The sequence below is a fragment of the Phaseolus vulgaris genome, chromosome 3 (assembly GCF_051622355.1).
Source record: "Phaseolus vulgaris cultivar YP4 chromosome 3, ASM5162235v1, whole genome shotgun sequence".
Lineage (NCBI taxonomy): Eukaryota > Viridiplantae > Streptophyta > Magnoliopsida > Fabales > Fabaceae > Phaseolus > Phaseolus vulgaris.
In genome coordinates, this window is record NC_143500.1 from 50,521,066 (window position 1) to 50,582,013 (window position 60,948).

Consider the following 60,948-nt stretch of genomic DNA (forward strand, 5'->3'; position numbering starts at 1 on the left):
TCCTCTGCCGTTTCCAAAACAAATTCTTCCTAAAATTGAATTAAAAAAAAAACTATAAGCGTATAGCTAGTAAGCCAGAAACCTATCTGGGATCTTAATTTCATAATCTCCACCGTCACCCTCTCTGTATCAGCCGACACATCAAAACACAACCCAACAGAGCAACACAAACAAACAAAAAAAAAATGAAATCATAGATTAAAATAAAAAGACGGAAAAGAAATTAACCTTTTCGGGACGGAGGTGAACGACATCTCCAAAGATCATAACAGAGGAAGAATCCTCCAGCATCTGCGCGATGCTTCTCGCTTCCTCCGGATCGGAGGAAATCTCATCGCAAATTCGAAAGAACTCCGAGTACGTTATGCAACTCTGTGGAATGTCCCGTAACTTCGATTTCACTGCTTCTAATCGCACGTGTCTCAGGAGCTTCCTCATATCATTGGGCGCCAGTTTTAATTTTTCCGGAGGAGTGAGTCCGTCCAACCGGATCCGGCTCCGTGCAATGTCCATCTCCCGGAGGCGGGGGAGGATGGTGTTGGCAGAAGGCTGCCGAAGCTCCGACAAGAAGACGGGCCTCTTGTGGAGGAAGCGGCGGAAGATTCCGTTATCTCCGGGATCTGGAGCAATGCCAGGTTTTGACGGATTGGGAGAACGAACGGAGGAGGAAATGCGGTAATTGGAGATTTTGGTGATGTTAAGGAGGCGCTTGGCTAGGGTTTTCTTAAACGCCATTATTGAAAATAGAGAATAGAGGAATGGTGTCGTCTTAATGGGTTGGAGTGAAAGAGGTGTGGGGGAAGTTAATTTATAGGTGCCCTATAAGAGCGGAAGTGCTTGATTTATCTGTCTGTTGTAAATGACTAATTGAGATAACGTTGGTGATAAATAACGCGAGAATTTGTACGCGATATCGCCGACGATATTTTGAATTTGTAGAACGTGGATATATATTTTTGCGGGGCGGTGATGTCAATGTGTTGAATGAGAAAAGTGGGAAAATATTGGGTTGGCATAGAGACGATAAATTGAAAATGAAAATGAAGGATTAGTGGTGTACACGTGTTTGGATGAGGTGTGACGACCAGGTCGATTGCGATTATGAACCGTGTGATTTTGTAAATTATAGATTTATTTATGTTGGAAGAAGTATAGAGAGAGAGGGGGGTTCGCTTGTGGAGTTAGTTCGTGGTGGCTGTGAGGGGATGCTGACTCAGTGTGAGCTTGGATAGGGTGCGCATGCAAATTAAGCTGCAGGGGATTATTTTATTTTTGGAAATAAATTAGGCATCGTTATCTGCTTCTCATTCAATACTAAGGAAGATAGTTGAGATAATTAAGATTACTAGAATACTAAAATAGGCATGCTTTGCATGAGAGGGCTCAAAAGGAGAAACCCTGGAGTAGTGACTGTTACGCCAACATTCAGTCTAGGGTTGCGTTCACGCAAATCTCTTCATCTCCCTCACTCCACCTATCTCTCTCTCTTTCTTTAACCCATGCTAATTACCGATAATCATTATTATTATTATTATTAATTAATCTACTGCAGAATTATGATTTTCATATTCTTTCGGTTCTACACTGTCTATGCTAAATATTAATATTCAAGGATTCTGTATCTTTTGAATTTCAAATCTTATCCTGTTGTTTGGGCCTTTCAACTTTGCTTTCTAATTATGTTATTTCATATTCGACCAACCATTCGTATTATATTTTATGTCTTTTCTTTATTAACTCAATAAACGAAATAAACGTTTTTTCTTCTAATAACTATTCTTATATTTTCTTTAATCACCCAAAATAATATATTAATAATGAGATATTCGGGTTAAACAGATCTATTTACAGAAACACCGTACATAACGAGTAAAGCTTCTACGATTTGCAAAAGCTAATCTTCTTCAAAATGTGTAATCCACAAAATTACTTTGCTAAGAATATAAATTAACTCTCTGCATAAGAGTGATGTAAAGTAATGTAAGCAACCTAGTGATGATAGGAGTGTTTTCTTCTTCACAGTTGCAACTTTGGATAACTCTTTTGATTTTTAGTATTATTTTTCATTAGGCTATTTTATTTATTACACAATAAAAATGTCATTATTTTTATTTATATGATCATTGAATAAAGGAATTACTTGTTTATAAATATTTTTTTGTCATTTTCAATTAGATTATTTTTTTTATTAAATAAAATAATTTCATTATATAGTTAAAACATCTTTCCTTGCTGTAGTAAATATATTAGTAACTAACAAAGAAAACATCTTTATTAAGCTATAAAATCTGTTAGTTTTGAAAGCAATGCATGCCAAAACTATTGTCATGTGTTTGAATAGAGAAAATTATTGGAAGGAGATTCAGCTTGATATTGTTGGTTATGGTTATAGCCATAAAATAAATAGACAATATCCGTAGAATAGGGAATTTATGTGAAGCACCTTGTTAATTGGATATATCTCCTTCCTTCATGATTTTTTGTTTTCAATTATCAAAATCACGTATCAAGCATGAAAGTGATTTGACTAGTTAATTATGCATAAAAATGAAAAATCCACCAAATTGCACCAATGATGGTTGTTACATAAAAAAATAAAATCATCATCTATATATGATTCAAACTCGCTAGGTTAATTTAGCACAAGGTCTACTTTTTTTTTAATTTTCAAATAATTATTAATTTCATATAAAATTTTCCCTAATTCTTTTCTCTTTATGCTTAGGTTTAATTATTAGTCCCAATAATTATAGACAAAAATAATTTTCTTTTGGTGTAGTGGTGGAATTGTGTTTGATGCAAGTGCTGTTGTGTTATTTTTGTGTATAATTCTACCATGGCACATTGAATTCTTAAGAACATGCTAAAAAAACCAATATAAATTATACTTCTTAAACCCTAAAATATGCATGCATAATACAATTCATTAATTCTATATTATCATTACAATGTTAATTATATTTGATGTGAGATTGTATTACATATTTAAATATAATATATACAACATATAATATTAAATATATAATCACAAATCAAGTTTAGCAAAAAATTATTTATCTCATCAACAAAACAAAAAAATATAAAGTGATTAACAAAAAATCAATATTAAATTAGAACATAAAGTTTGTTATAGTACATAATCGTTCTTGCCATTTTTCCATTTTTATAGATTTTATCTAGTAATGTAATTTTTTTACACATCTTATTTAGTACTAACGACTATTTACTGTCAACTTCATATCAAATCTCACCAAATGATATCTCCATATCTATATAAGTTAATTTATTGATAGAATTTAAAATTTCATCGAGTTACTAATTTAGTACTTACAAATACATAACAACTCAATAGTATCTCTTAAGTTATGAAAAATCATATATTTTTAACAATTTCATATATTTTTCATCAATTATATTCCATGATTACACCTCCACATTTCAAATGATTTTTAACATAAATATAAGTTATGAAGTAGTCATTCTCAACTTAAATAAAAAATCTTGGATAATCTACATATCAAACCATGAATGTTAAAGGAAAGAAAAAAGAATGACATTTGAGTTGTGAGTATATTGTTTGAGTGAAAAATCACATAACTTGAGAAACATGCTCTGACAATAAAACATATTTGCTCAAGTGTTATTTGATCTCTTAAGTGGTGTAACAATGAAGGAGAGATAATGGATGCACCATCTTTCTTGTCCAAGTGGCCAACAATTGTTTAAGTACCCAAATTTCTAACAACAAAAAAAAAAAATCAACATTTACTCTCCATCATTTAAATATTTAACATTTGTGTTTAGACCCCATTTCTGTTAACGAAAAGAATTTTTTGCTGACAAGTGGAAATTCTTACACATCGTGGCATGTGTAGATGTGCGGACTTTAGTTGTAATATTAGTTTGGATTAGATGTTAATATCTAGTGGAACAAATTCAATACAAGTTTTTCGAAAGACTTCATTTAATATTATTGTTATTGAATATCCTTAATGTGTAGATCCATGTGTGGTCTTTATTATTTTTGTATATGGTTGTTTAATGGAATTCAATTCTTTTTGGTTTAATAATAATAATCTATTTTATAGATACACTTTTTTTTGTTAAAAAATTATTTCAATAATTTACCCTTACATATATTTTTTGAATTATGATTTGTGATTAATATACTGAGTAGACAAACGAATATAAACAAATAGAGGCAGTAGCATCTGAGAGATATTAGAGTTTTATTTACGACTTTATGTTGTAAAAATTTGTATTTATATGTATATTTTGTATGTATTTTAAAATATTTAAAATTGATAATTAATTTATATTTATATTTATATTTTTATGTATTTAAAATATTTATTAATATGTTTAGTGATAGTAGCGATTGAAATAAAATTGAAATTGATCACAAACTCTAAGTAAAATAATGATTGTTTTGGTTTCGGTTACTAAATACAAATAAATAATTATAAATTAACAATCAATTTGGTTGATTTTGATCTTTAAATAACTACAAATTAATGATCAATTTGGTTTCAGTTATACAATTAAATAACAACAAAATATAAACTAATTTGGTTTCAATTACTAAATCACTATAAAAATAGTGTTGTATTTGACTTTGATCATTAAATCACTATAAATTGACGACCAATTTAATTTTTAAGCTAAATACAATTATATAACTATAACTTTCAATTGTTAAATCACTACAAATTAATGGATGAATTATAATTATTTTTTTTATCATTATGATTATTATTATTAACATTAATAATTATTATAATATATTAATAATAATAATAACTATAATATGATGACAGATATTCTCTCGTATGGTAGTTATATGTTATATGTCTAATCATAAGATTTGTGTTTGATTCCCTGTCATATATTGTTAATATTAATAATAATAATAATAATAAAATTATTATTAAATATTAATAATAATAGTAGAATAATAAGGGTAAATTTCCTATTTAGCACCATTTATATTTTTATTTCTTCATCTAACACTTTTTTGTTTTTATTTTCCTATTTAACACCTTTTTATTTTTTATTTCCCTATCTAGCACCATTTCAAAAATAAATAAAAATAATAATAAATTAAAAAAAATGATAATTTTAATTTTGAATGCATTAAAAATAAATTATTTTAATGTTTAAAATAGTTAGAAATATAATTAATAAATAAAGAAATGAGTTTTTACAAAATAAAAATAAAAAAGTAATAAATTTAAAATGTTTGGTTTAAATTTTTTTTTTAAGAATGAAGAAAATAAAAAATTAAACCCTACAACAACATAAAAGTTGAATCTATAAACATAAATTAATATTTATTTTTATTATTATTGATGATGTAATCATGTTAATTTCAAGTAAAAAATACATAACATAATTATAAAAAAACCAAGTTGAATAAGGACTGATATGAACATAAGAGAACAAAAAAAAATGTTCATATTGTCAAACACCAAGACACACCTAAAGAACTTGAACCAACATTACTGGATTATGCTCTTTTCGTTATTGATTATGTTTCATTTGACACAAACTATTTAATATACCATTGAAGAAAATATTAAATGAATGATCATTTTCATTTATTTTCATTTTTATGATCAACATATACTTATTTAGTACGTCTTATATCTCTTATATTTATCTTATTTGGATTTTTTTTATATCTTTTATCTTTATCTTATTTTGTTTTGCCCTTATTTTATATATTTTATATATGTAGTTATTATTTTTTTCTGCCATTCTTTAGTTATTTGTTTTTTATTTTTATTTTATTGTTGCTGTTTTTATTTTCTAGACTTATTTATTTTTGCATTTTTTTTCTTCTCATTTTTAAGCATTAAGTGTTAGTTTTTTATTTAGGATTTTGCATTTAAGGTAGACGCTTCAATATTATTTGTGTGTCCACTATTAATTAATACTAATTGACTTTGGTTTTTTTATAATTATGTCTTTTATTTTTTACTTGAAATTAACATGATTACATCATCAATAATAATAATAAAAAATACTAATTTATGTTTATAGATTCAACTTTTATGTTGTTGTAGGGTTTAATTTTTTATTTTCTTCATTCTTAAAAAAATAATTATAAACTAAATATTTTAAATTTATTACTTTTTATTTTTATTTTGTAAAAACTCATTTCTTTATTCATTAATTATATTTCTAACTGTTTTAAACATTAAAAATATTTATTTTTTAATGCATTTCAAAATTGAAATTATAAAAAAAATTAATTTATTATTTATTTATTTATTTTTGAAATGGTGCTAGATAGGAAAATTAAAAATAAAAAAGTGCTAGATAGGGAAATAAAAACAAAAGGGTGTTAGATAGGGAGATAAAAACAAAAGGGTGATATATGGGGAAATAAAAGTGTAAATGGTGCTAGATAGGAAATTTACCAGAATAATAATAACAAGAATAATATTAATAATAATAATAATATAAGTTAGCCACTAAAAGTTATCTTATTTTAATTATTAATTTAATTGTTTGATTTAGTGATCAATTTTTTTATTGATTTTTTATTTTTAATTTGTCTTTTAAAATTGGGATGAACAAATCCTTTACGACCAAAATAGTGATTATTTTTGTTTTGTCACAATTTTTTGACCGGTTTAAAGAAAAGGTCGTTAAATGATTTGTGACTATGTTTTTTTGCTTTCACCTGTGTTTGATTGTGGTTTCGGACGCAAATCAATTTATGAGTAGTTTGTTAAATTTAGTGACTTATTTTGGTGGTGTTTAAAGACATTTTTTTTGTAGTGATTAAACTTACATCACTATGGAACATGACATACTAACATCCCAAATTTCAACAATATTCATGTGTCATCATATGAAAACATACCATAAATCCAATAAAGAAAAAACAAACATAAGAAATGCATAGACCTCCCAAGAAACGTATAAGCATAACTATACATTATTAGGTAAATAATCGTGATAAAAAGACTAGAAGGTAAATAATCATACAAAACAAACTCAAAATAAACAATCCTAAAAAGACAAACTTAACATCATAATGATTATCCTTTCTAAAAATATGTAAAATTTTAAATCCCATTTTTTTTTAAAGACAAACATTTATTCCATCTACTATGTACACATAGACTAAAAAACAAGATGTGGAAAAGAGAAAACGAAACATATATCATTGATAAAATCACTTAATTACATATAAACTTATTTATAACTCAAAATTTACAGTATTTTATAATTTTGCTTTACATCGTTAATTTTCATTGATAAATCTAATGGAGATAATTTTTATGTCTCAAAAATAAAATAAAAAAGTTCAAAATGTTGTCTCAAAATAAAAATTGCTATTTCATAATGACAACATAATTTTTTTTTAAAATTATAGATAAAAATAGTAATAACAAGAAAACTGGCAATATATTTTATCTTAATTAATAAAGGAGGAACATGTTTGCTTTTTATAACTTCAACCTGTATATCTAAAAATGTCTTTATAATCATTAAGTATATCTTAAAATATTGTTTGGTTTACAAATATACATACACATATGGAATATAAATAAATGCTTGAAACTTCTAGTTTCCACAAATTAATTTACTATTATTGACTAAAATAATTGCAATAATTAAAAAAATTGATAGCAAGTTGAATAAATTTTATGAGTGTATTTTATCTAGTAAATTTAATATAAAATTAAACATTTTTTTTATGTTATCTTGCATCTTTCAACTATTTTAAAAGATAATTTTAGTAAACACTTCTACATTAACAAAATAACTTAATAAATTTTATTATTTTTAATTATTAATTAATTTTTCAGCTTGTAAGTTATATAAATTTTTCAACCATACACTATATGTATTGCTCAAAAGCGTCCACGTTGTTGTATAGATTAAGTTAGTTATATAAGGCAATATATCGGAAACATTAATATGGGGTGGAGAATATATAGTAATATATAAAAAAAATCAAACTCACAAATTAGGCATGGGGTATAAGTTTCTATCAAAAGAAAAAGGCATATCATAGGACAAAATACAATAAACTTTTCTTAAATATTTTAAAAATTTATCAAATAAATTTAAAAGTTATATATAAAATAACTTTTATACATAGATTACTTTTCAACTTATAAAAAATTGTTTACTTCTTATTTATTTGTCTTATAAAATTTATTTAAGGAGACATTTCTCCAAATAAACTTATTAATAAATAGGTGATAAGGTGAAAAGATTATGTCATTAGAATGACACAAGAATTACCATTGGAAGTTCTTAATTCTTATGATTTAATGACTCTTTAGTTCTTATTCATTAGATTTATTGACTCTTATATGCTAACCATTTGGAAATTATAATTAAAATAATTTCAAAAAAATGCAAGAATTCTCACATCCTATCGTTATATCGTTAATTAATATTAGATTAAGGAAAACTTTTCTTAAACATGTGTCAATAATAACTAACACTTAACCCTTGAAAACATAAACTCAATTTTTTAAAGATAGTTCATGTATCGACTATTTGAATTTGATATACACATTTCATTCACCTTCTTACCACCTAACCTAATATTTTAATATAGTTAATTAGATAATTAATTAATTAAGCATATCAATTATGGCATTGTCTTCGCCATTTTAATTGATGAAATGTCAAATATTAACTAGCATTGAAGATCAATAAAAAGATTAAACTATCATAAACAAAATTAAATAAAAACAAATTTTTTTATGGATTTTTCCAAGAAGTTACACTCCATTCATTTCGGTTTTTCTTTTTTCCGTTTCGTAAACTTTAGCTTTTAAAACTTTAAATACTTCTATACTATTTCCTCTTTCTTTTGACTATTTAGATTTCTTTAAATGCTTTTATTTTATTTAATTATAATTTTAATAGTTTAATATAATATTAATTATTTTTACTCTTTATTTAATACTAATTTAATACAATCTTTATTTAATATTATTTTTTACTAAGGATATGGTTCAAACTTATCCAAATGTTATTTGAGAATACTCAAACTAATTTTGGTATAAATATAGGTATGGATAATATAAATATTTTCAAAATTAATATAAGAAAATTTATATGTATATATTTGTCCTGTATTTATTTCTATATATTTTATGTTTTAAATTATTAAAACATATAAACTCTATTTTTATATTTATGGAATATATATTTTTTACTATTATTTTGGCATTGAAAAAAAAAATGGATTTCCATTTCAACATAAAATTTATGATAATATAAATTTTTTTCTTTATTTTTTATTTATTTTTATAAAATGTATTATTTAATTGTTGGAGATCCCATCGACTAGAGATGAAGATATTTCATTGTATATAAGTGGATACAAACCTCACCTTATAAGTCGATTTTATGAAGTTGAATTAGGCTTAAAGTCCACTTCTTAATATTAATAATTTCTTGAATATATATATATAATTCAATACAAATGTTGCTTGATGGGGGAAGAAACACTAATTTCATAATAGTCACGAATAAAGGAAAGAGTGCAATCATACTACATTTGTATTGTCCCCATTCACGTATATAATAGAGAAATATAAATAAAAAGTAAAAAAATAATTGAGAATTATTTTATTGAGATTAGAATAATATCTATTTGTTTAAATTTTTTGAAAAAATATATATTTTTAATAAAATAATCACTTATTATAATTTTTAACATTTTGAGTAAATTTACTTAAAAAGGTAGAATTTATGTTTTAGCAACATCTTGAAGTGGTGGAAGTGGAAGAAAGATAATTTTCTTAAAAACATGGAGGTAAACAAATATTAATTTCTGCTTATATAAAAATTATTTAAAAGGAAACATTTTTTAACAATAATTTTTTTTAATACCAAAGAATATATTTTTTTAAATAAAAGCTTTCATGTTAGGTATCAGTATGCCACTTAAGAATTCAGCTAGGCTAACACATCAAATAACAACACCAAAGAATATATTCATAATTATTATATTTATTGATTTTAAAAGAACTTATACAACACAAAAACGGAGAAAGTATTATTTAATCATAATTACTGTCTTTTATAACAATTAATTGACTAAATTATACTTTTTCGTCTCTGTATATGATAAATATAAAATGTAAATATATTTCATGGTGATATCACATTATATATAAACGTGATAAAAAATCAGATTTAATTTTGATATTTAATATGAGTTTTATCAAAACAATAACAGATAAATTAAAACATTATTATAATTTTTTTCTCATATTAAAACCGTATTATTTTCTTAAAACTGTCTAAATTTTTTTTTCCTCTATATACACCTCAATCGTGTAACATGCGAGGTCAAAGTCAAAACAAGGACGGTACTAGAAGTAAATCAAAATTTCAATCAAATTATTGTTGAGGTTGATAGCTTTTGCTTTCTTTGTAAAGAACCCTGACTTTTCTTTATTCACATTTTATTAATCATATGTGTTATATGCATTCTTAATTTAATTTCTATACGTTTGTTGATAGCAAGTTGAATAAAATGATAGAGTCAATGATCATCTTTTAATGATTGGAATTCATTTGGTAACATTTGTATATAAAATCAATTTAACACATTTATATAAATATTAAATTACAAGTTTAACTTAAAATTTTCTATAACTAGAGAAGGCAAAAAAAAGCAATAAATGGAATTAATCTATGAATTAGAGGGCCACAAAACTTGAAATATATTTGTCAGCTTATAGTCACTTAATTTATGATCTTTATCAATATGTAATTAAATGTAATTTGTAAAAATAATGAAATATTACGTTATGAGTGTGTGTTTGTCCAAAGTATGAACAAGTAATTAATAACTTATTTGACTACCTTATATTTAGTAGGAGATATTAAAGTAATTTATTTTAAAATATTTAACTTATAAACCGGGTTAGTGGTTTACAGTTTTAAACTTATTTAATTTTCTTCTATTAGTATCTCTTGAAATTTAACATATTTTTTTAAAATTGTTACTACCTGTTTCAATCTTATAAAGATAAATCATTATTACATTAATTTTAATATTTGTTGGATTACTTTTTAACTTTTTATATTGTTCAAAATTAAAAATATATACATATTACAAATTGAAGCAACTAATAATTTTTCACGATGCTATGGAAGAAAATTACAAGGAATACAAGTAACACCCAAAAATACTTGTAACTATTATAGTACAAGTTCTACCTGTTTATATACAAACTTGAGATTTTTTTTAAATATTCCTATTAGAAGATTATGACTTATAGAAGTAGAAATATTTACAATATAAGGTTTAAAACAACATTTTAAAGTCCTCCAGACCTTCCGACACATGTATAATCATTTGTTCGTGTACGTATTACAATCATCGCAAGTCACAACACAACCAGAAAAACAAAGATAATGAAAAAAAGTTCCATAACATACTTAATTCATGCAAAAAGAACCATTCATACTAGTGTCATATAAAATTTCAATACCAATTTCATAATTCATATATACCACACATCTAATCCATATTTCAAGGATCTAGGTGACTTCAAATATCCAATACCGAGTATATACCGTGGGACCCAGTGTGTATGAACTTCCTTATCAATTTCTCACCCACTGATCCCTTCAGTGACCCAAAAAACTTTAATCACTACACCAAACAAGTTTTTTTTGTTATATTATGATTTTTATTATACTTATTATTATTATTAATATCATTTATATTATTAATATCATTTATATTATTAATATCATTTATATCATTAATATTATTTATATTATTAATATAATTTATTTTATTAATATTATTAATATCATTTATATCATTTATATCATTAATATCATTTATATTATTAATATCATTTATTTTATTAATATTATTAATATTATTAATATTATTAATATTATTAATATCATTTATATTAATATTGTTAATATTATAAATAATATAAATATGATCAATAATATAAATATTATAAATAATATAAATATTATAAATAATATAAATATTAATATTATTATTATCATTTATATTATTAATATTATTAATATCATTTGTATTATTAATATTATTAATATCATTTATATTATTAATATTATTAAATGTTGTAAATATTATTAAATATTATTAATATTATTAAATACTGTAAATATTATTAATATTATTAATACTATTAAATATTTTTAATACTATAAACATTATTAATATTATAAATATTATTAATATTATTAAGTATTTTTAATATTATTAAATATTATAAATACTATTATTATTAATATTAATAAAAATATTAATATCAATATTATCACTAATGTCAATATTATTATTATTACAATTATTAAAATATTTTGTATGTAATACTTTATATACAAATACAATTTGTATGTAACGCTTACTTTACATGCAGATCCATATTCGTATGTAAAAATTCGTATGTAATGTCACTCTACACACGGATTCAAATCCGTATGTAAAATTCGTATGTAATGCTCAATTTACATACCAATTAATTCGTATGTAATAATCGGTATGTAAATATCAAATTTCTTGCAGTGAAAATTCACAACATTCAAGTACCTTTCCAATATCAAAAATAATATTTAACTTCAAAAATATCAAAATCTAATAGATATACATGTTCACACAACATAAAATCAAACAATTTTTATCAAATAACATCCCTACAAGAGAAATTGAAACTTGGGACCACGTCCCCTCCACATTCAGATCTTCTAGCGTATGGTACTATTGAAAGTTAAAGTTAGATTCTCTCATCTTAATTGTTTGCTTTCCAAGCAACCTCTGGAATTTTACCCCTCAGTATGGATAAACTTCAAGATATAAGGGTCTAATGCAAGTTATCCAAACATAACAGAAATTCAGTATATAGTAGAATAAGTTGAGAGGATTATTCTTTTGAACTTACCCTGCCAAGATTGATGATTAAATATTGAGGAAAAAACAGAGAATAAAGTATATCTTTACAGCAAAAATAAACTTACTTTGTTTGAACATATGATCATATAGAAATGTTCTTTAACTCTTTAGCCACATCATGGTGCGATCAGATTATAAAATATATGAAAATTTAGAAAGAAAATTAAGAAATAAGAGAGAGAAGAGAAGTTGGAAGAGATGAAGAGGGAGAGAAAAAGAAAAAGAAAATATGATATTATGTGTGGAGAGGGAAGTATGTGACTTTTTTTACGTTGTTACAATACAAATTGTAAAACTAAATTTAATATAATAGTAGTTTAAATTGAGAAATAAAAATGATTTTTTTTAAAATAGATATAAAATTTGATTAATACCAACTCATTTAAATAAAACCACCTACACAAATAAAATATATATACAATTTTTTAAAATAAATAGAAGCACTAAAATTTTAATTATTTAAAAAATTTAAAATTATATTTCTATAATATTTTTTTCTAAAAAAAAAAATTTCATTTATATAAAATAATTTATATAGTTATATTCTTTTATATTATATTTATAATGAATTTATCAACTAATATAATGAAATACTTTTATGAAATTGAATCTTATGAGTGGCTTATAAGTTAGTTCTGTGATACAGTACACAATTGAAGATGTGGTTTACATGCATTGTAGAAACAATAATGACTTCCACGTTAGCATACACGGAAATGAAAATTTGTACGAATGTCGCTTTGGTAGGCGGAAAGAAGAAAAAATAGTAAGGATGCTGATATCTACCCATTACTTCTAAGAGAGAATCTTCGAGAATCGTTGAGTTTGTGGAAGATCATGAACGAAATTTACTTGGAAAAGATTTTTTGATGCTACAGAGGCGGAATGAAATTGTTTGGTTAAATTTGATTTGATTCGCAAAGAAATTGTCTGGTTAAGTAAGTAATCTGTGAAAACAATGAAGCAGATGAAAAGTTGAAAGGTATTGTTTTATGTCTATCACATGGAATCGAAACCTTTCTTGCATGACATGAGGGGTTGTTAGTTTTAATGGGACCATGCAACTTAACACCAAAATCTCTAAAAAGAGTGAAGCCCATATTGGAATGTAGGAGCCACTTCCAGAGGATAGAAAAGGAAGTTGCCACATCCAAAATGCATCAATATTCGTGAACTTTCGCTGTTGTGCTTCTAAAATCTTCTATAGCATATATTCTGTAGCATTATCGTCCCCTCATTTCAGCATGGTGGAATACTAGTTTTATCATTTCTACGGTTTTTGTGGGATTTAAATTTCAGCTGTCACTCAAGTTTATCTTGTAATATTCTTATGAAGATTCATAAAAATATTATAAATTTCATTTTATAAACCAGTTTTATAGTTTTTTAGGCTGTCTAAGACTTTTAGTTGTCCTGTTTTATTTCTGCTAAAGATTTGTGGCTGAAAACACTGAACAATGTATTCATTTAGTAACATTCAAGTAACCTGCAATGGCACCTCAATTAAACAGTGAAACAAGAGAATGACTTATGTTGGCAATAATAAATGTTTTTTGGTACGTGTCATATTAGATGCTATGCCGTTTGAGGAAAGAGACCAACCAGATGGCATTAATTAGTAGGGCGTTGACATTGATGGAGCCTTATCATACTACCAATTCATCTTCATCTTCATCATCCATGTTTTTTTTTTGCATCATCCATGTGTCTTGTTCTTAAAATAAGAGGCATTGAGAGACTGTATGTTGGAAAAAAAAAATCTTTTGTCTTTTAATATCTTAATCTCCCTTCAAAGATATACTTAAATTACATTATCATTAAGCTCCCGAGGATTAGATTGTTAATCAATATATGTGAGTCGGATAATAATAAGCACGAAGAAATAATCTCTTAGATATATACTAGTAGTATATATGTTATCTATTTATGTTTGAAGTTAATTAAATAGTATCAAAATATAATAATATATACATGATTTCCGACAAGATTACTATTTTATTATAATCTCAAATCATTTTCTTAAAACAACTTTTAATATGGTTTTCTAACTTTTATAACTATTTCTAAATTATAAAATTTATCTTTAATACCTGTTCTTGAATTTTATACATTATTTCCTTTTAAACTGTAAAAGGTGTATACAAATTAGCTAAAATATCAATCAACTAATTAGTATTCAATTTTTTGATAAATTATAATATTACTAAAACACGTTTTAAATAATTGGTATATTTTTTTTATCATATGATATACATTTATGAAATAGTTCATATTTAAAATCTTTTACAATTTTTTTTAAAAAAAACTTCAATAGTAGTACTTATTTTGTTCAAATTAATAATATATGTTCAATTTACATGTAAAATTTATTTATGAATATATATATATATATATGAATATATATATATATATACACGTTAGTCTTCTAAAAAAAATTCATATAAAGATTAAAAGAAAGACACTAAATGATAATTAAAGTAAATTTAGTGTCCCTTTTAGTCTCTGTGAATTTCTTTTTGTTATGTATATAATGTTTATGTATGCATAATAATAATAGTTTTTTTTTTCTTAACAATAAATTAATTAAATAAAATAAAATACTTTATAGGTGTATCAATTCTTATACAAACTTTCATCCTACTTAGCCGATTCTGGCCATGACCAATAATAATAGTATTATTAGTAATAATATTATTATATACAAATTATGCTTATCAATATATTATATTTATTATAGATTATTTTGTGTATATATACATATATTATGTATATTGTTTTTGTGCTTCATATATGTATATAATATGTTGAATATTAAATTTTTTATTATATGTATATTATGCATATATTAAAAAAATATTTTATATTATATGTATGTATAGAGGTTTTTTCTTATCACTATTGTTTGCGAACTTCCTTCCTGCTCCCCGAGTATATTAGAACAACTAAATAAGATAATTTAATCAAAATAAGAATAAATATCTAAATAAAATACATTTATGAGAAAAGAATTATCTTTTACAATATGAAGGCATAGAGATGCGAGTTAACTAGTATCCAGATATAGTTGACTAAAATTTCTTCCACTCATTTATTTGTTTAAATATATACTAGTCTTCTAATTAAGAAGTGTTTTTTCAAGAGTCATAATTAACATGTTTTACTTATTTTCTTTTAGATTGATATCATTTTGACAACGGAATAGTTAAAGACATTCGTTTACTTTTTTAAAATTTCTATCTTTTTAAATGAACCACAAATTAATAAAATATTATTTCTTTTTTTTTATTTTTAGTGGTTATAATATGAAATAATTTACGTTTAGGTTGGTAAAGACTCTCTCTTTTATACTCTATAGTTTGATATTCTCATATTTGTGGCAGATGTTAGGTAGTGGCGAGAGTACATCCATTTATTATAGAAGGAAAATATTGAAAATAAGGTACTGCACTACATAGCAGAAAACACGTTTTAAGGCTATGGATAAATTTTAACACACACACTAAAATTTAAAACTAAATAAAAAATTCTACTCATTCACACTCAACAAATATGATAAGGAATTATATGCAAGTATGTGTTAATTTTTTGTTCATACTAATGATATTTTATTTAAGAATTATTTTAGTTATTTCCCTACTACACGTATTCAAAGGAGTATTGCACAAGAATGTGCCAGATCAGAATGATGAAGTCTTGCCTTTAGATGGGTTGCATCGGGTTAGGTTATTATGGATGTATAATATATCTGTAAGGATAAATTATATTTGGTTTTGCATAAGAAATAAACTATAAGAAAGACATATATGAGTAGTCTTCTATGAATAATAATAATATAATTCATTTGTGATCATCTTCAAGGCATTCACCATTTCATCCATTAAGTGCTAATTTATTTTTAAGTTAATACATAAGATTTTTTATAAATTTTGTGGTTAAATATATTTTTGTGTGTACTTTTATTCAAATTTGATTTTCGTCTTTAGTATAAATTTTAAATCTTTTGAATAATTATATTAAAATTTGTCATTGTCTTTTTTATAATAAATAAATTTTAAATTTACATGTTAAAATATTTATTTGATGCTAACTTAAGTGAATGTTATAGTTGAAAATTTGTTTGTTATGTAAAAAACGGTTGAAAATTTAATTATATCATTTTTTTAATACAAATATCAGATATTAAGATAAAAAAAAAATTAATTTTATTATAAAGCACTTTAAGCTTAATTCAACTCCATAAAATCAATTTATGAGCTGAGATTTACCTCCACTCCACTTATATACAATGAAATATTCTCATTTCTAGTTGATGTGAGATCAAATTGTATTTCATAAAAAAAAATATTTAACCATACAATTTAATATAGTTTGATTATAAGGTAAAGTAATATTGAGACATAGTTAAAAATATGAACTAATAATTTACAATGAAAAGCAATACCGAGTAAATATTTTTTCAAAATAATGAAGAAACTTATCAATTATTCAGAGTCTTTTATTTATAATTTAGAGCCCTTTTAAACATTTATTTTTCACATGAAATGGAATGGAATATGGCGATGGAGTTGACAAAATAAGCCAAAATGCTAATTTAGTTAATTTATTTATTCCCTAATTTATAAATTTGGTGTTGATATATTAACCAAGTGTTTGTTGCGTTTTACTCTCAGCAAATCAACTTTCATACTTATTTCAAAGTAATGCAACTGATTGAGAAAGTCTCCACCTCCCCTCCCTTTTTTCTAAACATTACAAACTAGCCTTGATTGTAACATTAATGGTATTATGAACGTGTCATTATCTAAATAGTTCCATTCAGTTTTATATTGATTTTCAACTAATTGAATTCATCATTAACCATAAACATTTTACTCGTGTTGTGCATTTCTTACCCTGCAAACTGCCATTAGGCTGTCATCACCACGTACAAATTAGTACCCTTCGGTTGAAATATTCCTATCTTTCACAGAAATTGGTGTTTCTTGTCAGATTCAAAGAAAATTAGGTTTGATTACGGAAGAAAAAACATTGTCAATGAAAAAAACTAAGTCGTGTCAGGTTTGCATTTACCATATAAGTAGTGCATGAACCTTCATAATTCTAACCCTAATGTGGTATCTCATTTACTTAATTAATGATCTAATTAGTTATACATGTAACATGTATCACCAAGTCAATTACCATTTATTCTTTACCAATGTATCATTAAAGATGGTGAATCTTTTGAAATGAAACCTGAATAACTGAATTTTTTATTTATATGTTCTTTTCATTTTAATAATAAAACATTCAGATGTCATTTAAAATGTATCAGTTTTACTCTAAGGTAATTTTCTAAATCCTTACACTCGATACTAGTTAAATAATTATAATTAGATAAGAATGTTGAGTTAATTTTTTTAACTATTGTTTAGTAATTATATATATATATATAATGTCATTTTTAAAATCAAAGATTCTAAATTTTCTTTAATTTTTTTAATATAGAAAATAACTTATATGATTCTTATAGTATACATTTTGATTATATTCAAACTTTTAGTATTATTCCTGTAAAAATTGAAATTAGGGGTTTAAAGATTAAAAATCCATAACACAAATTGAAAACATGAACAAGTTGCAAAAATAAATTTGATAAAGAAGAAAATCTCAATTCATAGGAAACAAACTATTTCTCTTATCGCAATTCTCTAAGGATTTATATTTAAGTTTGAACAATTAACCGTTTCAATCAATCGATTAAACTAATTATAAAAGATAATTAAATTATCATTCAATCTAATCCTTACCTAATTTTGAAATAAAGATGCAATCAATTCCTAATTTAATTTATAAAATTAATAACACAAATTTTAATCATAAAGTGCAAAATCGAATTTAGAGAAGAACAAGTTCAAAATATTTAACGATAGCTGGAGAATTCAAAAAGTGTTTAACGATAGTTGGAAAAATCAATTTGAATTATTTGATCTTGATTTCAAGAGTTATTAAGTTTTTGTTGATGAAGAACAAAAACTGAATTGAGAGAATAAGAGGAAAAGTTAACTTGAAATTTTAGAAAAAAAGAAAAGGAAAGGAGATGAATAGACAAATTCTAAAAATTAAACAAATTATTTACGTGTACATCTTTAGAACACATTTATATTATATAAATGCTTTGAAATTTAAAGTAAACATAAACCTAGATGTGAACTCTAATTAGGTCTAAGTCCAAATACAAAAACTTAAACTAAATTAAGGAAAATTGAATCCACATATATCATTTTACATACATTCAACAAATCTATCACAATTTTTAAAATTCTCAAACTAGTCTTGGCCTTTTATTTGAAAAGGGCATCGTGGCTTTGCCACCATTTTTCTTCTTCATTCATCGGTGGCGCTGGTGGAGGCTCATTTTAGCTGCATGGAGCAAGGTGGAGGAATGAGTTGCGTTGCCAAAATGTTGGTTAGCTTTTATAGGTAAAAACTAAGTCTTTTTAAGATGTTGAGTAGTTATGGTGTTTTTAGGTTCCTGAAAATCAGAATCCAGGATTGTGCTACAAATGGATCAATCTGGAAGTGAAAATATGATCAACGGATTGGTCGTTCTGTAAGTAAAGCTTTATGTTTCCGTTATTCAGAAGCAATTTTTCAGTTATGGATTGGTGGATCCATAATGGATTTTTTTAGCTTGTGGATTGGTGGATATGGAATGCATTTCAATATGGATAGGTTTCAGACACACTTTTTTGGGAAATTTTTGGATCACTCAATTTGGGACTATGTTGTGGAATCGAGATTCTGGAAAACAAAAATAATAGGGATAAGATGAAGAGACACCAACACCACCAAACCACTACCAAGTCAGTGGAGAAACCACCGAACCACCACCAAGCGAAAACGCCTCAGTTCCCTGTGCAATGAGATGAAGTTGTTGTGTGCAAAGAAAGACAAATAAATGTAGGTTTTTGGTGTTCGTAAAGAATAATGAGAAAAAGTGTGGATAGTGTAATTTAAGGTTTTTAGAAAGTAATAAGGATAATTTTATCTTTGTATAATATTAAGGGCAGAGCAGAAGAAAAACGTAGAGGTGCATAACTTTTTTTTATACGAAAATTTGACTACCCTAAAATATAGCCGTACAGCATTCAAATCAAGTTTGCAAGGCTGAATAGCCCAAACGAGAAGATGGGTCGGTCTGAGGCTGAATTTTGCAAGGCCTCAGTTTCATAAATCTAACAGCCCATTCAAAAAATTGGCAATAAAGGGAAGGTAGTTTCTTCCTGCACCCCTACATTTTTCTTTCTGCACCACCACAATGTTATGCAAAGACTAAATTGTCCTAATTATTTTCTAAAAACCCTAAAATGCAGTTAAACTGTATTTTTTTTTTTGCATATGGATTATGGAATCCAGAAAAATTTCGGATTGACACTTTCGGTAAAATTTCGGATCCACCAATCCATAATTCAAAATATGCATTTCACATTCAAAAATTCATCACAAAAAAAAACATTCGGGATCCATCAATCCGTAACAGAAATATGCATTCTGGATTCAGAAATCCGTAATTAAAAAAAAAAACATTCCAGATTCACAAATCCGTAACAGAATTATGCTTTCAGATTCAGCAATCCATAAATCAATAATTTATACAAAAATTGCTTCTGGAACACTCCCTCATCTGGAAAATAAATATTCAGTTCCAGATTGATGAATCCGTAGCACAATCCCAGAATCTTATTTCTGATAACCACGGTGTCCTTTTTCAAATAAAAGATTAAGGTCAATTTCGAGATTTAGAAAATTGTGGGGGTGCATGAAAAAAAATGTAGGGGTGCAGGAAGAAGAAGCCTAAAGAGAATACGAACCTGAACTTCTAAATCTACTAAAAATTGGAGACTGTTTTTCTTACTCCTTTTTTTAATACTCTTTTCGGCCCTACTTTTACAAAAAAAAATCTATAGCCAATTATAATAATAATAAGAAGAAGAAAATTAATGTCATAATATGAATAATTAAAATTAAAGATGCTTAAATATTATTATTTCTTTTAATTTCTCTCTCTCTCTTCCTTTTTAGTTTATACTAATGGATGCTTTTAAAATGACAAGAATCACTACAAAAATATTATTAAATAAAACATAATTTTAGAGAAAAAATAATTAGTTATTATATTAATCAAAATAGATAATATTTTAGAGTTTAAAAAAATATTGGTATTTAAATTAATTTTTATTATTGATAAATAACCTTTTAATTAATATTTAATTAACTACAAAGGTTTTAACTACCAACTTTAGAATATAATTATTAATAATAAAAACTAATTTACCAACTTTAGAATATAATTATTAATAATAAAAACTAATTTAAATACCTGTAATTTTTTTAATCTCTAATTTAGTCAATATAACAACTTTTTTGTTTATAAAATTGATTTATATTTAACCATTTTTAAATAATGAATACTTTAAGAAAACACATGGTTTCTTTGTTTTGTTTTGTTTGATTTGTTAAACATGGTTGGAGATCCCACATCGTCTAAAGATTATAGGTGTAAATCTTACCTCATAAATTAGTGTTATGAGATTGAGTTACACTTAAAATTCACTTCTTAACCAACACAATATATCTATTCTTTAAAAACTTTTCAGTAGTAAGGGTCATTATTGGCTAAGCATTTGTTTTGTGATGTAAAAATACATGTCTCACTTTATATATTTATTAGTTTTTTTTTTAATATAGTACTGTAAAAAAAGAAAGTACAACTTGAAAATGAATTTGGATTGGGAAATTTGATTTAAAAGAGGAGTAAAAGTGTCCATAAATAGAGACTGAATTGCATGCAGATAAAAAAAAATAAAAAATACACTAAATTTAAATAAATAAATTAATTAAATGTGTTTATCAACAAATTTTTTGTGCTCTTTTGCTTAATCTCCATCTTCGGTATTCTTTTGCCAAACTCAAAAGCACTTATTTTTCTAGACAGAAATGACAAGTTAGTGAAAAATAATAAAAAGAAAGGAAATGTTCCCTCGTGATTGTGCAAAAGGATATATAATCTCATATTTACACTATCAATATTCAATCACTCTGCTTCAAATCGATACTTAATTTTTCTTAATTGGTGTTGCAAATTACTAAACATTGCTATTACTACAATCCCATGGCTGCTGTTACAAGTTCATTGATGGAAGAATTTAAATCCAAATTAATTATTAAATTTTTATTATTTCATTTCATTTTAATATATGTTAGGTTAGTTAGATATTATGATAAAAACAATCTAGAATTTTTTAATTTAATTAATATGAGTTATTAAAACATTTATTATTTAATTTTATTATAAATTATGTTAGTTAGAGACTATTACAATAATGTTGTTTAATTATGAAATAGTAAGAAATTTTCTCCCTTCATTAGGCTGGATTAAAATTAACACTGATGGGCTGCTAAAGATATCTTAGTCTTGCTACTTGTGGAAGTATTTTTCATAGGAGTATGAAAAAGTTTATTGGTGTTTTCTCTACATTTCTTGAAGTTCATATTGCTATGATTGCTGGATTTTATGGAGTTATATGGAAGAAACTCAAAAGATGGGGCTTACTAATGTATGACTTGAATGTGATTCTTCCTTTGTGTTGCGTCTACTGTTAGGACTAATGTTCTGTGGATATTTCATAGAATACTTGTCTTAATTATGATTTATTCATAGAAAATCATTTCATTGGTATAATAGACTTCTATCTAGTCTGTTTTTAGAATTTTGTATTAACATATATAGTCTACCTATGTATCACTTTTATTAATATATGAGTTTTGGTTTAGTCCCCTCATTTTTTTGTGTTTTGTTTTTTTTTTTTAATAATATTTTTTTCATGTAATGAAAAAATGATTATTGTTACTTGAGGTACCAGTCTAGTTAAGATGTCAAGTTGCATGCTTAACATAAAAGTTTTTATAAAAAAAAATATGAAATTTTAGTTCATTTAAAATATTATAAATTATTAATAATTTTTTCACTAAATTAATAATAAATAATTTTCGTGGTCACATAATATATATTTGATTTATTCCAAGGTATTTAGTTAATTATTAAAGTTGTTACAATTATTTTTATAAATTCTTTTAAATTAGTTAAAATTATATATTAATACAATAAGCAATAATAAAATTTTGAGTGTGGATGAGATGCATAGTAAATGATGGTATTTTTAGGTTTCAAATAATCAAGCAATAATTTTTATTTCCATGAATAAAATATTTATAGTTTCAAATAAATACAGATTTAACATTGAAGTTGTGCAGTTCCGATGAGATCGAAAGTGAGGGAGGCGCGGATTACCTAGGGTAGGGGTAGAGGGTAACACGTGGAGGGAGGGGGAGAGGATAGGGGTGGTAAAGTGGGGTGGGTTGGTCCGTGGTCTACGCTGAAAAAAACGCAAGATAGGTTGCTTATTTCAACCCACTAGCACGTCTTGAATAACCAGCAGTCCGTGTGGGCCAAGTGCGGGGCGAGACGGGTTGACCCGCATAACCCACATAATCTACATAACTTTAAAATGTAGATTTTTTTTCCGCACCTCCATATTTTCTTCATGTATTATCATATTTCACATTTCAAAAATTTTAATAACATCATACTACACATCTCTCATAAAAATAATATTATAAGACTATTTACCTAAAACATCTAAATAATAAAAATTCAAAATTTTATTTAATAAAATATTTTAAAAATAAATATGTTTTATGCAAGCTAATCCTTGAAGCAACTCTTATACGTGATAGACTACAAAAATCAACCTACAGATTTTATGCGAAATGGGCCAATCCAACCCACTTTTTGCGGGCCAAGTGCAGACGGCCTTATGCCAGCGAGCCAACCTGCATTGACAGCTCTAGAAAATGGTGGTCCACTAGGAGGAAAATATTTTTTGACCACACTTTTAACGAGGGCTCGTAAAGTCTGCCATTGTTTTTTTTTTTTTAATATATTTGACATACTCTTAACGACTGCTCGTAAAGAAACTGTCAGCGTTTCTTCTTAAATGCACTTTTTATGACATTTAAGGCACAATCGTCAATAAAAGTTCTCATATATTTATAAAAATACTACTACCTACGACAGTTGCTTATAAGATATTGTTATTTACAGTTGTTTTTCTGGACATTTTTTACTAGTATATGTAATAGGTCCGCTTCTCCTTAATATTAAGAATTGGGAATATAATCTTTAACTGAGTATTAAAAAAGTTAAAAACCCTAAAAGAAAAAGGCAAATGGATCTCGTGTGAGATAATAGTTATAATACATAGTAATTGATTTTAAGTATTTAATATTTTTTTATAAATCAATATTATATATCCTACCTTATATTAATATAATTTTTTTTAATAAAATTGCATACTAAAAAATAGTTAATTTTGTTAATATTTTAAAATAATATTATCAATGTATGAAATTTATTTTCATTATAAATAACTTTTAGAATTGTCTTTTCATAATCTATTAAAAAAATACGCATAATATTTAGTTTAAAGATAAAAAAATTAATATTTAATACAAGGTATAAAATAACTTATAAAATGATTATAATTCTTTTTAAAAATACATCATCAATGATAGAATTAAATTATGATATATAATTTATGAGTATTTTGAGGAGGAATTTATATGCAACAATCAATAATAATATTGTTAGAAATATGGTAACAAAATGCTTTATAGTTGTGGATCCTATGCAACCCTTCCAAGTGCGAGGCATGAACCAAAGTTTAGGCAAATGGATCTCTCAAGTGCTATTTGAGAGTCAAGTATTGTAAGTATCAGCTTTGTGAAAGGCACCATCCTTTTGTACAAACAACTAGTACGTTGACCGTGTAACACACATGAATTTTTCTAATATTTTATATTTAAATATTAATATTAAAAATAATAAATTTATTTAGATATATATAAATTATTAAGTCGATGAAATGAAATTAAATATATTACAATAGTATAAGTTTACGTACTTTTAGTATATTAATGAATTTAATATAATATAACATAAATAATTAAAAATTCATGAATATATTTTTGCCATAATAAATACATTACAATACAATAAAATAATTTGAACAAATACATTATTATATAACCAATTATCTAATATTATGTATCCATTACGTATTTATGGTGAAGTCCTCTTCACCAACCTCATGTTATCTTCATACTGTAGTTTAATCTGCAAAAAAAACTCTCCAAAAAATTATTGCAATTAAAAAAAAAAATTCAGTAGATTATACCAAGTACAATTATTACAAAAAACTATCAGTAAATGTGTGTTTCTTCCATAAACAGATTGTAGGCAAAATCATATTAAATTATGAATTCACCTTTTATGATATAAATTAAATTAAAATGTAATGTAATATAATACAAATAAAACATAATGGAATATAAGTACAATGAAATAGTATTATATAAATAACTAAAGATCTTAAAAACCATACAACAATAATAAACATATACACATCATCAGGTTTCTAGATAAAAAAAAGCAACAATTAATACTTGAATGACTAATTAATAATAAACAATATACAAAGAATAAAACGAATATAAGCATTTTCTAATATTAACACAAAATATATATAATAAAAAATATGATCAAAGATTTTTATGACTTTAATATACTGACAATTGTTATAGCGTTAAACATATGTAATAATGCCAACCTATTATAAAATTACCATATAATGAAACAAAATTGTAATTAATAATTTATGTATTCACATTGCAAGAAATGGATGAACAAATAGAATATGAACACTACTAAACAGAAACATATAGTGAATATAATATAAACATAAAGAATACCTAACTGTTCAATTTTCCAAAAAAGTCCAAGCAGAAACATAAATATGTCTAAGCTTTCTAATCACTGGTAACTATTATGCTATGAGAATAATAAAAGAAATTATGCAGGATAGCTTAAACTGTGAATAGAAGTAAGTAACAAAATCCTGATATGAGAAGAAGGATTTCTCGTATCACATTCAAAGATAATCTTGTCTCCTTCACAAAAAGAATGAAGACTACAGAAATTCTTCCACCCTTTGCCAAGTTTAATCCGTCTAGAAGGAGGCTTCCCTTTCAAGACCTTGCATTCCACATCCATTAGTAGACCATGCAGAGTAACCTTATTGAATCTCCCTTGTCGAATATATTGTGAAAATTTAGCAGGAAGATCCTACAACAATATAGAAATAATAAGAAAATAGAAATGAAGTAGAATATAATACATTGCATTTTTAAATAAATCAATTTTATACTAACCAAATAACTGAGTTTGATACTTAATCGAGACAACTTTATGGAAAAATGATCGAAGGGACCAATACATAAGGGTTCCTTCCCTTTAATTTCTTCCAAATAACGATTTACTCCACTCTGAGGGATGTCATCCATATAAACAGTTATATGGAAGGTGTTGTGACCCACATAACGGAATAAAATGTAGTTATCATCTATGAAACCATAAAAATCAAACAAATTAAACCATCCACTCAATATTTCCGGCAACAATAAATTTTCATTATATTCCACTATATGGACGTTTCCTTCTGAATCAGCCAGGGTCCACTCCTTTCCCAGTTCTTTTTGAAACTCGATGGCGAAAGCCCGATCTACATAACCAAGCTATTGTTTTTGAAATAAAAAAAAATAAAATTCAGGAAATGAAGAAAATGTTGAAAAGAAGAAATTTTGGAAAAAAAGATAAATATACATACTTTACCACGACTATTCATGCACCAAAAGACTCCTCTTGTTTGAAGTCTAATGATTTCTTCAGCACTGGGTGCCATTAAATGAGTAATGAAGAAAACACCAAGAACTCAGTAGGAATAAAAAAGAATAATAGAGAAACCACCAGAAAGAAAGTAGTAGAGCACCAGAAAGAAAGTAGCAGAGGAGGATATTTTATAGAAGATTTAAGTAGAAATGAGTACGGTTGTGAATAATAAAAAACACCAAAATGTTATGACCTTTGGTTTGTTCAGTGTCTCTTTCATTTCAAGTACATCATTAATTAATTAATAATATTAAAAAATAACAATTAAACTGAATTATAACAGGTATACTACAATATAATAATACAGAATACGTAATTATATAATATATATAATATTATATATTATGTATATAATTTTTTTAATATTTAATTATAATAAGAATAAAGTTAAATTTAAATAATATTGAAAATGAATTAAATTTTAATTATATAAAGAAATGAACCAAAGTTTAGGCAAATGTATCTCTCAAGTGCTATTTGAGAGTCAAGTATGTAAGTATCAGCTTTGTGAAAGGCACCATCCTTTTGTACAAACAATAATTTGCAGCAACATGAAGTGAAGAAACCCTTTCTGGGTCAGCCAGCCACACGTACAAGGCAACATTTGAATAGTCTTGTTGTTTACCTCTCTGTGTTTATATCTTTATTTGTCAAGCTCCATGCCAAAAAAACTTTAGAAATTAGAATGAAAAAGAATAATATATGTGATGCATAAACATATCTATGTACAAACTTTAGACTAAATTTTACTTGAGTCTAAAATTTATAAATTTTGGAAAAAAAATCTTCAATTTAAATAAATACAACGCAACAATTAACCCCTATGATGGACCGACAAAGTCATAAAGAAGCATCCTTTGAAACTCAGTGAAGAATCAGATGAAAACAAAGGACAATGTCAAGAAAGCAACAACGGAGAAACATGAGGAATATGAGGAATGAGAGAGAGGTCAATGATTTAACGTAAGAGTACAAAAAAAGAGTTGTTGGTAAACGCAAGAAAAAAATGTCAAAATTCATGACAATAGGACAACATATTCCAATATCTTATTTTTCCTCTCCCTTTTTCTTTTTTCGTTTTTTTATTAACTTAAATAAATCTTATATATCAACTCCATAAAATTCCAACTAAGATGTTGGAGAAACCAAATAATATTATAAGTATATCACTCAAAAACTTACACCATGTTATCATATCTTGAAAAAAAAAATATATACATATAATTTTATTAAAAATAAATCTTGTAATTTTTATGGATACAAGTCATATTAATATTTAAAGGAAAATAATTAAACAGCAAAATTAACAAACTGAAAAGAGAAAATGGAAAACTAAAAAAAAATAAAACGGAAATTGGAAAATTAATCTTCTGTTTTGTCTTGTCTAATTGTCCCAATAAACAATCTTGTTGAAGAATTAATGATGCAATTGATTGGAAGACCTGCCGCCGCCGCCACACCACCCCCACCCCATATAACCCCACTTATCTTTGTTGCCATCTAACATCGTATTATTTAACATATATACTATGATTGATTAAAATTTATCAAAAAATATAAAAAAAAAAATTATCAAAAGGTACACGTTTTAATACCATTAGTTTTGGTCAACGAGTCTTCTTAAATTGTAATTCATAGTTTGCATTCTATTCTTAATTGCTTTCAACGTGTTTAGTGTGAACTTGTCTGTCATTTTTAGAAATAGGAGTTCTTGTCTAGTCAAATGTATGACAGGATAAATTATGCATCATCCAACCAACATTTAACATAACAGTGGTCTTGATTGATGTCCAGGTAAACTCCAAAATAAGGTTGCTACATATGGGGTCCGGAATTTTGAAAGTTTTGACAAGAAATTATTGGCAAAACAAAATTTGTGAAAAATTCAGACATCAAAATGTCTAATGGCGTCTCATGGCAATCTCCAATCAGTGTTGCATGAAAACGCTTGTGTCTGTGCTATTCAATGAAGAGGGTGTTGTTCTTGCTGTGTACATGAATCAGACTATCATATAGACAAGGCAGACCCGGATTATATATTAATGAACCATGACAGAATTAAATGCTTAAATGCACTAAACGAGAAGGTTAACATTGGTATAAAGTTGATTAATTGTATATAGGGCACCATTAATCCTAACATTCAAGATAAAAGACATGATTTAAGTTGGATGTCAGCATCTCAACATATATTATACCCCAGTTTTATATTATTATGAGAAATAAGGTGACAAAATTGCTTTATAATTGGCCTTCTACAACCCTTCCAAGTGCCAGGCAGCATCCAATGTTTATGGATGGATTGCAGAATAAATTAATAGCTTCCAAAAGCACAAGGTTCCACCACTACTCCAGAGTCAAAAGGACTCCGGCATCAGCTTCTTTCTTAAAAGATACCATCAGTTCGACAAAAGCACACCTCAGAAACTAAGTGTTGATAACCACTTTCAAGAGAAACTCAGATCTTTTATTGTAATATTAGAAGAGACTAACCAATTTTGTTAGCCAAAGAATACATTCCAGCCACATCAACTGAGAAACCAACTTCAAAGTCAGCCACAGAGACTAAAGCACCCTCTAAAAATAAGATTGACTAAAGTCAATTAACAGATGACCTTGGTTTAAAAATCGTGCTCTGTTTACTAAATTTGTAAAATACAATTTAAACTAACAAATTTGATATTCTATGCTCTGCAACATCTGAATAAAGTCAAATGTGGAGTATCTGATACGGGTTTATATTGTATCAGCAGGAAGAAAAAACTTGTCATTAGGATAGCAAATCTCAAGCGATCATTTTGCTTAAAAGAATCTAAAAAATTAAGGAGTCAACAAGAAAATGTGACGGCATCTCCCGAGAAAATGCCTAACCAAGGTTAAATTCAAACTGATTGCTTCATCATCCTCCAATAACATGGCTGACTATTCCTTCTCTGCTGAAAGTTAAACAGCAGAAAGAAATATGTTCGAATATGCCTACATAGAATTAAACAAAAGTGTTCGATTATCCCCAACACAGCATCCACAAAACCAATTATTTTTCAGACTCAAACTCAACACCAGAAGCCAAAGAGAACAGAAAGTGGAAAAAATAAAAATAAAAACTCCATCTTATTACATATCAGTTGAACACTAAAAAGCCAGCACCAGAGAAACATTTACATGATCTGGTAAAACTCAGGTCACCACTCTAATACCCGAGACAAACTATTCAACATCCAGAAGTAATTCTTCGGAAGCAGTAAAAATGAAAAACAGACTGAGTCTAATTTATATACAGACCCTAAGTGAAAACTTTTCAACCATATTGACTTTGAAGCAAATCACTCGGAAGTCACCAAACTTCGCAATGTGTGATTAGTATAAAAATCCTTTACACTTTATAGACGCTTAAGGATATAATATTTGATTACAAATTAAGGGTATATAATACTTATTCATCATTAAAAATTGACGAGTGAGGCAGAAAGAAGAAGGGCAAGGGGATTATTTTATATCCCTGGTTGTACTGCAATAAGCATATAGAATGGTTTCATAAGTCTAAATTTTGTAAACAATTGTTAATTTGTGACACAGCTCAACAATCTAGTTCTGCCTATGAGCAATGTAATTTGATAAAGCAACTAAAGGAGCAGCCTTGACAGGGTCAAAGCCAGAGAGCTGATCCTGAGCATCTTTGTTCAATTTGGCAGCAAACTCCATAGACTTCTCAATCCCCAAAAGCTTGGGATAAGTAACCTTATCAGCGGTAAGATCCTTCCCCGCAGTTTTCCCCAATTCCTGGGAAGACTTCGTAACATCCAGAATGTCATCAACCACCTGAAACAGCAATCCTATATACCGCGCGAACTTCCTCAATTTCTCAATCTCCTCGTCGGTTCCACCGCCCAGGATGGCGCCGAGGACCACCGCGCCCTCCAGCAGGGCTGCGGTCTTGTGGATATGGATGAACTCCAAGCGTTCGAGGCCGACGTTGTCAAGCCCCTCGGATTTGATGTCGACCACCTGGCCGGCGACGAGTCCCTCAGCGCCGATGGCGCGCGCGAGCTCACCGAGGGCGCGGACGATGCGAGGCGGGGAGGCACCAACGGTAGCGCAGGCGATGTGCTCGAAGGCGAATGCGAGGAGCGCGTCGCCGGCGAGGACTGCCACGTCCTCTCCGAAGACCTTGTGGTTGGTAGGCTTGCCGCGGCGGAGGTCGTCGTTGTCCATGCAGGGGAGGTCATCGTGGATGAGGGACATGGTGTGGATCATCTCGACGGCGCAGGCAGCGGGCATCGCGGTGGCGGCGGAGCCGCCCACAAGCTCGCAGGCGGCGACGCAGAGGACGGGGCGCACGCGCTTTCCGCCGGCGAGGAGGGAGTAGCGCATGGCCTCGTGGATCCGCAGCGGCTCGCGGAGCGGAACGGCGTCGTGGAGCGCCTGGTTGACGGCGTGGGCTTGGTGGAGCATGTAGGAGTTGAAGTCGAACGCCGGCTTTTCCTCCGTCTGAACCGTCTCCTGTTTGGTGAGGAGTGCGGATAGCGTGAAAGACGTGGCGGATGAATAAGGCTTATCTCTTGGGCGTTTGGGAATGAGAATGGGAATGGGGAAGTTTGTTAGGCCATGAAATAGAAAAGTTAGGGATCTGGATCTGGTGAAGCTGGGTTGTAGCCATGGGTTGAAATTAAGGGCACTCATGGTGGGATTTGGGAAGTTAGATTGGAAGGTTTGGGGTTTAGGTAAGAGGTGTATGAATGAGAGTTTATGGCATTACATGATTAGTGAGTGTTTGGAGGAAAAGCAAAATGAATGAATAGAAGGGATGGTGAGTGGTGAGTGGATAAGCAGAGAATTTCAGTTCCACCAATGAGTCTATTATGAGGATTTGTTTATTATATGGATCTCAGGATTTGGGATGAGATGAGATGGACACAGCAGAGGGCACTTCCTCCATTTCACCTCCTTTATGTTCTGTCGCTTCCTTTGCCTGCCTCGTGTCAATTCCATCAACTTCTTTTCCAACCCTTTTTAAACAATCTATATGCTTTTATTTCACCTCTCACAACACTTATCCCATCTGCCAAAACACCACAACAACATAGGAATCAATACTTTACCTCCATCTTAAATGCTTTCTTTTTTAATTAAGACTGGATTTGATAGAAAAGTGTCGGTAAAATAAGATGGTTTGGATTAAAATATATAATTATAATTATAAACCAAAGTAACCAAATGATATGTTATCTTCCTATTTATTTTTAAATTGTTTCCGCTGAAAATTATTTATAGTGATGTATAATGTTTTTTTTAAAGTGAAACTGGATGGCTCCTTATTTAAGGGGTTATATAGAAATTGGATTGTAAATCTAAAGGTAATAAATTTTAGAAAAAAATTATATGTTTTTAAGTGAATGGTAGTTTTGAACACTCTTGTGTTGACATGAATCACAAAACAATTGGGTACATTGTTATTTTCCTTTAAATATTTGTATTCTTTCTTACTCACATATTTTTTTTGTATGTGTTAGTATAAAAATGTCAATGTTATTCCCCATTGTCACCTAGTTGAAACATTGTTTTCACCATAATAATGACAACTACCACTCTATTTGTGTCACTGACATACATTGGCTACAGTAAGAAAATATTGCTCATTCATCATTGTGCGCCAAATTAAGATTGATATTGAAACACATCCAAACACATATTTATATGTATCCCAAACTCACATGGCATAAAACAAGAAAGCCTCAAAAAGAGTTAACTCCAACTCTATAACCTATTATCATCTTCCAAGTATAATTTTTTTGGAATAAAAATTTATGTGATCTTATCCATCTAACTAACTAACTATTAAAAAGATTTATTTTTATTTTTTTTATAAAAGTTCTCGGTTTAAACATCATTATGTTAGATCTTACAATAATAAATAATGATAAATATCATCGTAAAATTTCACATCTCAACTAAACTATTATATATAAGATTATATTAGACTATATAAGTAATATGATAAAATAATATTTATGTATATGATTATTATATTTGTATACATTGATTACCTTTTAAAAAAAACTAATTAATATAATATTTTATTAATAGTTATATTTTAAATATAAAAATAATTAATTAAAATAATATTGTAAATAAAAATAATTAATTTAAATTTTGATATATTATTATTTAATTTATTTTAATTCTAATTTATAATTTTAAAAATTAATTATTACTTTTAAAATTTTATTTTACAAATGATTTTTAAATATTTTAAATGTACAGACAAAAGTATTCAATTACATCAATCAAGTAATCTACCATATTTTTGTTGATTTTTCATTTTCTTTCTCTTAATGTAAATAATATTACTTTTCAGTATTTATTTATTTATTTCTAATTTTCCCCCAATATAAATAAATCATTATATATATAGACGAAACTTGAAAAAAAAAATATTGGGTGCCAAATTTTCAAAAGTAAAATTTTTATATTATCATTAATATTTAAAAAATTAAAGAAGAAGGGTATTCAAACTTTCTTTCAACTTCTTACAACAAACATTCTCTCTCAATTTTCTATTCCACCCATTTCCTCCGTTACCAAACTTTTAACACTAACAAATACTATTTTTTCATATTTCTATTTCATTTATTTTTCTAATAACTAGTGAAATGAAATGGAAGAAATAAGAACGGGCTTTTGTGGTAAAAAGGCCAATCGGAAGATAGATCGGGGCCCAATAGTTTACGATTATCTTACTTTCAACCGGGGATTTCCTTATGGACCCCATGATTTCTTCCTCACCCCTTACTTTCAAAAATATTAAAACTATCAATTCTGGATTTAATCCAGAAAACATTTATATTTTGGATTTTATAATCAGAACAAAAAATACATTTATATTTTAGATTACACATTTTAAAATATAAATTTTTATATTTAAAAAATTGTTTCAGGATATAAAAATTACAAATTTTAACTTTTAAATTTTATAATTTAGGAAATCTCTTGATTTAACATTTCAAAATTAAAAAAATATTTAATAAAAAATGTTAAAGAGTAATTTAAATATTTTTTGAAGTATGTAGGTGCAGTAAGAAATACATGGAAGTGCAGAAAAAAATCCCCCTTGCAACCCCTTTATTCCAATTGAGCTTAAATGCAAATTTTTGTTGATGTTACTGTTTACACCCCTCTAAAATATTGATTACACCTCCTGGTATGTTTCTATTTACAATACCTTGTTTCTTATTCACAGCTCCAAAATTCACAACTTGTACATATTTGTTTCCGTAAGTCCAATTCAATTACATCCCTCAGCCCTTATATGCAACATGAAAAACATATGATATTAAAGCTACCAAAACTCACCAAAAACATATGATATTAAAGCCACCAAAACTCACCGCAAATTCTTTCTTGGGCCTTCATACGTTCTCCTACACTTCAATATTTTTTTTTTAATTTTTCAACAATACATTTAATTAAAATATAAACTAAAATCAATAAAACATCTAATTTACATTAATTTTCTTTTAATGAAAAAATATATAAATAAATAAAAAACTAAAAATTCAAAATGTTTCAAATAAATTTTTTTGTAAAAAAAAATAAAATTAATAAAATGTCACGTTTAAATTGATTTCTTTTTATTTTAAAAATATGTTTGATGTTATTTATTTTGAAATGCTAAGAAAATATAAATAAGAATATTAAGTCATGGAGTTAATTTGCATCATAAAACATAAAGGTATTTAAAAAGTATATTTACTTTGATTATTAGTTTGAGCAAAATAAACATTTTATTTTTTAAAAATTTTAGTCATTTTACCAGAAGCCACAAAACTCAAAAAAAAAAAAATCAGCGATGTGAAAAAATGTAGTACAAAACTGAAAAAAATTATCTTTGTATATGGGAAACGTTAAATACAACAAATCTTCTCGTCAACTCTTTTACATGGGCTCAAATGAAGGAATTGTTCTATCAAAATACCACGGAGAAGAATGAAAGTGTAGTGACTGGAAGGGAGGTATGGGATGAAACTAAGATTATTTAAAAATGTGACATTATGCTTCATTTAGGGTTATTTAAATTTTTTAAAAAGGTTAAACCGAATCAAGGTCAGTCAAAATTTGAGATGCATGGGCTTGGTTTGGAAGAGGGACATGTAGTATAAGCCTGCTTACTGTTTACCCAAGTCAATCATCCTCCCCGTAACCAAGTCCTGCAAAGCGCAACCGTGTGGAAAAATAACGACACAACAATTTAGTGAACTAGTTATCTTACTAACGGACATGAGATTTAAATTAAAAGAAGGGACGCAAAGAACATCTTTAATAGTGATATTGTCATTGAATTTAATTGTTCACGTAGATGAGATGGTCGTAGTTGAGCCTGTGGACAGATTAACATTTGGAATAAATGATGATGAAGTGTATGTGAAAAATTGTGAATCAGATGCAATGTGATGGGTTGTTCCGCTATCCAAAATTCATGGTTTCATAAAAGCAAAATGAATAGACGAGTTATGGGCAAACAGGCCTCCAACGTTTATAAACGCGTCACTTTTACCATTATTCTTGAGCGAGTAAACAACCTTTGTCAATTGCTGAATTTGCTCGACAGTGAAGTCTTGTACCAAGAAAACATATGATACATATCTCTCATTTAGCGGATAAAAATGGAGAATAACACTAAAATCGATGCTCTGATATCATACACGAAAATGGTATATAAGAAGATGATAAAAAAAATGGTACCACTTACCATTTTTCTTACTATCTTCTTATATACCATTTTCTTATAATGTCATTTTTTTTCCTTCATTAAGAAAAACAATTAATTGTTAATAGTCTCACTTATGTTAATACCTTATAAACATTGTATGAGGACAAAACAAGCGAAGATATCAAGGTAAAAGAAATACAAAAGGAAGGAAAGCTCAAAGAAGAAGAAGATGTAACTTTCTATCCTAATATAAACCAAATCATAGAAAAATGTTACTTTAAACATGATTTTACATATGACTCAAGTGAACGAAATGAACATACAAGGAATAACATTGTCACAAATAACTAATTGCATACTACAAATGTGAAAGAAAATGATTCCACGCAATTTGGAAGCCAAGACTCTAACTAGGGCAACAACCCATTCACTTTAAACAAGTTCAACAGCTCCTAAAAATATTACAAGATTCTATTATTAAAAATAGCCTTTAAATATATATATTATGTCCATATCCTTTATAATTGTTATTATAACATTAGACTATTATATATATAAATATTTTGAATATTTGTAAATGAAATCCAAAGATGAATGATCTAATTGATATTTAACAATGTTAAAATCAACTTTATCTTTAGAATGAGAGTTTGAGATTTATGGAAAAAGTATTGGCGCTAAGAAATGATGAAACTAGAGATATCTCTGATGAGATAATTGTGCCTTAAAATAATTATATGATAAATGAGATTCGAAAATTATCTAATTAAATTATACTCCTAATTGTGAATAAGTGCAATAATTATATTAGAAAAGTACAATGCAGAAATATTTGTCAGCTAACTACTCTAACAATTATTAAACATTTTAGGATTGGTGTGAGAGTAGATGTTTTTAAATATATATTATCCACTCATGTTAATATAATTCAAATTTGAAGGATGATTATTAACAATGATGTGTGTATCTCAATCGTTTCCCAAAAGGAAAAAACATGGATCTAGAGAGAATGAAAATCCAGTTAAAAAAAGTGGTTATAATTTGAGATAAAATTAATGTGTCAAGAAAATTATATAAATTCTAGATTTTTTTCTTATATATTCTTGTGTTTTAAAAAGAGTATTTTTATATTTGATATAAGTATATACTTACTTGAGATTACATCTTTCTATGCATGTATTTAATGAACTTGAGATTACATCTTTCTATGCATGTATTCAATCAACAAAGATAAGTAACCATTTTAACCCCATCAAAATAATTAATTGCAATAATAACTAAATTAGATACTATTTTAAAAATTAAAAAAAAATTGATTTCTAAATTAATTTCTATTATTGTTAAATAGTTTCTAAATTGGTATCTAATTAGCAACCAAAGTTTTTGTTATCAAATTTAGAAACTAAATAATTGGTAGTTAAAACCTTGGTTGCTAATTAGATACCAATTTAGAAACTATTTAACAATAATATAAACTAATTTAGAAAGCAAAATTGTTTTAGTTTCTAAAATGGTCTCTAATTTAGTTATTATTGCAACTAATTATTTTGATTTCTAAAAATTGATTTCTATTTCATGATTTTCTTGCGTATGGTTCATAAAGTAACATTTGTATTACTCTAATTAAATTAGTGGATAGATAATTTATATACATATTTTCTTCCTAAATATTGTAATAAGGTTTTGAAATCATATTTGAAAAAATTATGATTTTTAAGTAACTTATTCATTATATTTTTAAAATAAATGTGAAAATCCAGAATGGATAAATTCTATGAAGTACGATGCTCAATTATTATTTTTTTGTTTTTCTTTATACTCTGTCATACGCCATTCTTATCTTTATAACTAGTTGTATTTTTTTTTTCAATATAAACGCTATAATGTGGTTTATTTTAAAGAATAATTTTTTTTAGATTAGATCTAATTAAAAAAATGTACAAAATTTCGAGAATTACTTCTGAATTTATTTATTTTAATAATTTAGGAAAAAATTTAAAGAAACATAATATTTCGTGCTTCATTAGTAATTCACTCTGTTTCTCTATTAACCAATTTTCCATGATTTTTGTGGAATGTATGGTTGGTGGTGATATTTTTTTTGTCTGAGACCATAAGGTTGTGAGATTGCACATGGTCTTTTGGACAAAGAGAAGAACTTCTCACCATTTTAACATTCATATAACTTAATTTAAAAAATTATATTTTGGCTGAAACTATTTTTATAAACCAAATAAAAAGATGTGTTATTATTTATTCATTTGAATTTGTTTCACGTGGAGATAACTCGATTTTGAAGAATGACCATTAAATCCGTTTTTGTTTACTTAAATTGTACTTTATGCATTCAGTTTAACTATAAGTTTCAACACCTATTTTCATCCACTATGACACTGTCCGAAAATTCAAGAAATAAAAACTCGTTACTAATATAACAAATAGAGACGTGAAGAGTTTAAGAAAAAAAAAACGGTTTTAGTTTAAAAAAAACAGCATTAAAATTAACTTCAATTATAATGAATGGGTAACTTAATATTTGTTATTTTTAAAGATTTCTCATTAAAAAGGTATTTAAGAACTATAATCTTGTTTATCTTATGTATATATAGGTTAGTAAAACCAATTTAAATATAATCTTATATATTTATTTATTTTTCTATCACTTTTTTTCACACATGAGATGCACATTGTAAGGTGTCTATATGAAATGGATCTCTTGTATTGTGTATTTTTTTCTCCCCACCATAGCCACCACTCCAACCAACTTTTCATGTGTTTGGCAAACTAAAACCCACCTTGTCGGAAACATCAACCAAGTGAAAATAGAGCAACTTTGTACGTCTAGAAATATTGGAAATGTTTCAATAGATTTCCTAAATCTAAATATTAAATATATAACATAGGTTGATGTTGATTTATAACTCTTCTTTAATGGTCTTATGTTCGGGTCACCACACGTTACTTTGAAGCTTAAAAAAAAGTAAGGTGGTTTTTTAAAAAAGTAAAGCGTTTTAAAACGAGAGTTGAGAAGAGAAAGAATGATAAAACGATTATATGTTGTAATTTTTGTAATGATAAATAACATCACATTTTATAATATAATTTAAATGTAACAATTGATAATAAAAACTTTGTAACATATTTTAATGTTGAAAACATAAATCACCATCGATTCCACTTATTTGAGAGAGAAGATGTAAAAATAGAATGGAGCATGTTGGTGACGTCAGAAAAAATTATCCAAAGAATGAAAGGCTTTTTATGGGAAAATAGCGCTAGAAAAAAGGTTAGCAGTTGCGGCTTGCGAGTGCAGTGGTGTTTGCGGTGCCTGCCAGCTGCGAAACCCCTCCCAAATCTCTTCCTTCTTCCTCTTCTCCTCTTTTCCATCTCTGCACTTTTCTTAACACAGGTTCCTCTCAATTCAAATTCCGCTTCCTCTCTCCCTCATCGCATCGCCTTTCATTTCTATTGCAGCTCCCTCACCCTTTTTCCTCTGCCTCAGATTTCCCTCTCCTTCACCCTCCTTCGTTTCTTAGGGTTTCATGCTTTCGTAATTCCTTTTTTTCAAAACAAGACGTGTAGGTTTATCATCCCTGGGATTAATAAATATTGGGCTTAGGCCAAAATTTCGATCTGTGCCCGCTCCCCCCTTTTCATTTTTTTGTCACGGTTCAATATTCTGATCTGCTTGCTTTTTGGTTTTGGATTGAAGTTGTGCTTTTTAATTTGCTGGATTATAATGAATTGAATGTTGTGCATGATAGAGTTAATGTCACCGTTGCAGGACGATGATTAAACTATTTAAAGTCAAGGAGAAGCAGAGAGAACAAGCAGAGAATGCAAGTGGAGGACCACCTGTTAAGAAGCAATCAGCTGGGGAGTTGCGTCTTCACAAAGGTTAACCTCGATGATTTCTGTTTTGTAAATGGCGCTAAGCTTTATGTGCACAAGTCAATTCGATCATACATGTGCTACCCAAAATTGATTTGTCTAAAGAGTTTTTGTAGCTTTTAATTACCAGAGCAGGGATTTTTGTGGGGGTTTTTGAGGCATACGAGGGAGGATTTGTTAAAAGGAGTTTGTCGATTCGCATAGTTTGAGTTGATCTATTTGATTGTGGGAATAGAATGTTTGATATGTTTTGCTCTAGGATTTCCATTACAAGGGATAGAAAAAATCAACGATATGCAGAATATTTTTTTCGAAGTGTTTTGTTTTGTATTGTTTGAATGACTTTGGACCGAAGAAGAAAGGTTATTACTTTTTTAAGGGAAAATAGTGAATATCGCACAATTTGCGTTTTATGATGTCTGAAGTTTGTTTCGGAAGATGAATTGCTTGCCACTTGTTGGCGCTTTTGGCTTAGTGAGTTACAAGATCTACATTATTGGCTAATTTACTTTCTTTATGTAAGTGGTTTTATTTTGTTTTAAGGCATTATGTTGTGTAAAAACTTTAGTGTTTGATTCTAATAGTCAGGATTGCATAATTTTATTTTGTTTTTAGGCATTATGCAGTGTAATAATTAAAGTTTTTGTGTAAGAGTCTCTTACGTGCATTGTCAGGATTAGATATTGCTTTAACTCTCAAGTAAGAATTGCACAAACTTTGAGGGAAATGGCAATTAGAGGTTTCTAATGGATGTAAGTACAAGGACCCGTTTGATTTTTTGAAAACTGTGGTACTGGAAAGTACAACTGTCGTACTGCAATAGTTTCTCATATCAATTTCTTCAGTTTCTGGTAGCTGTCATGCTTGGAGTAGGAGTACACTGTAGTGTGGATTTTATGTGAATTGACTGGGGAAAAAATCATCTGGTGATCGTTTGTGCTGCTGTTCGGTGGTTATATCACTTCCATCTATATTCATGGAAGCTTTTTGGTTTTGAATTTATTATTGATTTTTCTGGATCAATTATTTCTTTTCTGCATGTGGTAAGCAGGAATTTAATCTGGATATTTTCTGTTTTAACATACTCTGGTTTTTGTGTACTCTCCTATGGTTTGTGGTGATGTGAAGCTGTAAACTGGTATTTCTTAAAACGAGTATGTGTCCAGTAGTACAAGTATGATATTGTTTTGGGGTGTAAGTTGGTTTGATTTTATACAAAAAAGACTTTTGGAAGCTCAGGTAACAAGAGTTGATTGTATGGTTTTTATTCCTATGAAAAGGGAGAGAGGGAGACCAAGAAAGACATTGGGGGAAATTGTTAATAGGAGTCTCATGGTAAAGATACTCTGAGATCTGGTCTATAACCATATTGAATGACAATGTGCCATTCATGTAGCTAATGGTGCTAACCTTACCAAGTGGGATAAGGCTTTTGTTGTTATTACTGATCTTGTTTTTTACATTACTTGAGGATGTAGTTTTCTGCCATCTTATTCTGTTAAATGAGCTTTTGGTTACATTGGAGTGTCACTTCTTGCAGACATAAGTGAGTTGAATCTGCCAACATCTTGTGTCATACGATTTCCCAATGGCAAAGATGACCTGATGAACTTTGAAGTTTCAATCCAACCTGATGATGGATATTACATGTATGGAGCTTCCTAAATTATCTGCCCATCTCTTTTGTGTTTAATTTGGAGAATTGGATGCACCTACTCCTCATGTCCTTCTCATTATATACTTTTTAGTTTTTTGAAATTCTTAATAATAATATATAATCTCATTGGATTTACATCCCCGTTCTCCACCCCAGAAGTAAAAGGAAAGTGAACTGAGAACTTCCCTTTCTCCACTATTTTTTGTTTGTTCTTTACAGGGGTGGCACATTTTTGTTTACATTCCAAGTATCTCCCATCTATCCACACGAGGCACCAAAGGTTAAGTGCAAGACAAAGGTAGGAATTCGGAGACAATGGTTATCTTTGGTGGTATTATTAAGTCATGCTTTACTTATGTAGATTCTTACGTGTTTAATCTTGCTTGTGACATATTTTTGATTTTCCTTGTCTGTTTGAAACTCACAATTTAATTTGTCATGTTGTACACGTAGGTCTACCATCCAAATATAGACTTGGAAGGAAATGTTTGCCTTAACATCCTACGAGAAGATTGGAAACCTGTTCTCAATATAAACACAGTCATCTACGGATTGTATCATCTCTTCACGGTATGACTCTTGTTTTAGCCAATTTTGGTTATTATCCTTGGAACTTTTACATTATAATCTCTGAATTATCGTGGCAGGAACCAAATTATGAGGATCCGCTGAATCATGACGCTGCTGCGGTCTTGAGAGAGAACCCGAAGTTGTTTGAGTCTAATGTGAGGAGGGCTATGGCTGGTGGGTATGTGGGGCAAACCTATTTCACTCGTTGTATGTAATCTTTGCTCCATAGTCCGCGGTTGGAATATTATATCATTGCTTAAAAGGCCCATGGTTTGTAAAATTTACTTGCGAAAATTGCATTTTATTTCAAAACGCTTGCTGTTATTTGTCCTGGTGGAGCAAGATGATAAGCCCAAACAAGACCAAGCATCAGAAAGCCTAGCAATTCGTTACCGTAACTTTTGTGCTTGCTTTTGTAATGTGACTTGATATTTAAAGTGGACCAAACAAAAAGGGATTCAGTGGTCAAATATATATAGATACTTTCTGCTTGCTCCCATTGCAGTTGGTATGTCTATTACTTGTTCTTTGACTGATCGTTTTAATAACTCTTGCTGCGTTTCTATCAAATGCAACATTGATTAAACATGGTACAGCAATTTGAATATTTCTGGTTGGCCTGTGGGCTCAGTCTGAGATCACTACTATGTTATTACAAGGGTCACCAATTGTTGGGAACAAAGGCATCCAATTTTTCATAAAAGATATAGATCTTGAGTTATATAGAAATCTTTGCATCTAATTTCTCCAAAAGATTATAAATATGAATTGATGATTGTAATGTACAAGACAAGTCTAACTAATTTTACATGTTTTGTTTTCTTATTGGGGTTCTATGGGACCCTCATAGCAGTGTGATTCTTTTCCAGGTTTGAATGATGGGATCACGCGTATGTCGCCCTCCTCCCTCAAACTAATCTGTTGCCACAGCCCCCTTTCTCCATCTGCAATTGATCTCTGCCTCTTCCATCTTTTTCTTAGTGGATATAGATGGTCGTTTTGCTCTTCTCCACATATGCAGTCGAAACTTCGAACATGAAGGAGACCAGTCATAATTTAGGATTATTCATAATAAAGTGGAATGTAATTCAAACTCAATTTTACTTTAAATGAGGTTATATATATATATTAATTTAGTTATGTATTTATATATATTTATATTTATATATGTATATATATTATAATTTAATCATATTTCTAGTCTATTTGTTGATGTAAGATTTTCAGTTATAATTAAAGAAGGGTTAGTAGGTTGGGATAAAGGTCAATTTTAAATTTTTGTAATTCTAAAAAGGACTATAAACAGCTAAAATGATAGATAATTCTTTTGCATAATGAGAGAATTTGATAATTTTCTTTTCACTCACTCACGCTTTGATCGTTCACGATTGTCTTTATCTTTAGATTGTCTCTTTCCTAGGATTAAGGTTTTTTCCTATTGTTTGATTTAGGATGGAATGGTGTATCTTGTTATTCTTATCGTGCCTTACTCTTGTCTTATAACTTGAGTTAAACCTCCGAATCTATTTGAATTCCAATTTTCCTTAATTTGATGTTCCTCCTATAATAGAAAAACAAAGTGATCAAGTTTTCTGAACAGTTTAGTTTTTTTGCAAGTACCAACCTCGAACTCCTACGGAATTTGTTTTTTGTACTTGCTTTACTAGTGTAATTGGTGAGTTAAGATCCGTTACCAGGAACTAGGCTGTTTTTGTTCGTAAAGCTTAGTTAAGGTGCTTTAAGATGATTTTGTGAATTTCGTTCGTTATGCCATTTTGTAATTGTTTGACCACATTTATGCTATGTTTGGATTGAGGAGTAGAAAGTTGAGGGTGTGGGAGAGTGAAAATGTGAAGATTTGAGAAGAAAGTGTGAAGAAAGTTGAGAGTGTTTAGATTGAGATATGTTATGTTATGTTTTGATTAGAGGGTGTGGGAGAGTGAAAAATCGATGGTGTAGGAGAGTGGAAAGTTGAGGGTGTTTGGATTGAGATATGTTAGAATAGATGTGTGAGGAAAGTTTATTAAAATATGTGAGTGATATGATGGTTGTAAGAATATTTTAAATTACTTTTTAACTGTGTAAATTGTAAGATTACAAATTTACCCTTTTATATAAAAAAAATAAAATAAATGATAATTAATTTTGTGCATATTTTATTTAATTAAAATAATTTAAAATTTTAATTATAAATAAAAGAATAAAATAATGTATAATTCAAATAAATAAATAAAAACATAAAATTTAAATATAATTTTAGATAATTTTAATATATATAGTAATGCTCTAATTCTCCAATAAAAATGAGCCAAAATTTGATTTATACATAATGTAAATTAAATGTTAAAAAAGTTGCATTCAAAACAATATCATCATTTAAATACCATTAAAACTATCATGAAAATCTTAATATTAAATAACATCATAATTGTTCAACATAATTGTTCAACGTGACAAATATCAATAACAATTCAACAATGTTCAACATGAAAAATAAAAAGTAAGATATTTTAAATGATGAAATTTAATTATTCTTTCCAAAGTATTTTGAAATTGAAGAAATTCAATTTCATTTCTTTATTCAAACAAGAAAAATTGAAAATAAAAGAATTTTAATTAAAGAAATTAATATTTTTAGAATTTAAATTCTTTAGAATTATAAAATCCCCCCTCAAGTAACAATCCTAATTTTTTGAGAAATTCATTAATTAATGTTGAATAGATGAGAAATTTACATGAGTGGTGCAATTCTACTAATTTATTGTGTTAAATATTTAAAATGATGCAATATATTGTGTTGCAAAGACTTTTGGTAATTAATTATAAACAATTACCAATCATTCTTTAATTGTGCACAATCATTCTTCAATTGCAAAGCAAGTGACCTTAGATAATAGTGTTAAGTTTTTTGCTGTATAACTTTATCACATTGAGCGTTTGACTATAAATCTTCATTAGTTGGTGATTGAATCTAATTTGAACTTGAATAGAAGAAGTTTATTTGAAAGGTTAGACAGAATTTCTTTCTTGCAATAGAACTATTAAACCTTTTCTAATTAACATACTTGTCTACTTTATCAGCATCGTTTACACCCTAATTAATATACTTTTCTTATACTGCTGATTAGCATTGGACTCCATCACATACTCCCTAATCGAGAAAAATACAAAAATTAAAAGATTAGATGAATGATGTGAAGAGGTCCATTTAGTTAGACAATATATATCCAAATCCCTTTGCAGGTTTTAAAACAATAGAAAAGACCATTCCATTTAGCTCCATTGTATCTTATTCCACAAATCCAAATAAATGGATGTCTTAAGAAAATAATTGTCGAAGAAAAATGGATGTCTTGGAAGTTTCTCAAGACAATAAGCTTCACAAAATAGTATAAATAAAAGAAAAAATTGTAAGAAAAGCTTTAAGAAAGAAAGACTGAGAGAGAAGAGAAAACAAAAGAATATCTTTCATTGACGTGAAAAAAAAAAAAGCTACAAAACCTGAGAAGATAGGTTTTATAGAACAGAAAAAGGAAAACCAAAAACTGAAAAAACTATGTTTGATTCAGTGAAAAGACGAGGGAAGAAGATAGACGCTGTGAGAAGACGATGGACGCAGACGGTAAACGCTGAGAACTATCTTTGGTTTTGATTTTTGTTATTGTCTAGTGCCTCAATTTGATTATAAAATTATGAGAGAATGAAAGGTTCAATTTTGTGATTAGATTTAGACATTTCATGTATATGATTAAACAATAATGAAAGGAAGTGCACTTAATTTGAGTTGTGGTGGTGTGTGAGTGAATATCTGAAGTAAATGAAAGTTGGAAGATCGGAAACAAGTGAAGGAGGCATGGGGATAAACATGAGTTTTTGTTTAATTTGTTTACTTGATTGATTTAGTTTACTCAAAGTTAAGGTTAGAGTGAGAAACAAGTAAAACCAAAATCATATAATACAAGGAATCTGATGTGTGGCACGCGCATCTTCTTTGGTTTCCATTCTAAGAAATTTAAAGTAAGCACGGAAGAACCTCCGTTGGAGGCATAAATAACTTCACTCCAATAACTCCTTTGTCTTATTATTCACCCTGATTCTACCACTACTTTTATCTTTACTTTAATACATTTAACTCCATTCAACTATAAGAGGTATACATATCTTCGCTCCTCAACTCTCACCTTATCTTATTTTCCTTCAATTAACCATCTCTATTTCTACTATACCTAACAATAGCTTTCCCCCTTAAATGGACAAATTGCCAAAACATTTACTTTTCACTTGAAAATGATGTCTGTCATGTGACTCAAAAATCTCTTCAAAATATTACTATTCATTTGTTAATTATTTTTTATTAGTAAAAAGTAAAAATAAGTATAGAGTATTGTTCTCGTATGTCAATATAGTTTCACATCGTTCAGGAATCGATGACAGTTTATATATTCCCTTCTCTCTTCACACTTCGAGGAACAAGTATTTTAGAGATGTTTCAACTCTATTGCATCTAAAAAATTATGACTTGTGTATAATTTCAAAAAGTAAACCACTCTATCACCTAGCAACAATCTCTAAACTACCACTAGGAACATTTTAGAGACTAAAAAAATTTGGTTTTTAAATTAATTTCTATTATTGTTAAATGGTTTCTAAATTACTATAATAACTACTTATTTTTTGTCTCTAAAATTGATTTTTATTTCATAATTTTCTTGTGATATACTTATAACTTCTTAGAAAAACTTAGATATTGTTGGCACTATGTAGTATAGTAAGTTCATATGCAAAATACACTACTAATCTAACAAACCTGATAGAAAATTCACCAAAAAGTAACCTGATAGACTATTCACCAAAAAGTAGTAGGATCTCTATGTTGGATTGTAGTTAACACTACTCGAATCATAGTTTTGCTTCGTCCTCAAACTAATTCAATTCAAGATTAACATTATTGTTTAACTCCTTCCAACCCATGAATTGGTGTATGCCAGGAAACCCAATCAAACTATTAATTATATATACATCTTTATCTATTAGAAAACTTAATGAAATATGCATATCATGTTTTCCGAGCTCTTAACTATTTCGCTTAAAATAACGCTGTTTGGTTCCTAGCTTTTACCTCTTAGAAATGAAAAAAAAATAAAATGAAAAGAATTGGCTTTTGGGTTGAGGAAGATGTATACTAAAATCCATTCTAATCAGTGCTCCTTTTGACTCCCTTGACATATATATTCTTCTCCCTCACTTTCTAGCTTTCTTCATGTGGTGCATTGTACCCGGTCTGTGAAGAACAGAAAAAGGAACTTTCACCATAATAGGTAAATTTTCATATACGAATCCAAATTAAAAAAAAATGCAGGCTCGTTTATACGCGAATCCAAATTCTGCTTTCCATTTCAACTTTATTCATTCATGTTGGAATATCTTAAATGTTTCAAGAAATTGTCCAGGGGAAGCTTATCTTATAGACACCAGGTAGATAACACTTAACATCCAACTAAGGAGATATGTCTGCCTAAAACACGGATTAAAACATTATTGTTCATCATATTACAATCAAAACCCAAAAGGAAAGGTATATAAAATACAAGATTAACCCATAACACATGTATTACCTCTTTTATAACTATTGCCTTTAATTACTACTGACTCTTTCAAAATATTTTAAGCATCATGCTAACTTACTCTCATCACAATACTTTGCATAACAAATGCAAATATGTGACTGATAATAGAATAAGAAGGCATGCATACCTAAAAAATCAAGAATTAAGAAAAAGAAAATCTCATTAATATCTAACATAAGTTAGAACCTTATTGATCATCATCGCAGCTCAAACCTAAGAAAATGTACAAATACAAGGTTATAACACAAGTATTAATTCATTACTACGTATATATTTAATAATTGCAATTACAATGCCTACTAGCAGTATTTATCCATTCAATTCTAAAATGAAATATAATCACTACTACAAGAAAATTATTAAATAAAATTTAATTTTAAAATAAAAAATAATTAATTTTTATATTAATTAAATTATATATTATTTTAAAAATTACTAAAATTATTGGTATTTAAATTAGTTTATATGATTGATAAATAATGTCTATATTGATATCTAATTAGCTATCTACCTAAATTTTAGCTACCAATTATTTAAATTTTAAAATAATATCTAATTTAGTAAGTATAATAATTAATTATTTTTAATACTTAAATTTGTTTTTATGTAGTGATTTTCTAACCCTGAATGCTTTAGAATATAGTGATTGTTTTCTTATCAAATGTATAGTAATTGCATAATAACTAATGATTAATTCAAAAATCCTATATGTCAGATTAATTTCTAATTAGTAACTAACTAAAATTTACACGCATGGCCACCAAAATTTAACTGAGACTTAATAGTTTGGATTAAACGTTTAACAAAGAACATTGGGGCATGTTCAAGCATAAAAAATAAATAAAAATATGATACTTGTTAAACATTGTTTCTTGCGCATAATAGTTGTGTACTTTATTTTGATATATATACACTTGTTATAATATTTTTTTTCTTTTGTTTTCTTGCTAAAAAAAAGCAATATTCATTGCATAGGCAGAACATGTCTAACTGTGTCTTTGATGGGAGGGAGAGACTCAAAATATAAGTGATGAATTTAATTGGATTTGTTTGTAATGATAAAAAAGGGAAAGATTTAAAAAGTCAGTGAATCTTATTATTTTTTATTTCATTTTTATTTACCCACTATTTTTATTAATTTTCAACTAAATATTTTTTTATTTTATTTTTCACTTTTCTTTAATTTCTAAATTATTATTGTTTAGTTTAGGGTTTATATATATATATATATATATATATATATAATTGACAGGAGTAAAAAAGAAAAGAAATAATTTTATATAATGATGGGATTCATGCTATTGTTTTTTGTTTATTTTTTTTCTTGGACAAAAACACTTGACTTTGTTACTTTACTATTAACATTACGCACGGGATAAAAAAAATTATTTTTTTAATTATTAATAAATAAAATAAAATACTTTTATCATAAAAAAATTAAAAAATAAAATAAGTGTTGCAGTCTTGGAGATCTCACATCGACTAGAGATGAGAATATTTCATTGTATAGTGAGTGCAAATTTCATCTCATGAGTCGGTTTTATGGGTTGAGTTAAGGTTAGTCCACTTTGTAAAATGGTATCAGAGTCATTTAAAGCCTATCGTGTCACTCGCTATCGGGCTATTATCAGACCACCCATAATATGTTGTCCCACGCATAAGTTGTTACTCTCGACGTGAGAGGGTGTTGTACTGATAGGGGTAAAACCGAGAGGTTCATGCTGAGAACTACATAGTATAACAATTAAGATGATTAAGTTAAAACCGAGAGGTTTTGACCGAAAGCAATAAAGACAAGAATAAAACAAATATAAAAGTTGTAAAAGCCCAATTAGATAAAAACTTGCAAGAGGGGTGCACAAATAATAAAAAAAGGTGCAGAAAGAAAGCCCAAGAGTAAAAGGAAAGCCCATTAAAGAAACTCTATAAATAGGAGTTCAGAGATAGAAAGAGGTAAGAGTGATTTTATCTGATGAACGTAAAACCTTTTCTGACTTTGGCATCGGAGCGACTTGCAGGTACCCCCCACCTGTTGTGAGGAGAAGCCGAGAGCACCAGCCGAGAGGAGAAGCCGAGGGCACCAGCCGAGAGGAGAAGCCGAGAGCACCAGCCGAGAGGAGAAGCAAAGAGTTTCCATCAAGGAGTACCCGACCCAAGATAGTATTCAGCCCAAGATTGAAGGATTAGTCTTGATTAACCCATTTCAAGTGTTCTTGGTCCTTGTTGTAAGAACATTTTGGCGCCCACCGTGGGGCCGAGGGTCAATTGAGAAGGGTTAAAGACAAGATGAGTCAAGGAGGAGAACAAGGTGGAGATCGGGAAGACAATGTTAACATGCCAATGGCAATGTTGGTCCAATTACAAAAAGAATTCGAAATGTTAAAAAAGAATAATGAAGAAGAATTGAGTATGTTAAGGGCCGAAAACGCACACATGAGGAGAAAGTTACAAGAGGAAACGGTTGTGAATTCATCTTTCGAAACTGTCCAACCGGGGATACAGGTGAACGAGAGGATATATAATGAAAATTCTCAAACCAGAAGAAGATGGCTTGAAAACTCTGGGGTTTGTGCAGGAATATCTTCCAGAAAACATCCGTTTTATGATGTTATAGTCGATACTCCGTTGCCTGACAACTGGAAGAACTTAACCATTGACAAATATGATGGAAGTACGGATCCTGATGAGCATATTGCAATATATACTACTCAAATCAGCTTGTATACATGGAATGATGCTGTTATGTGCAGAGTATTTCCTACAACTCTGAAAGGGGCAGCATTGAGCTGGTTTACACGCCTCCCACCTTTGAGTATAAATTGTTTTGATACGTTGATAGAAAAGTTCGGTGCTCAATTTGCAACTAGTCGTCCCCATCATTTAACGTCAATCGCCTTAGTAAACATAAGACAAGAGAAAGGAGAGTCTTTAAGAATGTTCATGGAACGTTTTGGGAAGGTTGCTTTGGGAATCCGAAATCTTAGTCCAGAGGTCACCATGCATCATATGATAACGACATTAAAACCGGGACCATTTGCCGATAGTCTTTGCAAGAAACCTGCGATCAATCTGGATGAACTAAGGCAACGGGCATCAAAATTTATGCAAATGGAAGAATTAAGGGAGTTTCGAAATCAAGTAAGGGTTGATGGAGGCGAGAAGAGGGTGACAGAAAAAGAACACCCGCCTGTTGCAAGAAGAGCCCGAGAAGAATTCAGAAGCCGAAAATTCCAACAATACACACCTTTGAATGCAAACAGAGCTAGAGTTTTACAAGAAGCTATGGCAACAGAAATAATACCACCACTACGAAAAGCACGAACACCAGAAAGAGCAGATCATACCAAGCATTGCGAGTATCATAAAAATCATGGCCATCATACAGAAGAATGCATCGGGTTGAAGGATAGAATAGAAGAATTAATTCAAGCTGGACAGTTGAAACGCTTCGTCCAAGGAGGAAATGTGAGAATAAGGTTAAGTCCTGAGAGAGGATCGAAAGGGGGAGAAATGGGCCAGAGAAGAGTTGAAAGATTTGAAAGAAGAGATGAAAAAAGAGTTGAAAAAAGAAGTGATAGAAGAGATGGAAGGCTAGAAAGAAGAAGTGATAGGGATCATCAAAACACTCAGTCAGTAAGGCGGAGTAGAGAACGAAGTCTGGGTAGGCCGGTCAGAGGATTTATAAACACAATTTCAGGAGGTTTTTCAGGAAAGGAATCCTCATCAGCAAGAAAACAACATTGGAGAAGCATCAGAACAATTAATCATATTTTCAAAAGAAGAACCTTGCCACCAATGCTTTTCACAGATGAAGATTTTCAAGAGATTGATCCCGATCACGATGACCCTATGGTGATAACGGTAGAAATAGCCGAATATGCTGTTATGAAAACCTTAGTTGATCAGGGGAGTTCAGTTGATATCTTGTTTTGGGATACTTTCAAAAGATTACATTTAAGAGAAGAAGATATAGTACCTTTCCGAGACCAGATCATTGGCTTTTCGGGAGAAAGAGTTAACACTAAGGGGTACATTGATTTGATGACCACGTTTGGAAGAGGCAATAAAACTAAAAAAATCAAAATCAGATATTTGGTGGTGGATGCTACTACATCATATAATGTGTTATTAGGACGATCCTCTTTGAATAAACTGGGAGCAATAGTTTCAACACCGCATTTGGCTATGAAGTTCCCAACAGAAAAATGTGAGATAACAACGGTTTATGTCAATCAAAAGGATGCTCGGGAGTGTTATGCAGCAGGCTTAAAGATGAATTTAAGAGCAAACCATGATACTGAAAGAATGGTGGCAATGGCCGACTTGGACCCAAGAATAAATGACGAAAGGATAGAGCCAAAAGAAGAGACCACAGTTGTGGTATTGGGTCAAGACGAGAAGCAATGCACTTATGTAAGTGGAAGTTTGCCAAAAGAGTTGTTAAGTAAATTCATCACAGTGTTACGTAACAACAAGGATTTGTTTGCTTGGAAACCATCTGATATACCTGGCATTGATCCGAAAGTAGTTTGTCATAAATTGTCTGTATGTCAAGAAGCAAGACCGGTCTCTCAAAAGAGAAGAAAGTTAGGAGAAGAAAGACGAAAAGCAGCAATAGAAGAAACCGAGAAGTTAATGCAAGCTGGTTTCATAAAAGAGGCTCAATACACAACATGGTTATCCAATGTAGTGCTTGTCAAAAAACCAAATGGAAAGTGGAGAATGTGCACAGACTATACAGACTTAAACAAAGCTTGCCCGAAAGATACATACCCACTACCCAACATAGACCGGCTAGTGGATGGGGCGTCTGGACAAGAGATGATGAGCTTTCTTGATGCCTATTCAGGGTATAATCAAATACAAATGTATGAGCCAGATGTTCCAAAAACGGCTTTCACCACAGACACTGCGAATTATTGTTATAAAGTCATGCCTTTTGGTTTGAAGAATGCTGGAGCAACATATCAAAGGTTGATGGACAAGGTGTTTAAGGATCAGATTGGAAAAAATATGGAGGTGTATGTTGATGATATGGTTGTGAAATCAGGGGAGATAGAGAAACACTTGGAAGACCTTGAGGAGGTGTTTGCACAGATAAGAAAATACGAAATTCGGCTTAATCCAGAAAAATGCGTTTTTGGGGTAAGAGGTGGAAAATTTATAGGTTTTATGTTGACAAACAGAGGCATTGAAGCAAACCCCGACAAGTGCGAAGCAATAATGAAGATGGGAAGCCCAAAGAATTTGAAGGAGGTACAAAGACTAGTGGGAAAACTCAACTCATTATCAAGATTTCTACCAATTCTTGCCGAAAAAACCAAACCAATAGTAAACTTGCTAAAAAAATCTGAAACCTTTGAGTGGGATGAGCGGTGTGAGCAAGCCTTTTCTCAAATCAAAACTATAGTGGCCGAACCACCAATCTTGGTTAAACCAGTGTCAACCCAACCCATCATAGTCTACCTAGCCACCTCAGCTGAAGCCATAGGAGCAGCCTTGATTCAAGAAACCCCAGAGCAAAAACCAATATATTTTGTGAGTAGCTCCCTACAGAGTGCCGAAACTAGATATCCCAAAATTGAAAAAGTAGCCTTAACCCTGGTGTATACTGCGAGACGTCTTCGACCATATTTTCAGAATCATCAGATAATTGTGAGAACAGATTACCCAATATCCAAAATTTTGAGAAAACCCGAACTTGCAGGTAGGATGGTGACGTGGACGATGGAGCTATCAGAATATGGAATCAAGTACGAGCCAAGAGGACCTATCAAAGCCCAATCCCTTGCGGATTTCATTATTCAAATGCCGACAGAAACACAGCAGGAGCACTGGACATTGTATGTAGATTGAGCATCAAGCAAAAGAGGCAGCGGAGCAGGAATAGTGCTTGAAGGACCAGACAACTTCCAGGTGGAGATGGCGCTAAGATTTGAGTTCAGAACATCCAACAACCAAGCCGAATATGAAGCTCTTGTTGCAGGGTTACTATTAGCCAGAGACATGGGAGTTGAAGACGTCATTTGCAAAAGTGACTCTCAACTTTCGGTGGGACAGGTGCAGGGACAGTATCAGGTAAAAGATCCATTACTGATGAAATATTGTCATAAAGTGTTAAATATTATGCAATGTTTTAATAAGGCCGAAATGAAATATATTCCAAGAGAACTAAACATGAAAGCAGACTCATTATCCAAGTTAGCAAGTCAACAACGATAGGGCCAACACAACTCCATCATACAGCAAACTCTTAGTCAGCCAACAGTGAGTGTGGAAGAATGCTTGAACATTGCAACCTCAAAAGATGAATGGATGAAGACTTACATAGAAGTAATAAAGAGCCAAGAACAAGGTGTTGAACCGGATGCAAGAATGGCAAAGAAAGCAGCTAGTTTTGTGTTGATTGGTGAAGAATTATACAAAAGAGGATACTGTGTGCCTTTGTTAAAATGTCTTTCAAATGAACAAGCTGAATATGTAATTAAAGAGCTTCATGAAGGAATTTGTGGGCTACATTGCGGAGCTCGAACAATGGCAACAAAGGTTTGTAGAGCCGGTTACTATTGGCCGACAATCCGAGAAGATTGTGAATTTTATGTCAAGGCATGCAAAAAATGTCAAGAATTTGGAAGTCTAAATCACATACCAGCACAAGAGTTGCACGAAATCGTTTCCCCATGGCCATTTGCAAAATGGGGAATGGATATACTTGGACCATTCCCACTTGGACGAGGACAAACTAAGTTCATGATAGTAGCTGTCGACTACTTTACAAAGTGGATAGAAGCAGAAGCGTTAACTAAGATAACAGCCCAACAGGTCCAATCGTTTGTATGGAAAAATATAATATGTCGATTCGAAATCCCGCACACCATTATAACTGACAATGGCAGACAATTCATTGACAAAAAACTTATGGAATTTTATGCAGATTTGGGGATCAAAGCAACAAGCACGTCAGTTGAGCACCCACAAACAAATGGACAAGCTGAAGCCGCGAACAAAGTTATTCTCGGACAGTTAAAGAAGAGGTTAGGAAGTGCTAAAGGACTATGGGCTGAGAAGTTGCCAGAAATATTATGGGCATACAGATGCACACCACAAAAATCAACAGGAGAAACACCATTCAATCTTACATACGGAACAGATGCAATGTTACCAGTAGAAGTTACCGAACCAACATTACGAAGGCAAATGGAAGATTGGAATATCAATAATGAATGCTTAAAAACTGACCTTGATCTTATTGAAGAACTCAGAGAACGAGCAAAAATAAAGGAAGCAACAGTAAAAAGAAGAGCAATGAAAAGGTTTAATGCGAAAGTAAAGTTCAGGGATTTTAAGGAAGGAGATTTGGTCTGGAGAATGCGTACTGATGCTCGAAAAGATCCACGACATGGAAAGTTGGCAGCCAACTGGGAAGGACCATTCAGGATAATGGAAAACTTACACAACGGAGCTTATAGATTAGAAACTCTAGAAGAAAAAGTGATACCGAATACATGGAATGCGAGTCACTTAAAGTTTTATTTTAGTTGAAACAGATGTAAGCCAGAAACTTGTATACATATCGATTATCTAATCAAGAAGAATTATCCAGTAACATCATCTTATTAGACTCATGCTTTTCTTTTCGGTCTTGGACGCTTTTCACTTCAGGTGAAATCCCTCCCGAAAAAAAAAAAAAAATAAAAAATTTACACCATTCTTTTTGGGCTTGGATGATTTCACTTCAGGTGAAATCCCTGGTGAAATCCCTCCCGACAAAATTAGACATAATTCTTTTCGGTCTTGGATGCTTTCACTCCAGGTGAAATCCCTCCCGAAAAAGGTGGTCTTCGATTCTTTTTTTTCAATTGGTTCACAAGACATCTCCAAGCAATAGAGGTAAAACCGAGAGGTTCATGGCGTTTTCACTCAAACGTTGGCAACTAAAGGCAAAAGTTACATCTATCCACGCACGTCTACGTTTTTGGTTACTTTAAAAGTAATACAAACCGAAAAGTAGCAACAATACCAAGGCAATACAAAACCGAAAAATAAACCTTAAATGGTTAATAATAAAAACCAAATAATACTCGTCACGTTTCTAAATTAAACATTTAACAGCGTTTAACTAAAATAGTTCAAAGTACAATCCTCACATCGTTCGACCAAAAGGTTTATCATACAACCGAGAAGACCAAATCGATAAGTTCTAAACATTTAGCACAGAGCCGAACGAAGGAATCAACAAATAATACCAAGTAAATAACAAATAACTTAAGGAATAATATTTGTTAGTTTCTGATAAGATTCCATGGAGACATTACAAAAAGGATTCAAAACTTCCATATATACGTTCGACATTTCAACACCAAAACAGCCTCCTCATATAAACTAAGGCACTATAAACAAAACATTAAACATCTACATCTGCCTAGTTTTCGATATTGATATCTTCGGCATCATTATCCGGAATTTCATTCGCAGGAATTAGTTCACCATTATAAAAATCCTTTTTAACATCAAAATTCCCTTCATCAATAGGAATCTTATAGAAATATTTTGCTTGTTGAAGAGCCTTTTCGAAGCCCAGCTTATGTTGTTCAAAGATAAAGCTTTCGGCCTCAAAAACATTGGTCCTCAGCTGATGTATCTCCTCATCCATAGCTTTGATGGTGTTTTTGTCGGAATCATTTGCAGAAGATAAAACCGATACCTTATCATTCAAACCTTGATTTTCTTTACACAGTCGAACATTCTCTTCAACAAATTTAAAGTTCTCGTTCTCCAAATCAGAAATTTTCTTCTCAAGACCTTCTATTTCAACTTCTCATTCCATTTTCTGCTTTTTAATCTCTTCTAACTGCACCGATAAAGAGCTCATTTTTTCTTTATACTCAGCAAAATCATTCTTCAATTTGTCAAACTCAGATAACGCCACACAGTTCCCATTCTTCTCCTTCAACATCTTTCCAATCAAAAGATTTCTGCTTGACAATTCAATAACAGAATCTGCCAAAGAAGCAGCATCCATAGTCTTCAGCATGTTATAAGACGATTCACCAAAAGATGTCTGAACAAACTTCGCATACTTCGTTGTAGCACTAAATATCATTTCCGAGAGAGGTTCGGAAGAAACATGTTCACTCTGACGATGGCGCCGAGAAGACGAATGCGACATCTTGCTATTCCTATCACGCTTTTTTGATTTCTTTGAAGGACCAGCAGCCTCAACATGGCTTACCGGATCAACTGCTTCCACATTCACAATAGGTTCCACGACTTCTTCCACCACAGGGTTCACCACATTTTCACGACAGGGAGTTACATCACCCACCTTGTTCAGCAATTTCGAAAAATACGAGCGAGCTTTCGGATTAGTGCTCGCCATCAAAGCTGAAAATCAATAAAACATTTAGCTAAGTTAAAAGTTTTATCCTAAAAAGAGCAAAAATGTGGAACAACCACGTACCAATCAGATTTTCTCGAGGATTTGGTGAAGTATACAGTTGTAGCAAGGCGCGAGTGGGAACCTGGTACGAGAGCCGACTAAAAACCTCAATAACATGACGATCGGCAACACCCATTGAATGAAATGAAATAGAGTTAAACTTCACAGGATCTTTTGTCCAATACAGGGGGAACCTTGGAGAATCTCCATCAAAAAAATACTCTCTTCCTACAGGCTCTATTAGAATCTTAAAAAAACTGCCCTTAAAATCTTTATATGACGATGTAAAAGGTTTAAGAAAACAAACATTGGATTTACTAATAAGGGATAACCACCCTGGCCGCTTCCCAGGCCGAGAGCTATAATAATACAAGAAGGAAGCAGGACTAGGAGAAAGCGACAATAATTTACACAAAATACTAAATGCTTGCATCGCAGCCCAACCATTCGGATGAAGCTGAGTAGGCGCGACATTAAGGAACTTAAGGACACCTATTTGAAAGTTGTTCAAAGGCAACCGAATATGAAGATCTCTAAAATAGCAAGCATAAAAATAAAAAAAACTCATGACTATCACCCTCTCGACCATGACAAACATTGTCGGCATCTCCAACACGCCGAAAAGAAATAATATCATTTTCAATGTCAGAATAATAAATTTGGGAATGGGAAAGGAAACTACGAAGTTCGATAGCAGAACGATATTTGGACAAATACTCTCGGACTTTAGGATTAACCCATTGGTAACCTGGACGAAGATTTCTCTGAGGCAATACAATGCCGAATTCTTGAGGAGCATCAACAGCCAGTGCTCCACTTGAATCATTCATACAAGAAGGGGTAGCAGATGAAGACTTCGAGTCTTGGCGATCCTCTTCTCGCACCACTCGCCCAGTTGATTCACCACCCGCGCTTGAAAAATCATCAGAAGCAGAAAAACTTGAAAGAGACATTACCTTTGCACGAACTGGTTACAGATTGAAAGAAAGCTGCTTTTCTCAATACACAACGAAACACATTCGTAAAAATTTAGAAGAAGACCCTATTTATAACCCAAAGTTACACCCTAGAATTTGAAACGTTGCAAGCAATCTGAAACCGTTCAAAAAGGTATAATCTAACGGTTGCAACAAGAAGTTCACGTCAAATCAACTTTAACTCAGCAAGTTAAGGCACAAAAACCGAGGCATTCAATATCAAATCAAATGTCAAATATACTATAATTTATTAAGACATGAATATTTTACAAGACCTTAAAATATTTCTGTCTTGGGGGGCTAGTGTACTGATAGGGGTAAAACCGAGAGGTTCATGCCGAGAACTACATAGTATAACAATTAAGATGATTAAGTTAAAACCGAGAGGTTTTGACCGAAAGCAATAAAGACAAGAATAAAACAAATATAAAAGTTGTAAAAGCCCAATTAGATAAAAACTTGCAAGAGGGGTGCACAAATAATAAAAAAAGGTGCAGAAAGAAAGCCCAAGAGTAAAAGGAAAGCCCATTAAAGAAACTCTATAAATAGGAGTTCAGAGATAGAAAGAGGTAAGAGTGATTTTATCTGATGAACGTAAAACCTTTTCTGACTTTGGCATCGGAGCGACTTGCAGGTACCCCCCACCTGTTGTGAGGAGAAGCCGAGAGCACCAGCCGAGAGGAGAAGCCGAGGGCACCAGCCGAGAGGAGAAGCCGAGAGCACCAGCCGAGAGGAGAAGCAAAGAGTTTCCATCAAGGAGTACCCGGCCCAAGATAGTATTCAGCCCAAGATTGAAGGATTAGTCTTGATTAACCCATTTCAAGTGTTCTTGGTCCTTGTTGTAAGAACATGTGTGTTTGAGATTCCACACATCAACTAGATATAAAGGAGATGCCACATCGACCAGAGATGAAAATATTTCATTATATATAAGTGGTTGCAAATCTCATCTCATGAGCCGGTTTTATGAAATTGATTGGGATTGAGTTAGGTTTAAAGTTGACTTTGTAATAATAAGTATTTAAATTTAATAAATGTTTGTATTATATATAGAAAAAGTGAGAGGTAGAGTTAAAGTATTTCAAAATAAATGAAATCAATTTAAACTTTAAGTGGAAAATTATAAATTATGAAAAACCAAAATTTATCGAATCATGTTTGATTTTATTTTTTCCCCAAACCATACCGTTTGATTTCATTGATGATTTGAGAATTGAAAATCAACTTATAGAAAACCGTATAATGTAATATATTTCTTATTTATTCAGATATTTATTAATTAATATACAAAAGAACAAACAAAACTTATTATCATTCTACCTTTGACTCCTTGCATATGTTCTCCACCAATTGTTTATGTTTATTTTTTTATTTGTCAAAATTTAGTTAAACTTGTTATATTAAATTTTAATATGAGTTCAATAATTTCTATAACTTCAACATTCATAAAGATGTGAGACTTAATGCATAGTAAATGATAGTATTTTTATATATTAAAAAATTATTTTAATTTTAAACTGAACTTTATAATTTTTTTTTTATCGACAATAAAAAATAAATAAATGGGAACCACCTCAGGGGTGGTTCAACCCTTATACATAAAGAGCAAAACACCTTACCATACTCCTACCACGAAACACCTACCTGAATATCTAAGGAACAACCAAACTAACTATAGGAAAACATTAAATTATCATCCTCATACAATCCACTGGGTTCAAAACCCAATTAGAGTACCCGAAGGAAGCACAATGAGACTTTGCGTAAATCTATGATCAAACCTTTACCTGTACCAAGGCGAATACTTCGAGCACATCTACCACCCCCTATCAAAGGACACACAATTCCTATGATTCCAAATACCACTCACAACTCCAACCCAAATTGCACCCCAAACGTCATTAACCGAATCTGAAGCCTGACTTAACCTGAACTGTAGAAAGTTTGCCAAAGGATCCTTATGAATAACGAAGGATACGCCTAGCCACTTAAAACAAAGACACCAAACACGCCAAGCGAAATCGCAGGCGGAAAACAGATGACTGGACGACTCTTCCACCATCCCACATAGACAACACAAAGGATTCTCAATCACCACCCCGCGTCTTTCCAGATTTACCCTAGTAGCAACCTTATTCTCTATCACCATCCAAGCTGTGAACAAAGCAGAAGGCAAGGCTTTGCACCTCCACAACTTACTGTAAACTGGAGGGACCTCCCCAACTGTATCCTTCCTAACTTGAACATAGGCTGAGTTAACCGTAAAAGTTTTGAATCCCAGCCTTCCAAATCCAACAATCTTAGAAAGCATGATCTAAACATATGGGTATATTCTAGCAATGGTATTTTAGTTTTTATCCGAGTATTAATAAAATTGTTTTTTGTTAACATTTATGTTGTATAATTTTATTCTAAAAGTTAGTGGTAATTATATATATATATATATTTTTATTTTTTTTTATTGTGCATAACAACTATGTAAAGTTAGTTCTTTTTGGATAATATAACATTCAATCCGATACTAACCTAACACATGTCCTTAATTTCACACAAAATAGAATTTTTTTAATAATCTTTGTACACACCAAGAGATCATTCTAGTATGTTTCGAAAAGAAAAAAAAATAAAAAAGGATGAAATCATCCTCCTCAGTCTTTGAATGATTAGTTTTAAAAATCATACTTTTCAATATCTTCAGTATAATTTCACATCATTTAATAATTGGGATCAAGATAAGTATAAATACATATTTTTATCTTAATCTATTATCAAAATATTTTTTTAAGAACAATATCGTTACAAAGTTTAAAAATTCTTATACAATATAATGATTAATCTAACGATGCTACTTAACGTACTTTGGAAGACATACCACTACCATTAATGACCTTGTAGTTAACCAAATAATATCTTTAGAACTAGAGATACCTCAACCTACAAAAGTTATAACAATATAAAATATACTATTTCAAAAGTTGAAGGGTTCTCACAGATGAACACGCAATAGGGTATGAATGAATAAGAAGCTTACGCGTGGGGATTTTTGGATAGAATAAGTTGTGAATGCAACTTCACGAGAGACATATCTTTAGATTTCACCTATATAGCCATTACCACACTCTCTGCCTCTCAATTCCCTGTCCAAAACTTTTTACTTTATATTACAAAACACTATTTTCTTTATTCATAAAACACTTTTTGCAACACATTTTCATTGTTGCTTAAATTTGTTTCAAATTTTAAATTTATTACTTCACCACTCTCTCTAACTTTATACTTTTTATTAGATTTTAATCAAGAAAGGCCCCCATTTCA

The 60,948-nt window shown here is 29.6% G+C and overlaps 5 protein-coding genes across 9 annotated transcripts in view; 2 read left to right on the forward strand and 3 right to left on the reverse strand.

The window, feature by feature from the left end:
• The window catches only part of LOC137808372 (calcium uniporter protein 3, mitochondrial), a 3,717-nt gene extending 2,722 nt beyond the window's left edge, over positions 1–995 (reverse strand). For 2 of the 4 annotated variants that reach the window (XR_016519277.1, XR_016519278.1), the window contains exon 1: positions 229–815. Coding sequence is in view for 2 of the 4 variants with exons in the window: in XM_068609446.2 (XP_068465547.1) it covers positions 229–735 (507 nt within the window). In the remaining 2 variants the exon portion in view is untranslated. Of the gene's footprint in view, positions 1–228 lie in introns of all 4 variants that reach the window. The other 2 variants (XM_068609446.2, XM_090299734.1) reach the window with 2 other exon arrangements.
• Positions 996–30,268: 29,273 nt separating this feature from the next.
• LOC137808373 (geranylgeranyl pyrophosphate synthase, chloroplastic) lies at positions 30,269–31,785 on the reverse strand. The gene has a single exon (XM_068609447.2). The coding sequence runs from the start codon at positions 31,443–31,445 to the stop codon at positions 30,351–30,353; it is 1,095 nt and encodes a 364-aa protein (XP_068465548.1). The 5' UTR covers positions 31,446–31,785; the 3' UTR covers positions 30,269–30,350.
• A 6,727-nt stretch (positions 31,786–38,512) lies between these two features.
• LOC137808374 (NEDD8-conjugating enzyme Ubc12) lies at positions 38,513–42,089 on the forward strand. 2 transcript variants are annotated; one of them, XM_068609450.2, is made up of 7 exons: positions 38,720–38,881; positions 38,975–39,050; positions 39,257–39,369; positions 40,904–41,012; positions 41,240–41,318; positions 41,474–41,590; positions 41,668–42,089. In XM_068609450.2, the coding sequence occupies exons 3-7, from the start codon at positions 39,261–39,263 to the stop codon at positions 41,803–41,805; spliced, it is 552 nt and encodes a 183-aa protein (XP_068465551.1). In that variant the 5' UTR covers positions 38,720–38,881; positions 38,975–39,050; positions 39,257–39,260; the 3' UTR covers positions 41,806–42,089. The 2 variants fall into 2 exon arrangements, with proteins under 2 accessions (XP_068465549.1, XP_068465551.1); XM_068609448.2 differs by lacking the exon at positions 38,975–39,050 and having other exon boundaries at positions 38,513–38,881.
• A 7,414-nt stretch (positions 42,090–49,503) lies between these two features.
• LOC137805692 (uncharacterized) lies at positions 49,504–53,073 on the forward strand. Its single transcript, XM_090300164.1, has 2 exons — positions 49,504–50,917; positions 51,026–53,073. The coding sequence occupies exons 1-2, from the start codon at positions 49,504–49,506 to the stop codon at positions 53,071–53,073; spliced, it is 3,462 nt and encodes a 1,153-aa protein (XP_090156290.1).
• Positions 53,074–59,449: 6,376 nt separating this feature from the next.
• LOC137805693 (uncharacterized) lies at positions 59,450–59,944 on the reverse strand. Its single transcript, XM_068605632.1, has one exon. The coding sequence runs from the start codon at positions 59,942–59,944 to the stop codon at positions 59,450–59,452; it is 495 nt and encodes a 164-aa protein (XP_068461733.1).
• Between the last annotated feature and the right edge of the window lie 1,004 nt (positions 59,945–60,948).

Coding starts and splice junctions, on each gene's coding strand:
- LOC137805692 (XM_090300164.1), top strand. CDS start 49,504: ATGAGTCAAGGAGGAGAACAAGGTGGAGATCGGGAAGACAATGTTAAC. Junction 50,918..51,025: donor TATAAACACAATTTCAGGAG/GTTTTTCAGGAA, acceptor TGCTTTTCACAG/ATGAAGATTTTCAAGAGATT.
- LOC137805693 (XM_068605632.1), bottom strand. CDS start 59,944: ATGCTTTCTAAGATTGTTGGATTTGGAAGGCTGGGATTCAAAACTTTT.
- LOC137808373 (XM_068609447.2), bottom strand. CDS start 31,445: ATGAGTGCCCTTAATTTCAACCCATGGCTACAACCCAGCTTCACCAGA.
- LOC137808374 (XM_068609448.2), top strand. CDS start 39,261: ATGATTAAACTATTTAAAGTCAAGGAGAAGCAGAGAGAACAAGCAGAG. Junction 41,319..41,473: donor AGGTTAAGTGCAAGACAAAG/GTAGGAATTCGG, acceptor TTGTACACGTAG/GTCTACCATCCAAATATAGA. Junction 41,591..41,667: donor GATTGTATCATCTCTTCACG/GTATGACTCTTG, acceptor TTATCGTGGCAG/GAACCAAATTATGAGGATCC.